This window comes from Sinohyriopsis cumingii, chromosome 2 (assembly GCF_028554795.1).
Source record: "Sinohyriopsis cumingii isolate HCF-2022 chromosome 2, ASM2855479v2, whole genome shotgun sequence".
Classification (NCBI taxonomy): domain Eukaryota; kingdom Metazoa; phylum Mollusca; class Bivalvia; order Unionida; family Unionidae; genus Sinohyriopsis; species Sinohyriopsis cumingii.
Window position 1 is genome coordinate 100,071,786 of NC_142962.1, and position 72,089 is coordinate 100,143,874.

Genomic DNA, 72,089 nt, shown 5'->3' on the forward strand with positions numbered 1-72,089 from the left:
AATGGAAAACTGTATGCATGTTCACTTTGATTGACGATATTTGTAATCAGTAAATAATTCCCATTATAAGAAAGCAAATGTTTTATTTATCCCAGTATGATCATACGTTACAACAGCATATTGAAATGTATACCACTGGCAAAAACATATATCAAAACTGTGTAATTGTATTTGTAAAAGAGATTGATCTGCCAAAGGTGGGGAGATAGGTAACCTTTTCACAGGCCAAATATTTAGCATAGATATATTGTAGCCAGAACAATATTCATATTCGTCGATCCATGAGATTACTAGATATAAATGGTATATCCATACATTCAGAAACATATCAGCACTAGTTGAGGATGAATATCACATAGTGTTATGACTCCAAAACTATGAGCAAATCAAAGGAAAAAACACGAAACGAATTAATACAAAATCATATTTGTTTTATGTCAGGTAAATCTTGATATAGGTCTTATTTTTGTAGCGTTCAAAGTTCATCGTTAGATTACTTTGCACCCGAATACAAGCAAATCTGCTAAATTCTTGAATATCGCTCCATTCTGCTTCCACTAAGTAGTTCTGCCATGCCGAGATGTACTTTTGGAATTTAAGCAATGTTGTCTTTTTCTTCCTTTATGTATTTATTGGAGAAATTTCACAGCAGCATTACCTTTTGCATATTGCCTCAAGGTGTAGCTTGCTTTTGGTTGGAGAGGTTTCATTTCCTGAGGATTAACTTTTGATTGGATACTAAATAGTCATGACTGTGCTGATGTATCGCTAATCCTTATCCATCCATCCAGACCCCAACCTGTCTTGTGCATTATCGGCCGAGAATATGTACGTATAGCACCGTATAAAACCACTAAAGATTGTTATTTAAAACTCCAATAACATCTAGTATGAGTGAATTCGAACCTCGAATGTCTACATTCAGTATAAACGGCGCTTGCTCTTTATAATTCAAATATTTTATAGAGATTTATAGCTGTCGGGGATGCTCAGGTTTGTGCATTTGGTAATACTGCAAATATTACTTATGGGCAAACCCCAAATTTAAATAAAATAAATTCTTCCTTGTATCACCCCCAATAAGTATGCAACTTTTCAATGTATTGTGGTCGTTGGGTTCCTCACATACATATGAGTGATTATAAAACCTTTCCAACTACACGTGTATCGGTTGGAATAAATGCAGCCCGAATGGGATATGTTGACCAATGTTCTTCTTTCATCCTATCTGACTCCAAACACGCAAGTATTTAAATAAAATATCTTAAAATACTAATGAAATTGTAATGATTGGTTGCTTAACATGTTTCACTTCTCCGTTTATTACCTCATAGTGCCAGCACTATTTTACTAGATAACGACTGTTAGGTTTCATGTACGATATATTAAATAATAACAAATCATAATTTTTCAGTGTGAAATGCTTGGGGTGAATATAAGTGTGTGTGTGTGTGTGTGTGTGTGTGTGTGTGTGTGTGTTAGAGAGATTAACCGAGACTTTCTAAAATCCTGTAAATAATGTTCCAATGGCCTGTGGATTTCAGGCAAAAAGTAAGGATACACTAGTTAGGCTGTTACTGTACTAAAACAACCATAGGACTATATCATTTACCTAATTCTATTCAGGGCTGGGGTGGTAAAGTAGGACGCCATTGTAAAAGCCGATACTGCATTACTGTTCATGACCATTTAGGAAGAGTACACATATTCAGGTTAAAATTTGTTCTTTGCCACTCATTGGGTGTATTGATAACGTTATGTAGGATAACCTCATAATTAAATTCGGTGTTAAGCATATTTAAGTTTTTATGAAAAATAGTTTATATAAGTTAGATAAAGTAATTGTTGAGTTCTTAAAACAAATCTGAATAATTGCCCTATTGTCAGAACAAGTGTTTAATGTCTGAAAACGAACTTTGTGAGAGATCTTGTCAAAAGCTTTAAAGATACACAATAGACACATTCCTGTGATTTTATCGCTATTTTCCTTCCATGGAAAATCGTATCGACGTCAGGTTTTCACCAAAAATCTGCTTATGATGTCTAGACCTTTGTAAAAATGTAGCCAATCTGATATCCAATATGTCACCAGGGCAGCCATACATCAACGCTCTTGAAAATCTTGTTATTGCTAATCGTCCTAAAGTAATATCGATATGGGGTTCAATGCGGAAGATTAATTATGCTATCGTGATGTTTCTCAATATAAAATGTTGGCGATCTGACCCCACATATGGACACCTTCTTGGAAAATCTTCTTGTCGCTGCTCCTAAATATAAATTCATATAGACATTGGGTTTTTATCAGAATACATTTTATGGGGTAAAGTTTGTGCTGAATGAAAATAATGCTGATCTGGCACTTGATATAGTCTTGTTATAGCTACACCTTCAGAACTGATGGTCATGTTGACATGATTTTCACCAATAGTCTCTTCGTGAAATTTAGTTGGCCCTAAATGGCACTGGTGTACAGAAGAACATAACGAATGCCAATATCATCAAATATCTTTGCTACAATGAACATATTTAAAAAGGTTTTGTCAATAATTGTCCTGAATCTATGATTACATTGACATGGGGATTTCATTAAAAGTATTCTAATGGTACGGTCACTTTGAAAATCTCTTCACTCAAGAATATCAGGATGGGTTCAATACCTGCAATCTAATAGAAGAAATGGTCTTATCTTGAAATTCCTTGAAACTCATCTCAGAGATTACAGCGTCAGTTCCTATGAGCAAATCTTGTTCGATGTTCATTTCATATAATTCATGCCTTTACTAAATGAAAAGAAAGAAAACACTGTTATGCTGTCTTTGATGGCGACGAGTAACACTTAATTGGTGCAACTATACCCAAATTTGACTTATTTCATGATGTACATGACTATTAAATTAAACTTAGAGTCATGTAAATGTCTTTCTAATTCAACTGTTACGCATTAAATGTATTTAAAGTTAAAGTGAGGTAATTCGATTTGTTAACATTGTTAAATTCTATTTTGCATTGCTCGATTTGATTTCGCGTTCGCTAGGCTCAAACAGAATGACACATTGGTTGCGACCCATGGTTTAAGAACCACTGATTTAGGTAAACCTTCACTAATATCCCGTGATTGAATTAACCAGCCACTTTTTCAATGTTTTCTATGTGGTAGTTGATTGACAATTGAATGCGTTGTACGGATTCATGTTTTTTCGCTTTTATATGTGATACATTTTCCACATTGAGTTTTTGTATATGAATAGTCAATTAGCCAGTGACGTTAATGATTAGCTATACAGATCAATGTATCTCATATTTTACATTCCAATGAACAAATCGCCAGGTCAAAGAAAACCAATTTGCAATGCAATTTCTTTAGAACCGGGGATTTTATTTGAAAATAAAGCAGATAAAAACTTTATTTCTTTACAAAGTGATTCATGGTTTATAGTCACAACGTCATGACGGTTGCTTAAACGATAGTTATAACATTGTGAATTTCTGCAGGTTATATGGTAGTGATCGTTAAGTAGACATACCATCACCTATCCAGGCCGCTCAAGACATTATCGCGTAATAAATTTTATAAAAGACGCCGATTTGAGATTGGGAAGCTGCCCATTGGAATGCCTCTAAACAATGCTCGACCGGGAACTATATAACGTTATTTGATTCCCTGTCTTGACTAAAAGTTGCTGGAAGATAGATGAAGCTTTGGGATTCGTCAATTTAGCCTCATTGTAACGAGACCTCTGCCATATTCATTAATCTGTGCAGGTGACATGCTACGCGACGTTACATAAGCCCCTGCTTTCAAAAGAATTAATTTACATTGAGTCAATTCTAGCTGAAGAACAGAAGAACAAAGCAGATAAAAACTGTATTTCTTTTTCCAATCATGTTCAGGTCGTACATAAATGGGATATAATAATATAACAAAGTTCTATTATGTAAGACGTCATCATGGTGTTGTTCGTATAAGTATCTGCATATTATAAATCAGGGAGAATCCAAAGAAGAGCCTTTGAAAAAACTCAGTATCATTTCATACAAAACTAATATCAGAAGATTCATATATGAAAATGTTGTATATATTTAACTTACTAATGTAAGAATGTTCCAGTTGACCGAAGCGTGTAATCACATACGTATATATTGTAACTTATATTCATTTTCTACGGGATCTGATTGTTCAAATCATGGATTCTCTACCAAGACTTTGAGCTGGATATTATGAGTGCATTTGGAGTATTATATGTTCTGCGATGACTATACCTCATGGCCTTAGCTGCATCCAATTATATATAGCCTAAATATAAATATAGTCAAAACTAAGCTATCTGTCCTGGTTAATACCGACATTGTAATGGATAAGGTGATTTTATTGTTCTATAAGTTTGTAGAGCGTACACCTACATGTACACTCATGTATGCGTTCATAGACGGATATTACAAGTATGAATACATCATAATACAGATATCTGATTTCGAAATTGATACATGAAATAATGATCTGCTTTATATAAAATCTTGTGAAAAGAATTTTTCTCACACTTTAACGTATTGGCAGACAATGTGCGTTTTGAAACTAGTACTGCTACAGTCCTTTGGTTATCAAAGAAAGAGTAAAGTTATTTGCCCAGTCATACTTAGACAAGTAGTTAACTGAAAAACAATCTGTCCATAGTACTAAAATACACTTCCATCGCTGTCAGATTTGCCGTGAGTGAAAACCAACTGTCACGCCATCCCGAAGCATGCTGACTGTCCTTAGTTTGGCACAACAGAAACAAGGTAGGGATGCGGTTGGCACGTGATACCAGTATGGACCCTTTCTATTGAAGGCGTCAAACATCCTGGAGGAATTTTGAATGTAAACCGCTGCAGCAAATTGCCCAGAAATAAGAATAATTCCATCATAGCTAGGTGCTTTCCAAGACAGGACCTAGGGCCTGAAATTGACATTGATGTCGGATACACTGACAATCTCAAGTGAACAATGTCCACGTTATCACATTCAACAAACATATCTTAAACTAGTCCTTAAAATAGTATGAGCATGGAATGACCGATTATAAGTGTTAACTGCAAAGCTCATCAAAAGTGGAACCTTGTGTAAAAATAGAGGTGAAGGAATGGTTCATTTGTGCTGATCAGCACACAAACAAATATACCTGTCAATCTTCCTGCATTTGACACATGGATTAATATCCTGAAGCCTCACCAACCTTTGTAACCACATACTGTAACAGGGATATACATACATATAGTACACCTAGAGGTCGCGTGCAATCTATGCTACCGTATTTCATGTTACTTGCTGTAACAGAGATCTACTTATACTTCGTACATCCTAGAGTTTAAGTACAATCTATACTACTATATCTCACACAGTTTGTTTTACCTTACCCAAACAGCTCACAACAGTCGTTCAGATCTAAATGTTCGCCAAGCAGACCGAATATACCAATGTCAGTAATTCCAAAATGCCTTCCAGCACAAACTTCAAGCAAATCGTTGTGGCAATATGAGAGTTATAGCAAGGACATACAAGTTTTACGATGATGAACAGACAAACCTTAATACCTGGTTTGAGATCCGGGGCTTGAAAACGCACTAGTATTTGAACAATTGTGGGGATATAACAAGTATATTCTCCTCGGATTCAAATTTGATCCCAACAAGAAAGAAATACCGTCGTTCATTTTGTTTAAAGTTGAGTACTTAAGAACTTAGAACATCAGGGTAAGTTATTATTCTTATGAATGTAAGGTTTAAATTAACTAACAGAAAAGAGTGAATACCAACAAGTTTACAAAATTCAACAAATAATTTATTTCCCTAGAACGTTTATCGAGAATTGTGTGTTTGTAGACGTACAATAAATCAATGACATGATGATTTCCTTTGAAGCGACACATTTCGGTTGGTGACCATTTGTTGCAAAATTTGTAGTTCCTTAAATAGGTATCCATTGCTTAAAATACTGCTTAAGTGAATATTCTAAAAGACCTTGCAGTATTTTGAATTTAATTCCAAAAGTCCTAAACGTTCTATCACAAGTCCAAAGGTATAGAGGAATCCCATAATGAATTTCAGTGAAACCGCGAAAGTTTTAAAAATTCCTGATAAGTAAGTCACAAATAATCAATTTGTGTCTTTGACGCAACTTTATCCAAAGATATACTACGGTGCAAGATTTGATGAAATTGTATAAAAATAAGAGCATTGCATGATTTCTAAGGAATCCTCAATAAATCTGGCTAACACTGAACGTGTAATGGAATAAGAACCCGGACACATATTTTAAACAATTGTGTTTTCGTGTTTTCGTTAACATGCATCCTAAAATTGCAATGCTAGATTTAATTATTTAAAACGGTACTGTAGTTATCTATGTCTTAGATAAAACGAAATAGTTGCATACAATTATCTTTATAAGTATCGTATGGTTATGATAGAGGGCCACATCCGCATTTGCTGTTACAATTAGTACCAGCTATTCCTGTGAAATATTGTGTTAACTAGCCGGTGGGCATTAGTGTATTACATTCAAACAATTAAACCTATCACTGGCGGGAATTGTGTGTTTGTAGACTTACAATAAATAAATGACAGCAGGATTTCCTTTCTATCCACAAATATCGATTGATTACCATATGTTGCAAAATTTGTATCTCCATAAGAAGGTGCCAAGTGCTTAAAATAGTATCGATTAGTCACAGTGTAATTTGCAATTAATTAGCTCACAAGTTAAATTTTCACACCAGTTTCCCCACTAAAAATATCATTTTTGTAAAATCTAGTACACATTTAATCTTACCGAGAAGTGTGAATGGAGTGGGGAGATATTGCTATAATTTAGTTGCAGAATCAAGGTTTTGTGTATTTTGGTTTGCACACAAAGGTTAGATGAATGCCTGAAGATAACACAATTAGACCATAGTTGTCCCAGCATGAGTCTACAAAGGTCTTCAAGGAATGGTTTCGCTGAGGTCCTCAACGATCATTGATAAGCTAGGGTAAACCTCTTATCTCAACTTTAAAGGAACTACCTTTATAAACATGACCCCTTTATAAAGGGCAGACAGTTTGCCTTGCCAAAGAGACGACCACTTTTGAGTAAATTGAACTTTATTTCAAAACAAGAACACACCAAAAAAATGAATGGAAAGTAGGGGAGGCTATATACAACTTCAATGCAGATTAGTTACATCAACAAATCATAAATCATCCCTACAAGGTTTGCAAAGTACATCCAGTTTTCAATACTAAGTTACCGTAATTCTAAATCTTATCTTCCTCTTTCTCTTCATATTAAATGTAATGAATTACTCTATTTAATATTTACCTCTCTGGCTCGTTTGAATTCGCAGATAACATGAATAAGTGGATCTCTTGGTTCTCCTACTACATAAATAATACTCTCCAAAACCACAAGAAACATTTTATTCTAATGCTTATCTCTCTCTCAGATCAGTGATGAAATTTGGTGCAGAGTTCAATGCTCATCAGACAAGCTCTATCAAACCCTAAAACGTATACCATATAATGTGTTCCCAAGTCGAGGCGATCGGGTCAGCCGAACAATGTGGTACTGTTTAGAATCCACCGCAACACGATCCATTCAACTGGCTAACACAAATCTAAGGTTATAAGGTGGTCCTAAGTTCGGAACATCAGCACTACACAACACAATGCTGTATCTCATGCAAAATCCCGCAAATGGAAACAACATATTACGTATCCACGCAATGGTATGAAAGAAACCCCTCCCAAACAATATTCGACAATGTAAGGTGGTTAATATTCACCGACCATCAGGCCCAGCTGTACAAGGTGGCAATGATTGGATAAAACTGGAAATAAACTAATAATAAATAAAGGTGCCTATGCTTGCAAACTCTTGATACCCTAATAACAATCGTTGGATTGAACCAAATCTATTAAATCCTTCTATATTTCCTAACCTTGACTAACCATTCCAATACAGCAGCCATATATACATAATTTTGTATGTAAAATTGATAAACCATTAGATAAGGTACAATACCACACAAATGATATTTGTCTCATAATCAAATTTTCAACCCTGGACCATGTACTACAGCACTCCAGCGACATCGAAGGGAATTCCACACCCCTTACCGGCTCCGCCTTGTCTCTCCCGTACAAGCGTTAAGTAACAAGTGTGTCTTGCACGCATTTAAGTGTCAAATGGGAGAATGCGCTCATTTAACGAGTAAATAAATAAGTAAGCTGTGCGCACATTAACCCAGCATACATGGCCTAATCACTTAGTGTAAGGAAACGTTTAGCTTGTAAGCATGAAAGACTAGCAGGCTTTTAATGGAACTAAACGTTGAAGAAGAAAAAAATCTCTCATTTGCCTAATTTCCCAGGCAAAGCGGAATTGCATCTGGATCTGCGCTATAATGCTAAGATGCGATTATGAAAATGAGATGATATTAAGTGCAATACGGGCCTTGACAATAAATGTAGTGGCGCCAAGACAAATAATATGATCGATCCCTGGTCGAAACATTAGTCCCGCTGCAATCAAGACAGAATTAAGAAGACTACATTACCGATTGAGAATGGAATAAAAAATTCCTTCTCCTTCTGCTTGCCCTCCTCCGTTAGGAATCTCTCGGGGTGGAACTCTTCTGGCTTTTCCCAAATGTTAGGATCGTTAAGGACTGAGTTGAGGTGGAAAATAATGGTTGACTCCTTGGGGATAGTGTAGCCTTCAAACTGTGTATCCTCGTGTACTGTATGCGGGACACCAAGGGGGACTGCAGTGAAATAAAGTTGTTTTCTTAAAAGGATACGTTAGTTAGTGTAGAGCTTCAAGATAAATCACTTTGAATAGACGGAGATATTGGAAATGATATATCGAATAAATTATATAGACTTGTCCCAAGTCCATTCGGCTTCTTATCTGTCTTACCTGTTACGACCACGTTAGTAGGTAAGAGGTGAAAGGTGGAGGATTACAAAACATGGGTCTAGGGAAAGCTTGTCTATTGGAAACTATTTTAAAAGATTGATTGCTTTAAGGACGACAACACGGCTATATTGATTTGTGAGAGGCGAATGCACGTGCTGTCTTTATCGTTATCTCACGTAATTACATTATTTTAAACCTGATTCACTTAATAATACGAGGACAATGCAGTGTTGGATATACCCCACGTGCTAGTGGGAGTGGCACTCTATCTGTGTACCGTAATTTTCTTTCATAGATGCTATATTTGCACTTTGAATCGGGTCATTATATTCATTATTGGGAATTACACCTTCTCATCAGTGTCTTGCCTCTGTTAGACGTTATTCGTGCGACTTCTAATGCTTTTTCTAGAGATTCAATTGAGCATTTATTTTCACTGACAGTGTTAGAAAAGTAAACAAGGTATTTTGATTTCGCTTGTGCATATTTTTAAAATGTTCGAATCTTGCAAGATAAAAGGAGAGTTTATAGTCCATTTTCTGTGTCGTGAATTGTTTTTGTTTTAATTTACTTTTATTTATTCACCTCGTGTCTGCGTGTTTTTCCTTTGCTGTCGGTGAACCATTTGCTCACGATGTTACGCGTATTGTTAGAAAATCAATGTAGGCCTTGCATTCAGCCAGCAAGGAAACAGTGGTATTGATCACTTCCACCTTCTTGTCCGATTCTGATATTGTTCGGTTTTTATTGCTGTACTTTTCTGAGTAATATAAATATTTATTATCTGTCACAGGTACATTGCACAACAAGACTTAGCAAACTGCACTGAACTGTGCCCTATGATGTTGTTGTTCTCTTCATGAGATGCCCGTTTGGATAAGATGGAAGTTCTCCGACCACGTAAATCAATATCAATCGATGCCATGTGATCGAGTCCTGCTTTCCATCTGTTTGTGCCAAGAACATCCGACTTGACGTACTCGCTTTTCAAAGGCAACTGATTTGACTAGTGAGACGTTTTGGGAAACGTATAAAGTGATCCACTTCACCGCCCTGATTTCGACAATACGGTTAACATGAAAATTTACAGGAGTTTTACCTGAATGGGATTTACATTGGAGCTATGGTCATTTACCGGTGTGGATATCATAGGCTGACCAGTTTTTTTCCTGACGGTCATGTTCTACTGTTAACATTTCTTTTGTTTTTGTTTTTAATTTGTTTTATTTTTGTGTTTTTTTTATATATAATTGTTTTGTTTGAAGTTTCTCTGAATGACTGGTATTACATCTTCAACTCTAATCACGAAAGAAACTCGTATGCACCATATGTGTGAGGCATATTAAACAACACACATCCACATTGGATATATAATGAATTCTTCAAACGAAAAACTGCAGATGGAATAGATATTGTATTGGATGAACTAGTTGTGTTCTGGGAGATGAGTAGACTGTCTGACAGTCCTTTGGGTTTCTTATAACTCTTACATTTTCAGGGTACGCTGTAGTTAAATGACTCGCGGCCGAACCGAATAGACCGGTGATGTACAGCTTGCCCAGTTTAACAAATCGGTTTATAAAGTATGACGTGCCTAAACATTTAATCGCTATGTCTGCGAGAGCCATGATAGTCTTACTCGAAAGGGTAAGCGTCATCAACATGCCATTTATAAAACGCGAAACAATAACATTGAGAAGAAACATAGTTTGAATTAGTATAAATGAAAGATTTAAATGATGATCCCCCTGTCGAAACTTCTGAAGTTTCTAAAACAAAATGTTCCATAATTTAAAATAATAAAATAAACACTTCTTCGCTAAATAACAGCAAAATTCCACATAGTGTTTGCATTCATAAGAACACAGCTGCTATTTGAACTTAATTAAAAGTCAGAGAATTGGTCAGTAAAATTGTTGGAGTTACGGCTAATTAGGCCGACAGCATTTTGAACAAATGCTTTTGTCATTGTTTATTTATTTACTTATTTATTTATTACTGATTTAGTTTTATACATTGCTATTGTTTTATGATATTGCTTTTTGGATCGTACCAACGCATATATAGAGAATATAACATAATTTAGTTTTCAAGACATAAAGAAGTTAGAAACAGTTTTAAATATATTAGAGAAGAATGGCTATGTTCTATATATACGGCAGGTATAGAATTATGGCTATAAGTTTGAGGGAAAGTTTGCTAAGTAAAGGCAAAGTATATTAATCAAATAAATGTTTTGCAGTACGGACAGCTCTGTGGTCTAATCTTGACTGCATTCGGATTACCTGGGATATACATTTTTGTTAACATTAAAAGTCCTGAGGTGGATTTCGGCCTCTGCAAAAAAGTTTCATGTGTTCCGGATATTCTTTGTTGCTTCCTGTGTGTTTACCTATAGAGGCAAGACGTAGAGTTTCTTTTAAGGTTGCATCCAAGTACTGAAGTCGCTCTTTGTCTCTCAAGCTCACTGCTCGCCCAGAACCAATGTTCTGAAAAGTAAAGAGAAGCTAGGGGTTTAAAGTTTTACACATCAGATCAGGCTATGAAAAAAATGTGATAGAAATAGTATGCTTTTCAAAGTTAAGCCATAGGAGGAAAGAAAAGAAACTTGTTGCATCTGCCAAGAAAATATCGCTCAATGCACGAGTTTCGACAGCACTGCTAAAGATCTCCATACACTTGTGATTATCTAACATTTTGGATCATAAAATATAAATTATTTAGCGTTTTCTCTTCATTAGCATTAATGTACTTGATTAGTTGATACATGTTTTTTTCCGAATACATCCGTTGTATTTGATCATCTGTAGTTCTTTCCGATACCATTTACAACTTGTATTACTCTCTATGAGGGGGTGTTTAAAAAGTTTTGAATATTAATGCGGTGTACAACACAAATCATTTTTAGTGAACAGTATGTCTGTGCATCCTCTCATAACACTCACCATGCACGTTAACAAACTTTCTCGGTGTGATCATCCAGTTTTTAAATGCCATTCGGTATAATGTTGGTACGTTTTTCATACACTGGAAAACTGCATGGCGGCATCCGATCGCCTGCCCTGAGCAAATTCTTTGATACCGGGATTCACCTAAAAATTTAATGGATCTAATCCAGGGCTGAATGGAGGATGTTGCAAAGTTTGGATATGGTGCTCCTTCCTGAGATCTTTCAGGACGGTAGGTTGTATTCTCCGTTACGTTTTCATTGAATAGATGGATACCTTGTATGTGCGGATGGGTGGCTTGGTGTAGTTCATTTGGAGGCATACAAATAAATAGTGACACTAGCAGAGTGAGCCACAGATACATCGGCGACAGGTTTTTGGACCCAAAAAATAATAACATATATAAACCTATGTTAGTCCGATCCGGCTGTGTAGTTTGTAGTCTCTGCTTATTTACTCCTAACTAATCATTTTTATGATTTGGGTTCAAAAAGTAAATCAATGTTTAACCACCAGTGACAATTTCATTCAAAATATTAATGGTCGCTCTTTCCATATTGAGCAAATAGCTGTTTAGCGGTTTTCAACCTGAGTCCTTTTTTAACAGCCGTCAGTAAACGCGGAACCCATCGTGCACAAACCATTGTGATGTTTAAAGGACTCTTCAGTGTATTAAAAACACAGATAATTAAATAAGGCTCGTGATAGTAGAAATATATTCTACTGTGTATCGAGCATGTTCATCAGTTGCCTTCTTCACAGTAACCACTTCCAGCTCAGCAATCGCAGACGACGGTCTTCCCTGGATTCGCGACCATTTTTAAACGATAAAACTATTACAGAATAGTAGGACATGACAGAGAATTGTATCACCACACTTTATCCAAGTCGGTCTTGATAACCGTCGAAGAGTACCATAAGAATAATGGGATTTTACAGTATGCTATTTTTGCGTAAGATTGTTGTCTTTCTCCGACACTTGCTTATATGTGAAGGTGTCCGGTGTGCTGTGCGTGAATTTGCTGATTATTTTTTTATAAAAAGCTATTTGGTCAACTAATAGGCATTAAATTTATTGATATGACCAAAGAAAAAAAGAATCATAAAATATTTAGAACTTATTTAGAAATTTTCAAATACTACTCGTATATATCACTAAAATACGAATACTGTTAAAAAGTTTATGATAATGAGGCAGATCCTTGAAATATTCTGGTCTTTTTGAAGCAGCTGTCTCTATTTAATCTAACTGCAGACAGTATCGTATCCATCTCCACTGTGAATTTCGTGACACCTGAATAAAGACAGTGATGTCATTACGCGTTTCGGTTTTGGGGTCAATGAAACAGTTTGTACATGACGGAGAGACTTGTTGGCCAAGCTTGTAATACATCCCCAAAGGACACTTAACAAACTGAGTTGTTTGTATGGATTTAACTGCATCTAAAAAATCAACTCATTCAGCATACCACCATAAAGTTAGTTATTATCCCCAAGAGATATTTTAGGGTCGTAATTCACTGAGTGGGGATTAACAAGAGCAAAGTCGTTCATTTACAGCATGAATGGTACGATTATGTTTGCTATGAGATAAGGAACGCTGGTTTAAAATTAAAATTACTTGAAAGCATTATATCATTTCCATGCAAATTGTATCAATATTATCCTTGCATTCGTCAGATGTATATAGGGGTCTACGTCACATAGTCCAGGGGAAAACGATAGTCACTTGTAAGCCAGTCGAGCTTGGTATAGCTATTTAAGAATTTGTACTTTGTTTATTAATAGTATGACTGTAACACCAGATGCACTTACTTATAATAACATTTTCTTACTTACCTCTATAATTTCTTTCTGACATTTGACCTGAACATCGGGATTAGTCATTAAATACAAAATGGACCAGGCTAATGTGGTAGCTGTGGTGTCAGTCCCGGCATTAAACAGGTCGACAATAACACGGAACATGTTCTCCTCTAGAGAATAGAGTAGGAATGAAATAATGACACTGAACGTTTTTTCCATATGACATAACGTGCACACGATATTGTGAACAGTTACTTTCAAGAATTTTGACTTAGCTCCCATCAAATAAGAATGAGTAGAATCAATCAGTTGATAGTCCAGATATTTGCCCTGTAACAGTATTGTCACATAAGCCAATGAGGAATGAACCAGGTACTAATACTTCACAGGCAATCACATTTATTACTATACTAAAGGACAATGACCTACAAGTATTGTTAATGAAGGAAACATACAACTCCACCAATACAGCTCTAAGACCAGTACCATCATTTGCATAATTAAATCTTTCAAAATGAAGCGAAATATTGTATCTACTGGATTAATATAACGACTGATAACTCCAAGTCTGACCAAAATAGAACCAATAGTTTCTGAGTTACTTTAGCTTAAATCTAGTCGTTAAAACGTTTGCCCTATAGTTTAATCTAGTTTGTGGGAGTTAGTCTTTCTAACCAAAATGGATTACGTAATATTATGTAACCGCTTCCGTTCCATCTGAGCTGATAGCCATCCTATTGTTCAGAAATTGTGTGTCAAGGAAATGCTGATTGGCATGTTGAAACTTACGATTAATAAAATGAAAATTACATTTTGTATAGTAATTCCTTTAATTGTAAGTAAGGTGCTAGTAAATATATTTTACTGCAATGGATGTTGTTGTTGCGGGTTAAACACCATGATAGCACATGACAGTCTATATATAGCAGCCAGTACAACTGAAGGAAGAAGAACCCAGGGAAACCCCAGTAAAACCAACCGATCCACCGGAATCTACTGGCAACCATTCACACATACAAACGCGGGACAGACGTGATGCTCCTGCATTGGTATAATATATATGACTTTACCCTTTAAAGATAGATTATCCGTTGGATTTTTAATGGAAATCATAGCATTTATAGTTAACATGTCGCCACATATCAGTGTATTGTTAATACAAACAGACATCTATGGATTACTGACAATTTAAAAAAAAGCAGACCCATATCTTTGCACGACAATTTTATTGCTGGCAAATATGTGAGGCTTTTGCGTACAATCGTCCAACCCCAAACTCATTGGACAGTCGGGTCTTATGTACGTCACCCTCCTCATATATATATATATATATATATATATATATATATATATATATATATATATATATATATATATATATATATATATACATTTTTTATGATTTTTGTTTAAATATTAATTTATATCGGGAAAGTTAATACAATAAAATTTAGTCTGAATTTATATAATGTGCCATTGTGATAAGATATAGCGACATGTTAATTACGAATCAGCAGCATACAGATCACTTCCTGTCACTCACCCCCTCCTTCTGGTTTATATGTACTGGTGTTGCATAGCTAGAGTTACCAATTGTTAAAGCAAATCGAAGAAATTTGTTTCTATATTTGATCAAACGATTTTCATCTTCGAATAAATTAATTCGTTGTATAATCGACACGATAACAGATTACCATTGACAACTTCTTCATCCTCGTGTTCTTCTGCTTTCAAATAAAGATCAACAAAGTCCCGGATGTTGCTGGGATCGAATGTCTCTCTGTGCTCCTTTATTCTTCTTCTAGCATACCTAGACATATCGTCATAAGCGTTGAGAATCTTTCTACCCTAAAACATAGCAATGAAAATACGATGTGACAACCTGATGACACATACAAGAATCCCTTAAAAAAAAGAAAACAAAAAACAAGCAAAAGTTCACTTTAGATACGATATGATAAATTCGTACGCCAAGTAAATGTTAAATTACGTTGTCAACCAAAAGGTGTGAGCCAGTACAAACCGGATTGAATGTCGCGCGATGTGATGTCACATTGGAAGCAGCGCGAGTAGACACCACATTCGTTCTGTTATTTGCTATGCTATATCCAACGTCTTCTTCTCTTGATCCATTTAGTGCATGAGTACCACTGTATACGTCCATAGCGATTTATAATGTCTCTCCTAAAACTACCTGATACATATCAAGTACCACTATTCAACAATTAGCATTGAATAGACGTTGGTGAAACAATTTTAGAATTAAATTACAATATCACACTAGCGTAGGGGTGGTGGTGGACGGGACCGTTTTCCCGGACACCAGAGGTCTTGGGGCGGCAAAATCCCCTTGGGTCTTCGTCGCCGCCCCAGGCGCCAATTACCCTTAGTATGTTACTGAATTTTAAAACAACAATTAATATTTAATTTACTTTGAATAAGTGAGCCTACATGGCCTAATTGACATACACTTTTAAGTTAAAACGATGGAACAGAAATTTTATCATTTTATTTATCATTTGTAGAAAACTGACAAAAATATCAGTACAGAAATATTGTGCAATTTTAAAAGTGTAAAATCCTCTCCATGCTGCTTCTTTTTCAATTATTTATTTATGAAAATAATAAAACATGATCCGAATTTTTAAAATCTGATACAACATTGTACAATCATACAATTTTTGTACAACAATTGTATCAAAGGGCATAATTTAATATTCTGAAATGAAACTGTATCAAAGGAAACATTTGCATTCAACGATTCGATACTGTCAGATATGTTTAGAAAGTAATAATTATACGAGTGTTTATAAATATCATTGATAAATTCATAATCTTTAATAAATTTTCATACTTGAAGAGTAATAAATCTGTCTCAATTTTTATGTTTATTCTACCATTACATAAAAATTACTTGTGTCTACCTACTCCGCTTCTGTTGACGGGCATAGCTTTATTTTAGTTTCAAATTAAATTAAATACCCCAGCTGACTAGATTCAGTCCTAGGCATGCTCAGCAATTTGCATTGATCGCACTATGCGCCATAGTCGCTAAATAAGCGACTATGTTATCCTGAGATTGACTATCTTATTTGGGATATTATCCTTACGCCGACCAACCCTGATGTCAAGTTTGTATGTTAAGAGCAACAAATTAGTTTTAAACTCGTGGCCTCGTTAGATTGTTATTTTTCTTGCAGTCAGTCTAACCCATCTCTTGGGAGTAATTTTAAACTAAGCAGAATTCTTGCAAAAACTTGTGTTGCTATGTGTTTTTTGCAAGAGGTAAAAATCGCTGATGCTTATTGGAGTACTTCCTTTGTCAACTCTTTATTTTCAGAGGGCCATAGTTTTGCACGTTCCAAAGCGCTTCGATTTCGGAGGAACGTACATCTTGCTTGAAGTTCGCAATCTCATCATGCATAGATAGAAGTGATCGGGTTAGAAGAATAAAACACCGGAAGTTGTGAAGTTTGCAGCGAAGAAAGCTGACGGGAAACCGGTTGTTCTACACACTGGGAAATGAGTTAGTCAATATATGTTGGATACTCTACTGAATTTGCAAACGCTGAGGTAAAACAATTAGTTACATTACATAATCTGTGTAAGTTTGTGAAAGAAAGACCTACAAAAGGAAGTATTCTACTTCTTAGAGAAGAAAAACAACTTCAAATCACCTTCATGTATAAAACCAAATCTGATGAAGAGGGAGCTATAGCGTAATCAAAGAAAGGTTAATGTTCCGCTGAACTTTGGAATTCCCGGTCCACGTATTTGTAGCAGCATAAAATATAAAGAGTTGCATTTCGTGCTAGAGAGAGTTATCCTTAAAACGATATGTTCCAATAAAGTTTTTTTTTCTTTCATTTTCATGTGAATAATGTAATTAGATTGGTGAATCGAAAGGTCATATGAGCAGACCCTTATGTCGATGTTTGTCAGATTTCTGTTATGCTGGTGATATCAATTTTCATCAAATTCAGTAACTCTCAGCTGGAACTCACTACTAGAAATCAGGTGAGTTTTGATTGGCCAACACATGTTACACCAGTATAACTCGATACATTGCGTAAAGATATATGTTCCAATGCAAATAAGAAATAGGATCATCTGATTGCAATTTAGAAGAATTTGCCCCTTCACCTGTGCATTTAAGAAAGTATAAAAGAAACATATTTTTTTTATATATAAATAGTTTACTTCGTTGGATTAAAAAATAACTTGCCGTACTTATGCTACCTTTCACACATACTAGGGCAGGTTTCTTCGAACTTTCTATCTCATTCTTGTTTACAATGGAATCCAACTGCCAATCCACATATAACAATTATGTTTCTCAAAGAATACTTACCTGATCACATTAACGTTATGAAGTAGCTCCTAAACCTCTTGAATCCAGCAAATATGACAAATTTAATCGTTGCTATATATATTCCTCTGAGACGAAAGGACTAAAAAAGGTGGCTTCACCTGTTTACTAGTTTTACTTTGAGAAGTTATAGTGTTTGATGGTAATGTGATCGGTTAAGTATTCTCGGAGAAACATAATCAAATTTTAAAAAATTAATTCCTTTCTCCTTTCAATTCATTCCCCTATCACACTACTGAGCGAAAACTCGCTCGCAGCAAACTACTCCTTGTCGAAAAACGACTCTGAGAGCTTGATGCTCTCCACATGCAAATGGGGAAGACAAGTTTGAGGTTTGAAATAAATTCCATGCCCACGTGGACATAACGCAGGGAAGGAGCGAAGACCGACTTCTCCTAATTAATCATAAACCATAACTGACTCAAAAGATAATGCAGATTCTGCCCTTGACATTTCTATCGTTGTTATTTTAGCCGATGTTGTCGAGATAGCGCCTAATGAAACGACACATCTGATGATCTTGGAGAAAAGTCCTGTTCTGAGAATGAAGCCGAACGGAAGAGCATGAAACTTGTAAATGGTTCCCTGTAAACCAAACAGAAGTAACCTGTGCAAGGATATGTGCATAGCGACGTAAAGGAATGCGTCTTTTAATTCTAAACTTAATGCAAATTCTTCCCTTTTTACCGAAACTCCGACTGAGCTTGCAGTCTCCCTCAGGAACCTTGGCGGGGCTATGTACTTGCTGACCCGGCTGAGGTATGTGACTAGTATCTGATTCCGGTTGGTCTTGGGTGATAAACCAAGCCTGGTGTAAACCAAAGAGAGCTCCGCTAGAGAACTCTCTGTACCTCTCGCTTGTCAAGTAGCCATCAGAGCTATCTCTATAAACGTCTTGCCTTCTCCAAATCGTTCTGTGATTACTGGATTGAAAGAGGTATCTGAGCTTCTTCCAGACTTAAACGTTAGTCTTCTACCTTACTATGGGTGACCTTGATAGAGGCATTTAGCTCGCGTTTCTACATAATGATATAGCCAATAAGATGTTAAAGGTGTCCGTTAAAACAACCAACCAACAAACCGATTGGTTACATGTAGTATAGAAATGGGAGGAGGAACTCGCATAATTACATCCCTGTCCCCAAGCGTACGTGGATCAAGTATGTGACATCTTAATTCGAATGATTCCATGATATTGTTGTATAATTGCCATGTTTGCCATATATTCTGAACCCCACCCACACCCACACCCCACATCCCGAAAAACAGTTGGAGCAGCGACATAATGATGTCAGTAGATCAACAGTTCATTATTGTAAATTTTAATGCACTACAGTTATACGCCCGACGCAAAAAAAAATTAAACATGACTTCTGGAAATGGACTTTTTAAATAAATAAAATATTTACCCGATAGATTACATGAGGTTATTTATAATCTGCAATGTAACGATTGCGAGTCAGACATTTTCATGGCTGAAAGATTGTAGCTCCCATTCTCAAGTAAAAACAGAGACAAAAATACCTTAGAGTTTGGTAGGTACGCCAAAAAAGGCAACACGTTTTCCGGGAGGTTTCCAGATTGGATGGCAAATATTGTATCTACATTCTGTATTAGCCGGAGAAAATCTGGATCACCATAGTCGAGCCTAGATTTGAAAAAAGATGATAAATTTAAGTTGTCATTATACATAAAATATATAGTTGTGTGTTCAACTCTGTACATTTTTCTTAAATCGTTCACCAAAGAATAAATCTATGTTTACAGTGATGGTTAACCTAATTCATAATGTAATATAAAAATATGGACTGAAAATAAGACAGAAGAAATAAAAAATGATTAAGTGCATGATATATTCCTTTATCTACAAATACAATTCTATAAGAACAAGGTATAGTTATTTACCTGAATTAATATAATTTGAAATTTGGTAAATAAAAAGCACGTCACGAAGTAGAGTCCACCTACACATTACAGAAACGAGGAATTAACAGGCAGATCGAAGTCCCGACTATTTTTAGGAATAATCAGTCGTACAAAAAATATTCTTTGTAGCTTGCAGTTGGACAATACTTATAAAATAGTACATAAAATGAACAATTATCTGTATCTACGTATTAGAGAGTGTATATATATATCTATATATATATATATATGTATATATATATGTATATATATATATATATATATATATATATATATATATATATATATATATATATATATATATATATATATATATCCTGCCGGTGAACTATATGTGGACAGATTGTGTATTGTGCATTGTAATGTTTAAATTGCTTATAAACAAATTGGCAAACAATCAGTGAATTGGTTCATTACCTTGTTCCATAGATGATACCAGCAATTATATTTGCCACCGCTCTCTGCAGAGTTTTTCGGATATCCCTCGGCTGTCCACCATAAGACACGAGTTCGTCTGCCAGTATACATGCCTCGTCTTGGATCCGTTCTTCAAGACTCTTCTTCCCTACCCCGAAGTCCTTCAGAGTAACCAAAGTAAACTTCCGTAGTTTCTGATGTATTTCCCCATTTCCAAAAGCTATTCCTGCATGAAAATTTAAACGCATAGGTTGACTAAAGAGTGTTCCTACACCTGTACCGTAATGCTATTATATTGGTTATGTTAATATACCCGACCTATAAGTGATCACATTTCTACCCTGCCAAGTAATGAAAGTTATCGACTAGCTTAGTGTTTGAAGAAAGATCTTCTTTACTTAGTAAATTTTCAAAAACTGGTGTTAAAACCTCCTCCTTATATAAGTATAATACGCACTATACAAAAATCCAACTAATGTTGATGGTAAATAATCCAAATGTGTCTCCGTGATAATTATACTTAGAAGCCTTTTCAGAGCAATAAACATTACTTACATGAATAAATCAGCCACACGGTCTATTCGCAAAGTAAGAACTTACAAAACCTAAATTTGGCCAAATTACACCATGTTCCAAAAGCACGAGTAGATAGGGAAGATGATTGGCGGTTCGAAAACACATGCTCTTACGTGTCCTTGGTCTCTCAATCTACCTGTGCAAACCCTCTGTGATTGGTAATTACTCTCTGGCTACCAATTCTTGTGCTGTTATCTATGGAAACAGCGCCGTCGGCAAAACGTTCGACCACCCTGGGACCCATCTCACGTAACTTGCGGTATTTTTTTTTCTCGTGGAAGGGGGTTTGGGTGTAGTAGGAGACGCTCTCCCGCGACGTCATTTCATCTAGCACAAACTTGCGAAGGCCGTGCATGAAAAAATCCTCCTACCACTTCAATTATTTTGCTATATTATAATTATTTTAATTACAGACACGATCTCTCATATTGCCCATTATACTGGAAAAGACTTGTATTAAAGATCTGCATATTTCATTTGTGAATTGGCATTGTACATTGAGAGGAAATCAGAACAAAAAGCAGGTGTAGGCTCATTTGCAGCGTACAGAGTCCCGAAAGCTGTGAAACCCACTAGTTCATCAAATGCGAGCGAAGGAACTTGGTGAACAGTGACTTTATCAGTCTATACATTCTCCGTTGAGATATTCCCTTTGCAATAGATCAAAGGTCATTCGCGCTAAAACTGTTGTTATTTAAATGCATCAGGAAAAATGTAATATTATATAAATATAAAATGTGAAAGGATTTGGTCGCATTTTAGAGTAAACAGACTTCCACACTACAAAACATAACATTCTTGTATAATTCACCGTATAATTACTGAAATCGCCTTATACTATAGAAAGCTTTGCAATGATACAATGCAGTGTACCAGTTAAAAGAATGCAAAATATGTATGCTTATACGTCTCTGTCCTGTCTGACTGCCTATTTACAATATTGGTCCTATCACTAGAACTTTGATTGCGCATGAGCATAGACTAAATGATTATATCACTATTCTACCTTAATTTTACCCTGAGTTATTTTCGTACCCGGATGTGACTTACCTTTGCTATGAAAAACCTTTTCATTCACATACAGTTTAGTTGGCCTGAATTTGAAGTCGTTTCCTTGTTCAATCAGCGCTTTGTGGATTGCCTTGTGACCAAACATTAAAATGATATTCTGAAAAGGTCCCAAAACTAGGCGAACAACATCTCCATACTTCTCTCTGTACTTGAGAAAATCTTTGTACACTTGTCTGCTACCAGGGAAGTCCAAAAGATTTCCAACGACAGGAAGAGGCTTAGGTCCCGGAGGAAGATTTTTAGGTGATCTGCTCAGGACAAACGCGTATACGATGATAAAGAGCACCACAGCAATTAATAATACTTCTAAAGCTGCCATTTCGTCCAGGCTTGTGCGCTAGGTGTATAATTTATGCCGCTTTGACAGCACGACGCGTTTTTATACGGTCGTCTGAGTACTACTTTATGATCCAGTTCTGGTTTCTAGCCTAATTAGATCATCATCGTTTTCACTTAATCGCTTGCTTGTTTATATTTTCTTGAGTACTACAATATGAACTCGTTCTGACTTCAAGGCCGATATTATCAAATGCGTACTTCATCACACTCTTCCGAGTACATTATACTCTTATTCTGGCTTCAAGCCAGCTTCCACGCTGCATGCCATCTAAACATGACAGAGAAAGAATATATATATATATATATATATATATATATATATATATATATATATATATATATATATATATATATATATATATATATATATATAATGAAAACCTCGAGCACTTAGCGTGCCCCCATAACATTATATTAAGAAAGGGCAATTTCTTTTATGTAAACGATAACGGGAAAATATCTGTACTTCTTATTTTAAACTCATCATCTGAGAGGAAGAGAGTGTCTGCGTAACCTACCTTGTCAGATCTGATTGATACATATCTTACCATTCACATGTTTGGGACTAAAAATATCAGAGATCTGTTTTCAAGGGTTACTTATTTTTTAAGTTTTGTTTTGTTAGTTTTGACGGCATTGTTGACTATATTATGCCGAGGAAACGGGAGCTTTCGAAAAGACACTCTGAGGCAGCATGATTAAGGTTATTAGGGCCTAAGGCTAATATGATGGATGGTCGCTCTGCTGTTACTTGAATAGGAAAGGTCATCGTTTAGACCATTATATACTTTGTACTTCCATGTTGTAGTAAAAGCTGAGCTACCTTCTCTCCTAAAAACCTTAGGCCTCTTATATCCTTAATCAGAACCCTACCACCAACTCTTGAATTATGAGTCCGACGCTCTGTCACCTGATCTACTGCTGCTCTCCAGACTTATCAATCAATTAATCACAAGTATAACCGTCATTTTCAGGCTTTGACTCCAAACCACTGCAGGTTCATCCATTATATACTGCAGACGACATATATACATAGATAGATATGATGGTTGAAAGGACGTTTGGTCATATCTAGTTGATAATAGGTACAGGTACAATAGTATCGTGAACTGAAATAATCGTAGGGCGAGATGGAGTAATCGTAGGGTCAACTGTATACAAAAGAGGCAACTGATCCGTAGATATATGATCATGAGATGTGAAGGCAACAATGGAAGATTGATTGCTGGTTGCTGTGTTCACAACTGTATCGTGTAGAAACTATGTGGGAGAACTTAACAAAGTCGTCTACAGGTTTTAAAGTGATCTGTTTAAAGTCATAAACGAGCACACCGTGTTAGAATAAGATAACGAGAAATATATTTATGAGTTGTATCATGTCCTTTTACTCAGAATTCATACATCAGTTGACGAGTTTATAGGACAGTGGATCCACCTTGGATTAACTAATGGCAGTAAATTGTTCGCCACTTGAGTTATGGCACAGTATTTGAAAGACCCTTACGATATTTACAACCTTATCAATTGCGGCCTAGACTTCCAGCAAATACAAAAACTGTGCATGATGGTTCTGATGAAATATTTGCTCAAGAAAAAGGATTTTTTCCTGCTGGAACAGCATGTTGTGCTTCTTCAGACTCGGGTTGATCTTGTAACTGACGACAATAATTTTGATATCCATAGTTTTTGAAGGACACTGGACATTGTCATGTCAAATTCTTCTTCCCAAAATTACCTTGTCTAAAATATTGCGAAAGAGAAAGCATCTTAGTGTAGAATAAAAGTTAGCTTATTGCCAAGAAAATGCTGGTTTCTTTTATTGTTCCCCTCTATATATGACTGCATGTATATATGTCATGGATCATTTCCGAAGAAGGCTAAAGCGTTTAAAATTATTCTTTTTCAAACAAGCGATTTTTCTTTTGTGATTGTCTACCGTTCATGGAAGTAATCTTTGGGAGATCAAAGAATATCAACATCTCTTGTTCGTATCGCTTGATTTTAACACATGTTGCATCAAATTTGTCTAATAAACATGAAATATATTACGAAATTATATATAGACAGAACATATGTCAAATAAATATCACAGCCGTGGATTATACACTTTAATATTGCTTTCTACAACAATGATCGCTTTATGTTTTTGCGCTTATATGAAGTGATGCGGGATCACTTCACATTACTCTGGTTTACTGAAGGTAATTTTCTAGCACTCTTGTTTTAAAACTCCGTTTAATATGACCGAAATGATGAATCTTTTTAGTGATATTGAACTGATATCTTCTATTTTATACATGACAAATTTCGCAAAGGACTGTTTATCTTCGAGTTTACTCATCTCAAATCCAGAATGCATGACCTACAGGCGGAGGATGTACTTATGTCCAATTCTTACATTGGCTTCAGAGTTAAACGTATCTAGATACCTTCATGCAAATAATATCTGTTTTTTTCTTGGGTTTCTTTTTTTTTGGGGGGGGGGTCAACGATACCTTGAACACTTTGTTGGCTATATCATACCGAGGAAACGGGAGATGCGTGCCTATCGCAACACACCTAATGTAATCAACCTGGGCTGCAATATGCGGGTATCGAGCGTCCAATACTCAATTAAGTGGGGAACCAATGATCCCCATCTTGCAAATATTCCAAATCTCAGGCACGAGTGGGCAGATCCAGGAGAGGTGGAGGAAAAAGTCTGTCCTACCCTCAAAAAGAAAAAGATGAGTGCGTACAAACCGTAATGTTTCCCAGATTACATTTCTTATCAGATAAATGGGTAAAAATATGCCCTTGATATACGTAAACTGCAGCTACTTCCGGGCTTTGCCAACTGGTCCCCCAAGTTGTTTACCGCAACCATAAACTATACTAAACGATACATCTGGATCCGCCCCTAGGTATCCTTTGTCCCCATGTTTTATTACTCAGTATATATTAACATACGTAAATTATTTATTTATTGCAACATGACTAGTTCCTTATTTATATACAGTTCTGAACTAATATCGACCGCTGGCAATATTAATGACTAGTCCATAATTGTAGATGCAATGGAACAGAAGATTCATGTATCGGCCTGCACTATTCGATCACGAATCGACGACTTCTTCCACTGTTATATGGCAGGTTTAGCTTGAAAGATCCATGCATGCACATCTTTCAGAATTTAATAAGATTTTATACGTTTGTTCATTACACATCATTTGACGTTCAATGAAGACCATAAACGCCAAGTATCATGAAGTTTTGTATGTGATCTAGTGGAACTCTTCAGCACGTTACATAGAACAGATATCCAACCCAAAATGAATATTAGTTCTGATATCCGTGTGAAAAGAGATCACAGACGGGAATTGAAAACAAAATTAGTAATGGTTCTAGCTCCAATAGAAACAGCGTCACACAGGCATACGTTCAAAAAGCACAATATATTGTATTACTAATGAGCTTTAATAGTAAAACGTAAACGCCGATTGGGGATCGAAACGTGTGTTAACAAAACTGTAGCTCTATAGATAACCTAAAGAAGTTCCTTAATGGGCGGTTCCTTATATATACTTTAAAAAACAGTCAGTGTTAAAATAGGAAAATACGACAGTCATTATGTATTATTTGAGCAAAACAAGAACATACTGATACCGGGAGAGACAAGCGAATAATGCTAGTCAATATTAAATTTCAACACTCTTACGTAAGGTCATAATTTTTAACAAAGCCTAACAATCAAACAATGAAATAAAACTAGAACCCTAGTTCCAATATTAGAACCAATGTTGTTATTTAAACAATTACTACATGTTTTCTTGTTGTATAAACCTTCATGTTTATGTGTGGTGGAGGCATAGGTTTTAGCTACAGCCTCATGACAATGTGACGAAAATATGATAAACGTAAGTTCAAAGGTTGTCAAGCAATATCTACTAAGTTTCAAAACTGTCCATGAATAGATGTGCTACTAGTTGCACACACGTTTTGATGCATACATAAACAAGGGACAGATGGCTAAAGCTAATGTTAAATTCATACCTGGCCATATTATGGTGGGAGCTAGTAAAATGGAAAGACCTCCTTTGGGCCATTTAATATGAAAAAGAATCTTCAAATCCAGTAAGTCATAATTAAATCTCCGCTGATTCATAATAAGTGATGATATTCCAAACTTATATTGTCTATCAAAGTGTTCATAAGCAAAGGATCTTTCAAATCAAGGACATCATCAGGTTTTCAAATGGCTCTCCTTCTTGTTATAGCCTCTGGTTAAGTTTATTTCGCGTGCTCATGTTGGCATCCAGGGATAACTAGCATGACTTGTTTCATTGTCATAGAATTTTACACTAATTTTATTTGGGTACCCAATGGGGGGGGGGAGGTATTTATCTGCACCTGTCATAAAAGATAGTAAACTCGGTTTAGACTTGAAACAGTTGAATATAATGTATCATCTTCTCGTTCAAAGGCATTTGATTCCTTAACAGATCTTTGAACAGTGCATATTTCTTTGAGGGATCGGTACATGATAGGCTCCTGCATATCACGGAACGCCTCTCTGAACGCATCCGGGAAGGACTGATTTAGTCCGTCTAAAGTTTTCCAGTATAATTAACGCCTTCTTTAAACTGGTCAATTGTTTGTTTCACTTTGACTTTGATGCAACAACTCTGAATGATGTATTCCATCCTCATTAAAACTAGAAATGTTCTATGCCCAAACAAAATGAATCTCTACATACTGAGCTAATGACTACCACTAACAGAATTTCTCTCAAGGAAATAATTTTCCTGGGTAATATTCAAGATAACATCAAGGGAGAATAAGTCTTTCTGTCAAAGAATGCCATAGAAACTAACACCACTAACACCTTCATCAAAACTAAACTTCCAATAATATATATTTAATTTGATTTACAATATAATCCTCGAAGAAAATTCACCATCCGTTGTATGACATATTAGCAACTGATTGCAATATCTGACGAGCCAATCATAAACTATATGTGTAAAGTAGTTTCTTATCCCATGCAAACTGACAATATATTGGCACGGGCGTTTGGAGCATGCGGTTTCAAAATTATGTAACTAGCAAGCCAAACATTCTAAGTTGTGATACCCTATGTTTAGAAAATAACATTTATCTCATTCTTTACATGCTAGCACAAGTCTTGGTTGTTTTCATCTTGCTGTGAACATAGAGTTCTATTTCTGAGGTCTTTAAGAAAACATTTCCCGTCTTTCAAACCCATCACCACTGAGTTCACTGGCATTTCTTGAAGACCAGTTCTTTTACTATTTGAGCATCTGGCATATACAAATCATGGGACGAAATATCACGTTGGCATTTGTGCTATACATTTTATACTTTTTAAAATATTGTCCTCTGTCCTTTAAAGGTTTCGTTCATCATACAGGCAAATCACACCACTCAGTCTTTATATTCTCTGGACATTATTTATAAGCATGCAATAACTATACCTTAGGAAACACGAAAAGCGAATTTACGATAAATAGTTTCACAATTATTTATCCTCATTTATCCGTAAATTACTGATAAATAATGGTCATTTATTGCTCACCTGATCGCTGAGAATGTTCATCAAGGCACTGTAACATGGACAGTCAGATACAGGTTCAGAGAGGGTTTATAATTGTCATTGTGCTGTGTTGAGTTGTGTCGTTATTATCAAATAAAAACGTCAGACACATCTTTGTTGATTTCATCTGTGGCATGACCTACGTTTAAATTAGTATTTTGTCTTCAAGTTCCTTAACAGTAAAAGGTACAAGATGAAATTTGCTACACTTGCTACACTTAATCTTGTGGGAGGGGGAATTTATACCTTTTTGTCAAAAAGAACCCACCCTATACCGAGGAGTGGTGGTGGTACTCTACGTTTACTCATCCTATTTATCACATTTTGATATAATGCAATTAGCACCGATGCACGTGTTTATACTTGAAACTAGCTTTTTAATGTTGCACATGAATATAAAACTCGATTTTGAAAAACACAACCTGACCCTCCGCCATGTATTTTGAAAACCATTGAGAACTTCCCCACATACTCAGAAACACATCTGGAGAAAGTAGGCATAATTTTTGAAGAATAAAAGTACGCGAAACTTTGGATATTTTATAATGAAAAATAGTATAAACCTTAAGTAGAATACTGAAAATTAAAACATGTCCTTAACTTACCTATGCATACTTGAAAAAGCATGTCCTTAAATACTGTATGTATCATTAATCCAGGTATGCCTCTATCTTCTTAAGCATTAAACTCCACATCATAGCAACCATATCTGAATTCTTAGTTCACAACAGCTGATTATGCAGTGGGTAATTGAGTTTCAACATAAAATTTTAAAAAGCAGGGAAAGAATGGCCAGTTGGTAAACAGTGTGAAAAATATGTAGGAATATAAATGACCTCCGGAAAGATTGATCTATTCTTTTCCTATATTAATACTAAAAATATTTCATTATGTGGTGCCAAAAAATCCACAAAATCAAAAAGACCAGCATGAATTATCCTGAATTTGCAAATTGATACAGCATCCTAAATTCTCCGAATTGATCTGTCAGAAATTTGATTACAGATTAGCCGACCACAAGTAATAATATAATTAATGTTCAAGGTTAATAATGAATTTTGCCTTCAATATTTACATGGTATGCATTTATCTTAGAAGCTTTAATTAGCCCCACTCAATCAGCTCTACAACTGAAGATTGCTTCCGTTAAGTGGACCGCTTCCTGACCAAACTCGTTGTGTGATAATATAGAATTTATTCTGTAAGAACCCTGATGATGGTAATATCCATGACCAGAGACCTTAAGGTAATTGGTTTTCTGATTTTGCTTGCGTAGTCTTGGCTGAACGGAACTTAGTATTTTGAAATGGCTAAATCTATAAATAAACCACCCTCTGGTAACGCTGTACGCGGTAACGGAACACAAGTTTATTTCCGTTTATAGATAAAGCATTGGCATTAATTACACACATTTCCATGACAGTTGTTCAAACTTCCTCAGGTATACCCGTAACATTAGTTTGGACTGGTGCGTTACGGCACAGTAACATAAGTAGGTCATTTATTGCCATGGTAACCGGAAGACACACCACAGTATCTACCTTGGCTGATCGGGTGGCAGGAATCAAACCCGCACCCGTTTGGTCGTGAGTCTGTCAAGCTAACCCTTGAGTCGCAGCAACTCCCAATTAACGCACTCCAAAACAATTACTAGCAATTACTTTGAAAACGATATTTCTTTTACTTAAAATGAGTCAAATCTAAGTAGAAAAGTTTATTAAATGGATGACTAATTACAGCTAATTGCAAGTATTGCTAAGCAAAAGAAATTAATGTAATTGCAAGCAAAAGGCAAGTAATATTCTACTTATTAAATATTTTGCTTAGTAAATTATTACTTAGCAATTATTCTACTAAATAACGTATTGTTACTTAGTAATACATTTATTTATTAAAATATAACTTGGTAATAACTTATGAAGTAAAATGTCGTTAATTAGTAATAATTTTAGGGAGTAATTTTAATTAAACGCAGAAATAAATTAAATAGTATTACTCAGTAAAAGTATTTTAATTATAATCTTATTATTTAGTAATAATTTTACGAAGTAATTTAAATCAGACACAGACTGAATTAAAATATTATCATTCATTAGCAATTTTGTTTGTTAATAAATTGTTATTTTGTAATAATTTTACTAAGCAATTTTAATTAAAGAGAGTTCTACAATTTTGACAAATTGGGAAAAGTATGCATGTTCATATCAATTGACAAATTTGGCAGTCTCTAAACAATTCCCACTTTAAGAAAGTAAATGTTTTGCTTAACTAGATATGACCATATGTGTAGGTACAATAGAGAATGCCTTTACATGAAACTGAAATGCATATCATGGACACAAATATATATAACAACTATGTAAAATTCTATTTGGATCATAGAAAGTTATAACAAAAGTGGGAACGTTGATAACATATTCAAAGGCCTATAATTTAGCAAAGGTTTCTTTGTAGACAGAAGAATTGGACTCGAGAATGTACTATTCCTGTTGGATCTTCACTAGTCCTTCCCACAAAACATTGACAGGCACGTATTGATCTTCACTTGCCACCAAACTTTTGAAAATTTGAAAACTACTTATCCGACAGGAAATTTGCTTGGTGTGGACTAGCGAACTGCCGATAATTTCGTGACGTACTCATATGAGTTTGAAAACAATCAATGATTAACAGAACAAACACGTGTTTGTCTTTATGTTTGTAACAGAGCATGTACAAAAAAGTTGGAGGATAATGACAGAGACTACATGCACTTCTGGTGTCCAAGCTGCTGGCCATGCTCATTTAACCTACTTTCTTTTATTTACGCCATTTTCTAGAGAACTCACTATGCATTCTACATCATGCTATTTAATTAAGGACTTTTAAAATCTATAAATAAGTCAAAGGAAACAAATTGGAAGGAATAATCTTCATATTATAATTGCTTGCAAGTCTTTCTCAAAGCTTAATATTTTTACACACAGTTGAAGAAAACATCAGTAGCTACTGTGACAGCATTTAAAAGTCTCATAAAATGAAACATCTCAAAAGAGTATCATGATGTACTGATATGATGTTTAATTTCTCTTGTAACAGCACTTCTTACAAAAAATATATTTCATTTTCTGGGTTGGATTGAATTTTATAGGCAGTGAACCAGACAATCAGTATGTTGTACTGTTCTGCAAAAGTGGATAGTAATGGAGATGCTTATAATTTAGAAATTTGATAATGAGCATTCTGGCTGTGGGGACTACGCTGATTGTATCTTGCTTATAAATTTTTATTCTGGTAATACTCGAGATGCTATTGATGGACAAACCCCTCACTTAAATTCTTCTTTGTATTACCTTCAATAATTATAACAATTTTTAGTTAATTATAGTCGCTGAGCTCTTTACTTCCATAAGAGTGATTCTAAAAACCCTACCAAATATATAGGTAATAATAATAATAATAATACCTGAAACGTTGACCAACTTGGATATATTGATCCATTTTGTTTTTCTTTTCTTACATGTCTCCAAGGACGCAAGACTTTAAAATATCTTAAAATTACTGCTAAATTTCATTTAACATGTATAGAATAATAACAACTCACATCTGTTCTGAGTACATATTTGGACATTATTATGCGTGCATGTGTGTGTGTGTGTGAGAGAGAGAGAGAGAGAGAGAGAGAAAGAGAGAGAGAGAGAGAGGCTAAATGTTTCTAAATCTTGTAAATAATGTGCAATAGCCTATGGATTTCAGGTAAAGAATAAGGACACACCATTTAGACTGTGACTGTACTTCAACAACCATTTGGACTATATCATTTATTAAATTGTATACAGGCTGCGATGATAAAGTGCCACGCTATAGTAAAGTCCGAAACGACATTGATATTCATGACCATTGAGAAAGAGTACACAAACGAGGTCCAATTTTGTTCTTTGCACCCCATTGACAGTATTGCTAGCATTATTTGTTATGACCTCATCAGTAAGGTGGCAGGGTACAGTTTCGTAAATTGGCAAATTTCTTAAATTAAGGCTATGGTGTGACTTTTTCAGGTATTATTATTTACTATTTAAAGATATAGATATATTTGTGAACTAGGTGATTCGGGCTTGTGTGTTTCTTGAAATTGATGTCAGGCATGTACACCTTCCATAGCTACTCTGCAGTATGTTGATAGTGAAATACCAATAGTCGGCTAGGAAGAAGAGCTAGCTTCCCATAGCAGTAAACACATGGGTTTGGGGGAAGTAGAACATCTCAAAAATGGCTTGGATGACAACTGTTTTCAATTGCATCAGCCTGTTTAGTACACTGTTTTGCAGAATTGTCAGCTAGGAAAAGGGCTTGTGTTTGTACTGTGAGCATCACATGGAGTCAAATATGACCTTCGGACATGAAAATTGTAGATATAAATTTGGGATTAGGGTGCATAAACTTCTTTTGCCATCAACTGCCATTGACTTCTCTGGTCATGTGGATAATATTCTTATGCTTTGTTTTATCTAAAAAGATGGACCTTTTTACCTCACTTGGTTATTTGACTTTTTATGATTTTTTTTAATACTAGGTCTCTGATTGCGGCATTAAGTTCTGTACATAAAAACTGACCTCTGCCCCTTATATTCGGAGTTAAACATGTTTAAGTGTCTAAGAAATAGTCTGCGTGAAATAGATAAAGTAGTTGATGCAGAAAAGAGTCGTCCGATAACTATGCATACATCGCACTATTATCAGAAAATGTGCCGATCACAGAGTTCAGTAGAACAACATACATTGTATGAACTCTCGCACACTGCCAAGGTTTAATGTCTGAAAATGAACTTTAAGCGAAATCTTGTCAAAACATTTAGGGATAACACAATATACGCATTCTTGTCATTTTGACTCAGGGACCAACCAGTTTTCACGGACAGTCTCAGTTTCATCTGAGAGTTCTTAACGTAAACAAGGGTGAGAAGTGTACGATAGCCGAATGTGTACATATACATTTATTTAGTTTATATACATTGTGATATGTCGGTCCTTACGTGCTATCGTAGAAATGCCTGTCCACTGCCAATTCCTCTGATAAGTCTTGGAGTTCCGTATTTTAGCTCTTCTTCAAGTAATATACCAGAAGAGCTTATGGAATGTCCTGTTTTCCTTCGTCATCCAGAATACTTGGAGGATTGTCTAGTTGGTTTTAAGTAACATTAGGTCTGATTGGACATCCAATATGACAACCACAGCGGCCATCTTGAAAATATGGTGATCACAATTTATCTTGGACGGATGGTCGTATCAACACGAAGATGTCACTAAACTAAACTTATGATGTATGCAGGATAATGGTGCCGATCTGACGTTAATTTGGCCGCTACGATTGCCATCATTAGGATTTTGCTATCGCTACTTCAGCTGAATGGAAAAGGCATGCAGTTTTCACCAGAAGATATTTTATGTTTCCTAGCGAGTCATAAATGAAAATTGGGACGCCTGCAAATCCAATAATGCTACCACAGCCACATATCTTGTACACATTATTATTGCTACTCCTTCTGAATGGTCATAGCTACATTTAGCTTTCGAGAAAGACTTTATATATGTCTAGTTTGTCCTAAATCACAATGGTGCTGATCTAATGCCCAATATGACCACCACAGGAGCCATCGTATAAATCTTGCTATGGCTACTCCTCCTCAACGGTAAATCATATCAGCATGGGGTTTTCACCGACGACATTTTGCGTCTGCTTGCTCCTAGATTAAATTGTCGCGTTCTACTAACTAGTCAGGCCGCTGCGGTCATCTTCAAACTTTATCGCTATTCCTCCTCCATGGAAAATTATATTGAAATCGGGTCACCAAAGACTTCCTATGATGTCTACCTGGAACTGAATCAAAATGGTGCCGATCTGACATCCAGTATGTCACTATGACAACCATCTAAGATCTTGACAAGCTTGTAATTGCAACTCCTCCTATAGTTATATCCATATGCGGTTTTATGCAGAAGAAAAAGTAGGCTCAAAAGATGTTTCTGAATCAAAATGTTGGCTATCTAACTTCATACATGGCAGCTATCATGAAAATCTTCTGGTGGTTTCTCCTAAATGGAAAGTCTTATCGACATTGAGTTCTCATCGGAAGACTTTTTATGGTGCCAGGTTGGTCCTGAATGAAACTAATCCGATCTGACACCAATTATGATCTCCATAGTGACCATCTTGAAAATCGTGTTATAGATACACCTAAAAAACTGATATTCATATCGACATAGGATTTTCACGAAATGTCTGTTTGTGATATTTAGTTGATCCTAAATGAAAATGTTGCCCAGCAGACATCCAGTATGACTGCCACAATGATCATTCTGAAATCCTTATAATTCTTTTAAATGGATGATTGCATTCACACGGGGTTTTCATTAAAGTCTTCTAATGTTGCGATCAGTTTGCAAATCTTATCACTCAAGAATATCAGAGATGGTTTCAGCAATGTTCAGTCCAAAAGAAACAAAGATGGTCTTATCTTGAATTCCTGGAAACACGTTTCATAGAGCAGAGCGTCAGTCCCTATGAGTAACACTTGTTTCATGTTCATTTTAAAGAATTCGGACCTTTAAAAAATAAAACGAAACAAACAAACACTGTTATGATATATTTGATGCTTAAGCTAAACGTTTCTTTCGTGCAACTGTACTCAATTTTGGCAATTTGCACTATGCACATAATTATTAAAACAAGATTAGAGTCATGTAAATTTGCTCGTAATTAAACTGTAAGCTGCATACCATGTTGTTCGTTCAATGTATTTAAACTTTAAGTGAGTTAATTTGATTTGTTAACATCGTATGAACTTATATTTGGCATTAATCGATTCGAACTCGCGCTCGTTAAACTCGAACAGAATGACAGATGAATCTTTACGCTCCGTGTCTTGTTTTTTTTTTCCATTTTTAGTTGGGATCATTTTGTTGTGCATTGAGGCTTTCCATACGAATAGTCAGTCCTTATTCAGTGATGTTAATGCTTAGCTACACAGATCAATGCATCTCGGCCTTTACGGTTTAATTAACGAATCGCGAGGTCAGAGATAACCAAACCTATTAATTAGCAACGTAATGTCTTCAAAACCAACGATTTTCGTTTGAAAATTTACCAGCCTTAGTACAAAATGATTAATACAGTTTAGTGTCAAAATGTTAAGACAGTTTTTTTCAAAGACATTTATAACAGTGTGAATTTCTTCAGGTTATAAAGTAGGCGATAGACCATCAGTTAACAAGACCTCTCAATGTATTATCACGTAATAAATGTTTTTAAAAAAAGACCACGACTCGCGTTTGGGAAGCTGTCAATAGAAATACTAATATGCAATGCTTGACCGGGAACTAAATAATATTATTTGCTTCCCTGCCTTGACTAACAGCTGGTGAAATATAGGTGGAGCTTTGTGATTCGTCAATCTAGCCTCAATGTAGCGAGACCTCCGTCATACTTGTCAGTCTATGCAGATGTCAAGCTACGTGAAGTTACATGTAAATGCCGATGCTTCCACAAGATTTCACACTGAGAGGATAATAACCGAAGAACAGAATAACAAAGCAAAGAAAAGCGTTATTTTTAATCATACTCAGGTCATACATATATGCGATATAAAAATATAACAACGTTCTATTAAGTAAGACGTCATTATGGTGTTATTCTTATAATAAAAAGAGAGACGGAAAATACATTAGGTGCCTAAACATTATAATTTTTCAAGGAGAGTCTAAAGAACAGCGAACTTCAATGCGATTTCCATGCAAAGCTAACATCAGGTGAGTCATATGAAAAATCTGAGTCAGTAATGTAAGATTGTTCCAGCTGGCTAAAGCGTGTAATCAGCATATGAATAGGTCGAAACACATATTCATTTTCTAAGACAGCTGATTGTTCAAGTCAGTGATTCTCTACTAATATTGTGAACTGGATATTATCAGTGAGTTTGGAGTAATGTAAGCATGCAGACTTTGATATGCTAACAGTTTCTCCAATGACTATCACTCAAATTCTTAATTTTAAAATATATGCAGCTAAAATATGAATATATTCAAACCTAAATCATGTTTGATGGTTAATAGCGGCAATCTGTCGATAGTACTAAAATACACTTCCATTTCAGTCAGACTCGTCAAGAGTGAGCATTAACTGTCACAAACTGAAGCATCCTGCCCCTTAGTTGGCACAACACAAACTTGGTAGGGATGTGGTTGGCACGTGATACCAGTATGGACCCTTTCTACCGAAGGCGTCTGGCACCTTGGTGGAATCTTGAATGTAAACCGCTGCAGTAAATTGCCCAGGAATAAGAATAATTCCATCATAGCTAGGTGCTTTCCAAGACAGGACCTAGGGCCTGAAATTTAAATCATATACACTGACACTCGCAAATAAGCAATGTCCACGTTGTCACACTCATCTAGCATACCTGTAAGTATTCCATAAAACATCATGAGCATGGGATAACCGATTATATCAGTTAACAGTATAGTTCATGAATACTGAAGTCAGTACAACCATAAGTAAAACAGAGGTGAAGAAATAGTTTACTTGTGCTGATTTTTGCACTAACATATATCCTGACAATCATCCTGCATTTGAAGCGTGAGTTGAATATCCTGGAAGCCTCACTAACCGTTACATCTACGTTCTAAAAAATGGATCTACATGTGTAACATAAAGCCGAATGTTTACGTGCAATATATGCCATAGGATCTCACGTTGCATACTGTAACATGATTCTACATACACATCGTACGGCATGGAGTATATTGCTATATCTCACGCAGTGCGTGTTCTAACTAAAACAGCTCAAAACAATAGCCTTAACACTAAATGTCCCAATGGAAGTTTCAAGCCAACATTCGTGGCAATATAAGAGTTACAGCAAGGACAGATAGGTTTCACGGGGACTCACGGAAACGCCTAACTAACGGTTTAGAGAACCTGGGTGTAAAATCTGTGGGTCTTTGAAAACAAATTGTGGGATATAACATGTATGTTCTCCTAAAATTGTAATTTTGGTGGCATTAAGGATACTGTCGTTCTTTTGGTTTCAAGGTCAGTCCTTCAAAACTTTGAACTTCAGGTTAAGTTATTATTGCTACGAATTTATGGTCTTAAACTAAGTAACAGAAAGAGAGAAAACCAGCAAGTTTTGTAAAATTTAACAAATAATTGATTTTCCTAGAATACAAAGTGAAAATATTAAAAGAACTTACAGCAGTGTGAATTAAAACCCAAATAGTCCTAAACGATCTATCACAAGTCCAAAACTAGAGAGTATTCCTAATGAATTCCAGTCGTGTTCCGAATGAATTTCAGTCTTGAAAGTATTGATATACCAACAGCATAAAATAGTGTTGATGTGCTAACATTCGTCATGTGTCATAATGCTATAATCCAGAAGTCTCTAAAGAAATTCTCAATAATCGCAAAATACTGGTTTATGCTGAAAGTATTAGTGAGCATTGTTTAATTGCAGTGAATAATTTAGAAAAATTAAATCATCTCAAATATTAACCAAAGTAAAACTAAAACTGAATTCTCTACAGACTGGTGTTAAGATGGGAATAACGAATTTCTGTTTACTTCTCCTTTATATAAAAACCAAAGTCACAATATGAGGACCAGAATGAGAGGCGTTTTACCATCAATTCATTCCCAGTACATTCCAAGTTGTAAATAAGGTCATGTCTCTTACTAAACATTTATTAAAGAACATTTAAATCAGGTATTTCCCAAGTAGAATACCCACCCACCTCCTGAACTCAGATTCAAATGAACGTGATTACTTGAAATTAATAATGATCGTCAAACATATTCTAAGACCCTACACAAGAATTAGCTATAAAATATATTGTTTACAAAGGTCCGGAAAGCCAAAACACCTACCGTCAATTATTGAAATAGATCAATAACACAATACAAGTTAAATATACCTAACATTAGCAATTGTATAGTTTTAGAATAGAAGTATATTCTTCTCCCTCTTCTTCCACCATGCACCCCTTAATCAAGTTTGATGACTGGAAGTGAAAGTGTTCTGCAGTACTAGCGCTGAATCGAATCTTACGAATTTTTTATAAATCCTGAAAAATAGGTCACAACTATACAATTTGTGTCTTTAACGCAACTTCATCCAAAATACACTACAGTGCAAGATTTGATGATATGGCATCTAAATAAAAGCCTTGCGTAACTTTTACGCAGTCCTCGGTAGATCCTGGAAAGTAGAGCATATTGGTCTACTTTTGATATCCCTAACATCTTAAGAGACATCCTTAATATAAGTATTGTGGTAAAAACTGAAAATATATCTAATAAGGGTCCGACCATAAATATTTAAATAATCGTCTTTTCTTGTTGTCGATCGCTATTATCCAAATATTGTAGTGCTAGATTTAATAATTTCAGATGGTATTGTAGTTATCGTTGTCTGTGATGAAATGACACAGCTGCATGTAATTCTCTTGATAAATGTAATCATTATTGGGTTATGATAGAGCGGCATATCTGTGTTTACTCTTAATTTAGTAGCAGCAATCCTTGTTAAACATGGTGTCAACTACCAGGAGGGTGGGGGTGTTACATTCAGGTTCTCTTGTCGTTTAAACAAAGAAACCTATTTTGGCGAATTATTGTGTTTGTAAACTCAAACTAAATCAGAGACAGCAATGTTTTTCTTTATGGAAACACATTTCGATTGGTGACCATTTCTTGCAAAATGTATAGCTCCTTAAGGAAGGCAAAGTGCTCAAAATAGAGTCAAGTATTTACAGTGTAAATTGTAATGAATTAGCTCATAAAGAAACATTTCACAAGTAATTTTCCAAGTATACATTCAATCCTACCGAGAAGTGTGAATGGAGTGGGGAGATATTGCTATAAATTAGTTAAAGAATTTAGGTTTGTGCATTTTATTTTGCATGTTATATTTAGATGAATATCTGCATTAGTCTTGAACGGTTTTCAAGGAATGCTTTTCTGATGTCCGCATAGATCATTGATAAAACTGAGTCAACGATAGTTCAGGAAGTAGTTGCGGTGAATACAGCGAGCTGTGCATATCAGCATTAGGATGAAAGCAATGTCAAAAGTAGCGACGCAGCTTTAGAGTTACCAGGTACTGATTTTATACCTACGCCTGCGATAAGGGTCTTTCGTGACATAGGTACAGCCTGGCTACCAGCTGGATCCTGAGGACAGGCTCAAATAGGACTACACTATTACTGGTATGGGGCTACGAAATATAAATCAATGCTGGGAGAGATGTCACTGAGATGTGTGAGGCGGATAGATCGAGGAAAATAGGTCAGGGGAAAAGAGGAGTAAGGAAGCTCGTTTTCGGGCTTCTAACCATGCTCTGAACCTTCTAGGGTATAAAATCGAAGTACCGATTCCTTCGTCCAGTCTTGAAACTGCCAATCTAATTAGGACTTCCACCACCAATACCAAAATAACACAACGGCGGACTACAAATATTAATCAAGAAACACAAACAGAAAGATCACCACCGGATATTGCCGAGGAACCAGACGATGCATCATTGCATATGAGTAATCCAACCCAACAGCACAATGAGTATGATGCAATTCAGTCATTGGAAGAAGGACAAGAGGGAGTGGAAGAAGAAGATTGCCAGCCCGATAGGCAAAGTCTTTTGGATATGGGACTCCACTCTGGATTGGATGATTTCAAGAAAGCCAGCCATTTCATCAATGCCATTAAATATATGGCATGGAGATCTGCAAAAACCAGGAGACCAAGACCACAACAATGGCAGTTCTGGGTACGCATTGTAAGCCGCTTCTGCCGGGCTGCATATCTTAGCTACCCCCTGTCCGGTCTGGTGGAGGCAGCAGAACATCTCAATGCGATTCATGGGTTTGTGGCATTCCAGGAATGAGTGTCAAAAGGAAGTATGGGAAGAGCAGGAACACCGCCGAACATTTAGTCTGCCGATATAATAGCCCTTTTCATGTCTCTAATCAAATTGCCTCTTGTCCTAGGTTTCCATCATGGCTAGGAAAACCGTTTGGTAGCACTGTTATGGAAACGAATTTGACCCTTAAGTCACCGTTCAAAAGTTGATTCACCTTCCAATTTTGACGAATAAATTAAGGCGACTCTTTGACTCTTGATAAAAGTATTTTACACCAAATTCTAAATTCTTTGTAGGAAACTTTTTAACCATAGGTAAGCTTGATTCAAATTAAGATTATGGCTTACACAGAATAGGGAATATCCCGATCTAGTTACTGGGCATAATTTGGATTTAGTACGTCTAGGCCTTTTAACGTTCCAGTCGACGTTTGGATTTTCCCGCCGAGTCCCCTTTATTCCTGCCTTGGCTCGAACATACAAAGACGAGTGTGTTGGCCGATTCCCACATGTCTAGTAATCAAGTGCCCCGATGAACGTCAACGCACGGAACCGAGGTGGGGTCTGTGTGTGATGCTAAAACTCACCTGGCGTCTAAATGCAAGATACAGCGACCGTACGATTATGGGTCTGTGTGTGTGTGTGTGTGTGTGTGTGTGTGTGTGTGTGTGGTTTCGATTCCCACCCATGTGGTTTCTTGACATTGTCGGTAGGAACTTTATGTCTCCTAGAACTCGACCTAATTAAGTGTGTGTGTGTGTTTTGGATTTTTAACGTAGCTTTAACAATTTTTCAGTCATATCGCTACGATGTCTGCAGTGTGGCAGTTTATAGTGATGTCTAGCATCATGCCGCAGACATGTATCACGATGTCCCACCCAGTCACATTATCCTGACAACAGGCCGACCAGTCCTAACACTAACCTCCTAATGCTGAGCGTCAAGCGAGGCAGCTGTTAGTACCATCTTTGGTATGACTCGGCCTGGGATCGAATCCGCGACCTTCCGCATCCGAGGCGGACGCTCTAACCACTAGGTCACCGGAGCGTTCCGACCTAATTACGTAGCACAGATTGTGTGCATTGAAGCGTATGGGAGTGTGGCTCTTTTTCCCTCCCATACGATAAATTAAACAGTCCACGGTGTGGGCATTGACTAGTCGCACATGCCCTGATTGGCGCAGGCGACTTTAATCAAAGGAACGAAGAAAGAAAAAGTGCAGGTAGTTTATCGAACACAAATATATGCAGAAACAGCAAACGTAACCGCTTCCACGTAAACAAATACTCTAAGCCATTTCTCCATGTCGAAGAGACGATCTAGCGTCAGCGAAACGTGGCTGACAATCAAACATGGACAAATCAGATACAGATAAATAAATTATAAGAAGAACCACCAAACATAACCTCTTTCCCACCTAAAACAAGTACCTTTCTAAACATGAACCCCTCCATAAATGGCGTCCAGTTGGCCTTGTCAAAGAGACGTCCAAAACTGAGCAAACTGGACTGTCATTCAAAAGAAGGACCCACCAAGGAATGTAAATGAATGGAAAATAAGGGGATGTTATACACAACTTCAAGGCAGATTATTTACATCAGCAATCACAAGGCATATATAGTACAGAGTTTTCAATACTACTTTGCCCTTTATGCTTTTTTGTGCACCTCTTTTACCCTCTTTCTCTTCAAATTAAACGTTACCAATTACTCTATTCTATATATACCTCTGTCACTCCTGTTTTGAATTACACAACTAATATGACTAGGTGTATCTCTGCCCACTACTGCATGAATAATACCCTAAAGAGGACAAAATTCTTCTTACCCATATCTCTCTCTCAGATCGGTGATGGCAACAAAAAAGTCCAGCGAGTATCTGACAAGCTCAAGCAAACCTTAAAACTTATACAATATAAGGTGGTCACAAGCCCAAATCATCACGCTCCACCGCACAATGTGGCACTGTTTAGATTACTTTGCAACACGATTAAACTGGTTAACACAAATTTAAGATTAGAAGGTGGTCCTAAGTCCTGGCCATCAGGTCCACACCGCACAAAGAGTTACCTGATTCGAACTCCCCGAAATCGAAATAACAGAGTTAGCATACGCACCATGGAATTGAAGATACTCCTTCCAAACAATATTATTCAATATAAGTTGGTTATTAAATTCGAATCACCAGGCCCAGTCGCACAAGATGGCAATAAAAAGATAAAACTGAAAATAAACCAATAATAAAATGAAAGTGCATATGATTGCAGACTCTGGATGACCTAATAACACTCTTCGGATTGAACCAAATGTATTAAATCTTTCTTTATTTCCTAACCTTGACTAACCATTGTAAAACGCCAGCCATAAATACAGAACTTTGTATTCAAAAATTGATAAACTATTATACAATGTACAATCCAGCAAAATTTATCTTAGGCAACAAAATTAAAATTTCAGCCCATAAACAATTGGTGCCTTCCAGCGACGTCAAAGTCCAATTCTAACGCCTCCTGGACTCCGACTTGTCTCTCTAGGACACGCGTAATTAAGGTGTGTGGCAAGCGTCAAACTAGTGAGCGCACCTATTAGACGAGTATTTAAAAAGTACGTAATGTGTATATTAACTGAGCGTACATAGCCGAATGGCCACACACTTTGTAAAATTAAGATCAGTCAGTCAGTGTAGGAAGTCAGTCAGTAAACATGTAGAACTAGAAGGCTTCATATGGAATTAAATGTGTAAAAGAACAACTCTTCAGTTTGCCTAATTCCCCAAGAACAGCGCTGTTTCGTCAGAATGAGCGCAATAATAATAGCAATGCTGTGGTAATAATGCGATGCCATTAAGTGTAACACGACTCTGTTTGGAAAGAATGTGAATCTGTAATGCCCCTACTTCGAGAGTACGGGTATAAATATGTAGGGTCCGTTGAATATAACAAACAAATTTCTTGCCAATAAGTGCAGTGACAAGAAGAAAAATAATATTATGGTTCCCTGGTCGAAATGTTAGACCCTCAGTAATTAAGAGAGAGTTAAGAAGACAACTTTACCGATTGAGAATGGAATAAAGATTTCCTTCTCCTTCTTCTTGATCTCCTCCGTTAGAAATCTCTCGGGGTGAAACTCCTCAGGCTTTTCCCAAATGCTAGGATCGGTAAGGACAGAGTTGAGGTGCATCAAAATGGTTGAACCCTTGGGGATAGTGTAACCTTCAAACTGTGTATCCTCTAGAACTGTATGCGGGGTCGCAATTGGAACTGCAATGAATAAAACGAGTTTTCTTGAAAAGATGCGTTTGCTTTCTGGTACAGTATAGAACTGCAAAGAAAACCACAATAAATAGACAAGGGATGTTGGAAATTATCTATCGGATTGGTTAAATAGACTGGTCCCATGTTCCTTCGGCTTCTTATCTGTCTTACCTGTTCAGGCTAGGTAAAGTAGGTGAGCTGTGGCAGGTCTAGGATTAGGTAAAATGGGTTCCTATTGAAAACTGCTTTAAAAAATATGTATTGCTGTAAGGCCGACAACATGGCTATTTTTATTTGTGAGTTGAATAACTTGCCGACCATGCAGATTGCCTTTATCTAAATCGGACGTAATTACATTGTTTCAAAATCTGATCGACGTAAGTATGCATAATTTGTTTTCGTCCTCTCGTGTGTACGTGTTTTTCTTTGCTGTAGTTAAACCATTTCTGACGATGTCACTCGTATTATTAGAAAATTAATGTCAGTCTTACATTCAAATAGCTAGGAAATTGTGATTCTACACTCTTCCACCTCCCTATGAGCTTCTAGTGCTATTAGGATCTGTATTGTTGAGTTAATCTAATGTATTATATTTCTGGTGGATGCATTTTGAGAAACAGGTCCAGGACATAACAGAACTTTAAATATGTTTTTCTGTTTATGAGATACCTGCTAGTGATAGTGTCCTTCTTTCGATCGGTTTAGGCCAAGAATTTTTAAATGTTTGATGGGAAATCATTTAGTTTTGTATTCAATCAGACCTTTATGTCAGAATATAGGACATCTGACCTGACGAATTCGCTCTTCCAAGGCAACTGATTTGAATTGTGGGACGTTGTTGGGAAACGCTAAAGTGACCCACATCATCGCCCTGATTTTGACAATGCGGTCGACATGCAAGCTGATAGTAGATTTACAAATATATGATTAACATAGGAGCTATGGTAATTTACTGGGGTGGCGATTTTGAACTGATGGAATGTCTTTTTCCTGACGGACATGCACTAATACTATTAATTGTTTGTGGGTACTTTTTTAAAAAGGTTTCTCGGAATTACTATTATAACACCTATGGATTTAAATTATAGATGAATGAGTTGACAACTTCTGCAACATGACATTTGCATATGAATACAATATTTGATTAGCAAAATAACGAGTCAGTGCTAAAAAATCAGTCGTAACATTTTCCTCAAAAATTAAAAGAACAATTCTTGTGATCACCCTGTTCTATAATCATGCAAGAAGCACAGTGTGCACCATATATAAGAGACACACCAAACAACGCACATACACAGTAGATATCAAAATGAAAACGGAATTAATACCGTACTGGATTAATTAGTTGTGTTCTGTGAGTTCGTCAGACTGGCTGCCAGTCAATTTAGGTTCCTTATATCTCTTATATTTTCAGAGCAGAATGTAGACTCGCGGCTTCGACGAGTGGACTGGTGAAGTTTGCAGCCGATCCCGTTTACTAAATCAATGTATAAACCATCACGTGCATGAACAATTAATCGCTATGTCCGCGAGACCCATCGTAGTCTTACTCGAAAGGGTAATGAGTCATCAACAAATAATTTACTATATACACAATTACATTGAAAAGAAAATATAGTTTTATTCAGTATAAATGGCATCTTTATATGATGTTCTCCAAGTCGTAGCTTTCTGAAATTTCTTACAAAATTGTTCCGTGATTTAGAATAACACAATGATAGTTTGTGGATTGAGAGGCACAGATTTGGATTATAAATATAATTACAATTCAAAGTATTTTTCAGCATAACCTATATTTGGAGTCACGGCTGCTTTCGTATTCATTATGCCTACTTTTGTTATCAGATATTGTTTCTTGCACTGTACCAACAGGATTTCAGCAATTTGATATGAGCTCTTGATTCTGTAGTCGGTTTTAATCAAATGTCCGAGACAGACACGCCCTGCTGATTAGTATGACACATCGTACACAATCTGTCAACACTTATCTGTTAAGAATTCCTTGTAATTTTATTGCATGTTGGCAATTTAACAACAAATCGCTTAAAATGTTTAAATGATGAAAATTTGAATTTGTATATGATTTATGGTGGCATTCTAACAAGAAACGATAGGCTTGATTATCCAACACGTTGGCAGAGTGCCTGTAAATCATGTGATGCTCACACCTTTGTTAGCCATATTATTGGTTGGTGATCTATAGGCATCGCCACGTGTTAGAGTTTGAGTTACATATGACGGCAGGCTAATTGAAACATTTACGAGTTTACGAGAATATTTTCAGAAGCAAAATGCAAAATGAAATAGTTGTAATAAGGCATTGTTGCACAAGGTATCTTGAAGATATTTCCAGTGTGCAAAATTTCAAATAGATCTTTAAATAATGATAACATAGAATATTGTAATGATGGATGGATTCCTGAACATACAATTGGTTGTTCTTTCTTAAATTAAGCACTTATCTTTTTTTATTGCTCCAGATAACATTCCACCATAAATTTCATTTTATTTGTTTTACTTAGTTTGACACAATAGGCAAATTGTTTTCTTTATCTCCTGGTAACTCGTGCAATATGTATCAAGTGTAAACAATCACTTCATAAATAAGGAATTAAGGATATATATATATATATATATATATATATATATATATATATATATATATATATATATATATATATATATATATATATTGGTTTAGAGTAATAGGTTCTAGGGAAATTTTGCTAAGTCGAAACATATTTTGCAGCACGGATGAAAGTGAGGTCCCATCCTGGCTACATTCGGAATACCTCGAATATTTTTGTAAGTATATAAATGCATGAGGTGTATTTCGACCTCTGCAGAAAATTACAAAGTGACCCGAATATTCCTTGCTCCTTCCTATATGTTTACCTATAGAGGCAAGACGTAGGGTTTCTTTTATTGTGGCATTCAGATACGGAAGTTCCTCTTTGTCATTCAGGGTCACTGCTCGCACAAAACCAATGTTCTGAAAGTTAAAGAGTAGCTGGTAGATTCACAAAATTGTATGTTGGTTTTAACCTTTAAACATCAGGTCAGGTTATGATAAAATTTGGCATAAGTAGCGTCCTTTTTAATAATAGTCATAGAAGAAAAGAAAAGAAACTTGCTGCATCTGCCAAGAAAATTTCACCCAATAGACGAGTTTCTACTGCACTGCACGAGATTTGCACATGCCTTTGAACATCATAACATTTTCGATTAGAAAATATAGTTTTTAGGGTTTTCTTCATTAGTATTAATGTACTTAATTAGTTGATAAATGTTTTCTTCTGAATTCATCCGTCGTGTTTGACCATTTGTAGTTCTTTCAGAGACCTTCTACAACTAGTATTCCTGTCTATGAGGGGTATTGAAAATTTATGAATATTAATGCGGTGTACAACACAGTTCCTTTTAGTGAACAGTACGTCTGTGCATCTTCTCAAAACACTCACCACGCACCTTAACAAACTTTCTAAGTCGGATCATCCAGTCATTAATTGCCACTTGTACTCATTTTGGTATGTTATTCATACACTAAAAACATGTACATCCAACCGCATGGCGGCATTCGATGGTCTGTCCTCGGCAACTGTTTTTTTTACCGGAATTCAGCCAAAAGTGAATCTAACCAAGCAATGTATGGAGGATTCTTCGATTATTAAAACCACAGATAACAAAATAATGTCCGTGAGAGTAGAAATATCTTACATTGTGTATCGGGTATATTCAACAATTGCCTTCTTCACAGCAACCACTTCCCTATCACCAACTGCAGACAATGATCTTCATGGATTTGCGATCATTTTTTAAAGCAATGAAACTACCTCCGAATCGTACAAAATAACAGAAATTTATGTCCGCAGACTTTATTTTACTATTTTGTCTATCGATCAGTATTGAATTTACGGACACGATCAAAGACAGCAAAAGAGTTATGGCAAGATATTGAGAACTTTTTAAATACCCCTCGTACATCTGACTAAATAAATACTACACTGCTAAACGTTCTATAAAATGAGTCAGTTTCTTTAAATATTTTGATTTTCAAAGCAACTGTCTCTATCTCATTGCAAACAGTATCGTATCCATCTCCAGTTGATTACATGCATGCCTCCAGCGCCTCTGTTCTGGTGCGAATGAATCAGCTTGTACTTGAAAGACTGACCAGTTTCATACTCTTCGACCAACTTCGAATGATTAAGTTGTTTCTATGCTGTTCACTCCTTTTTGGAATTAGATTCATTCAGTATCCAAGCATAGATGAAGTTTGTCATGATCACATAGCGGTGTTTCGGGGTCATTGAGTGCGGATTAAACCTAGCTAAGCCAGACTCTTACGATATGAACGATACAAAAATTTTTGCAATGAAGTTTGGAAAGGTGGTTTAAAATTTAAACAAAAATTGAAAGAATGTAATCATATTCATGCAAATGTTATCAAAATTATCCTTGTATTTAGTCGGGTAAAAATAAGGTCATACGTCAAAGAGCCCAATAAAAAGTTCTAGTGACTTTTAAACCAATCGTGCTTGGTATATAAAATTAAGAATGTGTACTTTGTTAATATGTATGACTATAATGTCAGATGCGCTTATTTATCATAATAGATTTTCTTACATACCTCTGTTATTTCTTTCTGACATTTGTCCTGAACATCGGGATTAGTCATTAAATACAAAATGGCCCAGGTTAATGCGGTCGCTGTGGTTTCAGTCCCGGCATTAAACAGTTCGATAATAACACGGAACATGTTCTCCTCTAGAAAATAGAGTAGGAATGAAATCATGACACTGCATATGTTATTTCCGTATGATATAATGTGCACATGATATTATGAACAGTTGCTTTTAAGAACTTTGGTTTAGCTCCCATCAAAAGGATTCGGTAGAATCAATCAGTTGATAGTGCAGATATTCGCTGTAAAAGAGGGCGGTCACAAAGAAAAGCCATTACTGAGGATTGAACCAGGTACTTATACTTCACAGGCAGACATACATAATACGATACTAAAATACCATGACCTGCTAGTATTGTTAATATGTGGCAACATGCACGTCCACCACTACAGGTTTAAGACCAATAATAAAATCTTTGATAACGTCAAGAAAGAGTAACTATTGATTTTATATAGTAAATTATAATTCAGTCTGAGCTGATAGCCACGCTATTGTCCATAGTTTGTGGAACAAGAAAATGCTGACTGGCATGTTAAAATTATATATTAAATAAAATGAATATTTAGTTTTGAATAGTATTCCATTAATTATAAATACAGTGCTTCTACGTATATGTTCCTGCATTGGGTGTTGTTGTAGGTTTAACGCCATTTTTCAGCACATGGCAGCCACTATAACTGGTGGAGTAAGAACCCGGGAAAGATCAAGGATTAAAGACCGACGAGCGGACATTTACTGGAAATCTTTCTCACATACCTAGACTAGCCCGAGTCTGGAGCCCACGCGTACAGACGTGATGCTCCTACATGTGGATAATATGTCTGACATTGGCATTTAAAGATAGATTATAAATTGGATGTGTAATGGCAGTCATCGCATTACGCAGTATTATAATTAACATATCGCCGGATATTACTGCATTTCTAACACAGACACACATCCATGGACTGCTGACAATTTTAATTAACACATATCCATGCACTGTCGATAACTATATTGCTGGCAAAGGTGTGAGTCTTCACATAAAATCAATCCACTCCAAGATAGAGTTCTCATGACCTAAACTCCGATATATTTCAGCCATAAAAGTTTACACTTGATTTTTCCTTAAAACAAATAATTTATATGGGAAAAGTTGTGAAAATAAAATTTAGTCTGAATTTATATCACATGTGATGGTAATAGGTTATAGAGACATGTCAATTACAAATGAGCAAAATGCAAATCACTTCCAGTCCCCGCCCCCTTCTTTTCTCTGAATTACATATATTTGTCATAGTCTACGCAGAGATATTTATTATTATACCAAACATAAGAAACTTGTTTCTATAATGGAACATTACTATTTTCTTTTCGAATAAAATGATTTGTTGTATGATCGACGTATGCTCTAGATAACATATTACCATTCACAGCTTCTTTATCCTTTTCCTCTTCAGCTTTCAAATACAGGTCAACAAAGTCCCGGATATTGTCGGAATCAAAGGTTTCTCTATGTTCTTTTATCCTTCTTCTGGCATACCTAGACATTTCGTCAAAAGCGTTGATAATCTTTCTACCCTGAAACATAGCCATGATAATACGATATGACAAACCGATTACAAGTACTAGAAGCATTTAAAATGAAAACAGAAAATTTGAAAAAATTCACTTTATGTCAGGGGTCTCAAACTCAAACCAAACTGAGGGCAGCATGAGGGCATTTTCGATGACCCAAGGGCCGCACAACCTTTGTTATCTCTCATAACACCTTGTGACGCCAATCATTTTGCGGGCCACTGGATACGGCTTGGCGGGTCGCATACGGCCCGCGGGCCGCGTATTTGAGACCCATGATTTAGGTTCTATTTGATAACGAGGTAACGCTCAATCTAATTGAAACTGAGATTTTATCACAAGAATAATATTGGTACTTCAAAGGGTCCCAGGAGAGGACGTAATAATAATGGCATGAAACAAAGCTGTAATTGAAATTTAAAAAAAAAAACGAAATGAGTCAAAAGGAGGTAATTTATTTTATTTGTTGCATATAGTTTTTTGAATGTCTTTAAGGGTATTTTTATAGGAAATATTTTATATTTTAAGTGTTGGCACTGTATGGTACCGGACACAAAAATACTTATATTTGATAGAACATTCAATAAAGTTTTATCATCACATAACGAAGAGTTGGATATAAGCAAACGTAAAACTTAAATCTATTTACAGAAGGGATAGGCAACTGGCACCTATGTTGCCTTGCATATGTTTGCATATTCCATATGGAACACTCTGATGAAGAAGAAAAAAAAAAGCCGAAAGAAGAACTTCATATATGTACATACGCATACATAATAACAAGGCATACATAATAACAAGGCATACATAATAACAAGAGGCGAAGCTGAAATATAAACATGTATATTAAGTAGGAAAAATTGAAATGGAGAGTAGGACCGGCTGGCTGTGAAATCATATTTCACGATTTCATCGTTTTTCGATACAGGTTGTTAAATTTTTCAAAGTCATCGTTCATCGGCTAAACATAATAAACCCAGATGTTCGTACTGTTCTTTCATTAACGAAAATGCTTATTTCATTAGTATAAATACCAATGAAATGTTTGCGATGCGTTATCATACAAACTGTACAACATTTAGTGATATTTATTTAAGAACTTGCAAAACGAAATATATTTCACAAACATGTCAACCAATATCTAAAAACATTAACAAGCATAAATTTAATATAAATAACTTTACGGATCCATCTTGTTAATCTCGACGTCTACAGCAAATTTACAAGATTTTTCATCTAGGGCAATTGATATTGTTAATTCGGAAATCGAACTTCGTTAAAGAGATATAATTGAACTACTGTCTGGATATTTTCTTTTCAAGAGGTTTAATTCTAAAATTATATATGAACTTGATGATATATTTATTGTATTTGGTCATTCGTACTGTTACTTAGCGTAGGTCAGAAACACATTCGCAGTCACTTTTGGATTGAACTCACTTTAAGCTAGATTTTTCCTAAAGTTCCATATTCATAATTACATAATCAAAGATACAAATTTTTATCCACATATATACATGATATATGATTAAACACAGAACCACATCATTCCCTACAACTTGATATATAATGAAATCTGCCTATAGTAAAAGTCATGCAGGTCATGTAAGTGTTCAGAACAAACTGTAATGCGTGTAATGTTTGAAAATTTGATTACACATACCTTTAACGGAAATTATTCACTTTATTTAGATACTCATACCTCCATATTGCTTTGGAAGGTTATTGATTTCAAACCCTGATATATATTGGTGCCGTGTACCCGCGGATCTGGGTTCCAATCTCCGTAGTGTACGAATTAAAAATTCTCTAACCTGTATGATAGTATTATTTTTATTAATATATAGCGCGTGTTGAAAACAAATTCGTACTACTTAGCTATACTCTGTGATAGACCCGACGTCCTCTTTTCTTGACCCAGATTAGTGCCTGGCTACCACTGTAAAAGTCCACAGCGATAAAAAAATTCTCTGAAAGCTTTCTGGTGACATTTCAAATCATCATTGAACAGACTTTGTTCAATCAATAAATTTTAGAATTCAATATTGGAACAACAGTTAATATTTAATTTACTTTGAACAAATACGCCTACATGACCGCATTGACATACACTTTTAACGATGGAACATATATTTTATCATTTTATTTATCATTTGTAGAAAACTGACAAAACAATCAGTACAGAAATATTGTCAAATTTAAAAGTGTACAAACTTCTCTATGGTGCTTCTCTGAGCTTTTATTAAAGCAATATAACATAATTTGATTGTTCTTAATTTTAAAATATTATATAACAATGTACAACCTTAAAATTTGTATGCAATAATGTACAAAGCGGCACAATTTAATATTCTGATATGAAACTGTATTAAAGAAAACATTTGGATTCACCGTTTCGATACTGTCCGAAATATCTCGAAAGTTCTAATTAGAAGATGATTTATATTTGTCATTGATTAGTGCATAATACTTTATCAATTATACATATTTAAAGGGAAATAAAGCACTTTGTCCCTAACTCTGTATGCATATTTCCCATGAAATAAAAGAAACTTGTGTCAACCTACACTACTTCCGTTGGCGGGAGTATATTTTTTTAATTGATTTTCAAAATGAATGAAACATCCCAGTTCACTGGATGCAGTGCAGCGCATGCATAGCAGTTCAGATTCAGCGAAGAAAACGGAGGGGTCTCCGGTTGTTTTACAGACCTGGGAATGAGTTAATCAATATTTGCAGGCTACTATATTGAATTTATAAATGCAGCATTTAGTTATTACATTACATATTCTGTGCAAGTATGAGACAAGCAGAACAACAAAAGAAGTATTCTTCTAAGTAGAGAACAAAAACAGCCCCAAAACCCCCTTATGTAAAAAAACCCACAACAAATCTGATGAAGAGGGCGCTCAAGCCTCCTCTAGAAAAGGTTAGTGTTCTCCCGAAATTTGGAATTCCCAGTCCAGGTATTTTTTAAGCAGTAAAACAAATAAAGCGTTGCACTTCGTGTAAGAGAGAGTTATCGATAAAATCGATATGTTCCCAATATCTTTTCATTTTCTTACGTGTGAATGATGTAATTTGATTGGTGAATCGAAAATTCAAATGAGCAAGACTTCATATCGGTGTTTGGCTGATCTCCATTATGTTGGAGATATAGATTATATGCTGGGTAACGCTCAACCGGATTTCACTAGCAGAAATTAGGGCATTTTGAAAGACCAGCACATGCAACACCAGTATAACTCTATACATAGGGAAAAGATGTATTTTTCAATATAAAAAAGAAATAAGATAATCGGATTGCAGTTTAGTAAAACCTGCCCTTCCTTCCGTGCATGTAAGCAAATTATATAAAAGGAACGTATTAATATTTATTTAAATCGTTTACTTTGTTGGATTCAAAAACCAAAGTGCTCTACTTACATTTTTTGTTAACTTTCACAAATTTAAGGGCAGATTTCTTTGAAATTTATATCGCATATTTTATTACAATGAAATTGGGCTAATCCATAAATAGATGTTATGTTTCTCAAAAAATAATTAACGTTATGAAAAAAAACTCCGAAACTTATCGAATCCAGCAAACGTGGAAAGACGATAAATTGAATCTTTGCCACATATATTTCTTTCACGCGAAAGAAAGTAACTTTTCCAAAACCCTTCTACTAATCTACCCACACGGCTGCTAGGTGGCTACCAATGTTTAATAGTTTTAGTTTGAGATGTGGGAGGAACTGATAGTAATGTGATCGGTTAGGTATTATCAGAGAAACATAATTTAAATTTTGAAAACATTATATTCCTTGGAATACATTCCGCACGCATATTAGTGGTAGGGGAATAGGTAGGACACAATGCTGAGCATCCTATCCCTAGCATGATTACCCTCGAGGAAGCAAAGATTTCTCCCTGTTTTGGGGTAAACTGCACTCATAATATGAGACGAGAACAATTCACAGTCATATGACCGAAACGACAATCTCGGGTAGGGGAAAAGGAAATAAATTATGTTTTCTTTACAAGTAAAATCACTAGACGAATCCAGTGAAAGCGCTGTTTTATGCTGTTTTATGCTCACTTTAAACCTTTCCTGGCCCCACGACTCTTTTCCATGCGCGTTTCTAGTATTTGAGACCGCGAACCAGGTCCTGAATCATTGACTTATTATACTCACCGATGGACGAGACGGGACTGATGAGAACTCTAAGATTGCCCATTGACGGCAGCATGTTCCTGGCTATGAAGCCAATTTGTAACTTTTCACCTCAAAGACCCAGAGCAATACGTTAAGAAACTGTGCGATAGAGGCTTTCAAAGGGAAGACGATGTTGCCTTTGCACTATTCCCTTAGAGGAATTTCCATCGTGAGTAATTTCTTGTGGCGCCACTGACACAGAAAAGACACTTTTTCGTTCGAGAGCATGAATTGTTGATCGATTCGAGCAGAAAAGGGTCTTCATTGGGCTAACAGGGTCATTTACAAAGCATGAAAAGGCGGCAGGACGAGAACCATATCCGCTGCAACGTTGAGTAGACTGCGATCTGCTCCATGTCGGAAATCGACTCTGCGAGCTCGATACTCACCGTATGCAAGCGAGGGAGACAACCAAGTCTGAGGTTTATAATAAATTATATGCCCAGGTGGAACTAAATGCTGACACGGAGTAAAGACTCATTATTAATTAATTAATAATTAATTAGAAACCATAACTGACGCAAAAGCCCGTGGCCAAAGATAAACTTAGCATGTGTTATTGTAGAGAATGTTGTCGATATGGCCACTAACAAGGACGACCTAATGAGAGACGACACAGCAGAATGATCTTGGTGAAAACCTTGTACTGATAATGAAGCCAAACGTAAGAGCTCGAAATTGGTGAATGGTTCTTTCTAAACCAAACCGAAGGAACTTGAGCAAAGATGTGTGCATAGCGACGTGAAATTATACGTCGGTTAATTCTAAACTAACCGCATATTCTTCCCTTTTTACCGACAGTCTGGCTGAGCATGCCGTGTCCAACTGGAACCTCAGCGGGGCTATGTACTTGTTGACACGGCTGATGTATGTGTCTCGTATGAGATACCTGTTGTCCTTCGGTACTAAAACAAGCCTTATGTAAACCCATTAGGGTATACGAACAATAGATTAGAAAGGGGGCAGCTCGTACACTTACACTCCTGTCCCCAAGCGTACATGGATCAAATAGACGACATCTTGATACGAATGACCACATGATATTAATGTAGAATTGCCTCTTTCGACATATCTTCCGCCCGCCCCCACCCCCTCCCGAACTTCCCGCCAGCCCAAAAAGTATACTCTAGTTGGAACACTAACATAATGAAGGCATTAGACCAACAGTTCAGTATTGTAAATTTTAACGTACTACAGTAATGCAACCGATATAATAACCGATTAAACACATCACTTTTATAGGATCACTTGACTCTGACGCAGCAAGGAGACTTACCATAGGGCTTCTGGAAATGGACCGTTCCTTTTAAATTTTCCACAACATTATATATTCTACAGATTACATCAGATTATTTGTAATCTGCAATGTACTGATTGCGAGTCAGGCATGCTAATGGCTGAGTCATAGTAACTCCCGTACTCAAGTAAGAAGAAAGACAAAAATACCTTGGAGTTTGGTAGGTAAAGCAGAAAAGGCAAGAAGTTTTCCGGGAGGTTTGCAGATGCGGCGGTGAATATTGTATCTATGTTCTGTATCAACCGGAGAAATTCTGGATGACCATAGTCAAGCCTAGATCACAAAAAGATAATACATTTAAGTGGTCATCAAACATAAAATGTAGAGTTCCTATCTTCAATTATATATTTTTACTTATCCATCAAGGCACAAGTCTACTTTTACAGAGATGTGTTAAGCTGATTCATACTAAATGATCACTCTAAGGTTATATACACTCAAAATGCGACAAAATAGATTCATCCATAACCATTACTCACATGCTATCATCCTTTTTATACGAATACAGTTAAATAAAGACGCAGTTATTTATTGTTATATAATTTTCAAGTGGGTAAGTAATCAATACGTCAAGAAAGTTACGATATATACTCATTGATAACGCGAGTCCACGTGCAAATCAAAGAGACACAGGATCATCCATTACATAATGCACCAGCAGATCTGGGTGTCAATAGTTTGTTAGGAGTAACCAGAACAAGAAAATAACAGAAACCCGATCGGTCGGCGCATTATGCGATGGCAGATCAGGTTTTTTGTTGCTTGCAGTTTGACTGTATTTATAAGAGAGTATATATAGTACTTAGAACAACAATCTTATTCTAGCGATCGATGAATGAAATATATTGTAGTTTTAAAACAGTTTATCTATTCATTATCTTGATCCATAAACGATCCCAGCAATTATATTTGCCACCGCTCTCTTCACAGCTTTTCGGATATCCCTCGGCTGATCACCATAAGACTCAAGTTCGTCTCCCAGGATGCGTGCCTCGTCTTGGATACATTCCTCAAGACTCTTCTTCCCTACTCCCAAGTCCTTTAGAGTAACCAAAGTAAACTTTCGCAGTTTTTGATGTACATCCCCATTTCCAAAAATAACACCTACATGAAATTGAAACGCAAAACTTGACAAAATAGTATTCCAACAGTTAAAACATATTGTTATTATATTGGTTATATTTTATCTACGACCGACAACTGATCACATTTCTAGACTGCCAAGCAACGAATTATATAGAATATTTCAAGCCTTATTTTTACAGCAGTAAATCTTACTTATATGGTGCTTATTCTCTAGCTGCCAATTTTCTTTGCTGATATCCATGAAAACAGGGTGATCGTAAGGGGAGGGCAATACGTACGACTACCCTGTGAGCCTTTTCAGGTAACTTGGCTTATTTTTTCGGAGCATGGTTTCAAGTGGTAGGGACGAGGTTCTTTTGCGAGGCAGTTTCGTCTAGAGCAAAAAATCTGCCTACCACTTCAATCATTTTGCCATGCAAGTTTACTTTAACTGCAGTTACAACCTTTTATACTGACCTTTGGGAAATGGTTATATTAAAAGTTGCAGATTATATTTGTCAACCGATATTGTGCAGTTAAAAATAAAAATAGAACAAAAATCAGGTGTAAGCTCATCTGCAGTGCACAGAACTCGAAAAGCTGATAAACCAATTAATACATCAAATGTTAGCGACAGAACATGGTAAACAATGACCTGGTTGAAGTATTTATCAATCAACACTCTCTCCGTGAAGACGTAGAAGTTATGTCCCTTTGCAATATGTAACGGGTAATTAGTGGTCAAACTGTTGTTATTTAAATGCATCAAGATAAAGGATAATATTATGAAAAACTAAAATGTGAATGGCTTCGGTTATATTTCAGAGTAATTATATTTCAGAGTAAACAGATTTAACATTAAACTTAAACTCTTCCCTGTCGAGCGTATACTTGCTGCAATCATTTTTTTTAACCGTAGACAGTTTTACAACGAATGATCTCTGACCAATGATGGTCTTTAAAGCCGAAACAGACAAAGCTTGGTCATAATTTGAACATTAGGTGTACGCGTTAGTTTTCTCCCTTATTTCCATATCGCAGCGTATCTTCTGAGAATTTCGAAATCCAGAATATTTTCACTAATAAATTTCTGAATAATTACATGTAAAATGTTTTTGAATTATAACCTAGTTCGTAGGTCGAGAAGAATATGATTATCTGTTTAGGGATTGAAGAGTTTTAGGATGTTATCATCAGGATTTGCAAGGTCATATTTTATAATCATTTTGCATTTTTATCATTTTGATATCCCAATAATCTTTCAGATAGGAACAATCTATTTCTTTCTCGGAAGTGGAGGGGGCTGGGATTTATTTTTCGAGACGAGTTAATTTTGTTTTTCGTTTTACCTCAAAATAATTAATTTTTTTAAAAAAAACTAACATAATGAATATCATATGTTCTTTTCTTTTCTATAAATCTCTGTAAGAAACTTTGTAATAACTATTTGAGAGCCAGTCATTTTATCTTCAAAATCCCAGCCCCACCCCAAACAAAATGGACGGTTTCTTAACAGCTACCAAACAAATACAGGTGTAGAACAATGTTGACATGTTCTTTGTGCGGAAAACACAAAAAATTACCAGAAATACATAATTTTCATTTTTGAAGTCTGTATCGTTCTTTGTGTTGAAAAGCGTGTACCTGCTAATATTCTGTATCGTTTTAATGAATGTATTGTACCAATTTAAAAGAATGCTAAATATTTATGTTTGTACGTCTCTTTCTGCCTGCCTACTGGGGAAATTAGTTCAGGCAATGGTACTTAGATTGTGCATGGATGTAGCACTATTCTACCTTAATTTTACCCTGAGTCATCATTTTCGTGTTCAGATGTTGCTTACCTTTGCCACGAAAAACCTTGTTAATCACATACAGATTAGTTGGCCTGAATTTGAAATCCTTTCCTTGCTCAGATAGGGCTTTGTGTATTGCCTTGCGACCGAACACTAAAATGATATTCTGAAAAGGTCCGAGAACTAGGCGAACAACATCCCCGTACTTCTCCCTGAACATGAGAAAATCTTTGTACGCTTGTTTGCTACCAGGAAAGTCAAAAAGATTTCCAACGACCGGAAGAGACTTCGGTCCCGGAGGAAGATTTTTAGGTGATCTGCTCAGGACAAATTTGTATCCGATGAAAATCACCAGAGCAATTATTAATATTTCTAAAGCTGGCATTTCGTCCAAGTTTGTGTGCTAAGCAAAGACAATATGCAGGCCGCTTTGAAACCACGACGTGTTTTTATACAGTCCACTGAGTACTACTTTATGACTAAGTCTTAGTTTCAAGCCAGATTTGATCATTGTTTTACAGTTAAATGCTTCTTTATCTATAATGACCCCGACCTTGACAGCCGAGTTTGTGATATATTGCATAGCACACCTAATGTTGTCGAATCCAGTATCGAAGGGAGTCAATCGGGATTGTGGCATGCATACAGAGAGATGGCGCTTGCGAGAAACTATTCAAAGAATTGATCCAGTAGGACGAACCCTGAGCACTGTATATAATGTAAAAGGGCCATGGCATATTGATTCCAAGTACAAGCTGATACATTGGATCGTCATTTTTCACGAAAGAGTGGGTGACTGCAACCCACTTATTACAGGTATTAATGTAGCTACAGAAAGCAAAGCACCGAATGCATTTCAAAATGTTGAGAAGGCGGTGAATATGCATCTATTGCCATGAAAAAGATTAACAAAGTATATATGGACAGATCCTATATCAAATAAATATCACAATTGAGGAATAGGCACTTTAAAAGCCTTCTGTACCTGCGTTATGATTTTGCGCTGATACGAAATGATACAGGATCACTTCATATTACTCTGATTTAGTGAAAGCAATTTTATAAATGTTTGCCTCAAAATTCTGTCAATGTTTACATAAATGAATGAAAATATGTCGTCTCTTAGTACTATTGTGATTTTGTAACAAACCATGTTTTAAAAGAAAGAATGAAAATGGATTAGATACTTAACTGTTCTCTTCTGCTTTATGTGTGATAAATTTCCCAAAGGAGTGCTTATTTTCAAGGTTACTCATCTCAAACCCAGAATGCAGGACCTACGAGCAGAAGGATGCAGTTTGTTTTGTCCAAGTCTTTCATTGGCTTCAAAGCTAAAAGTATTTAGATGGCATCGTTCAAATAATTGTTGTTGTTTTTATTTTAACGATACCTTGAATACTTCCTTGGCTGTATCATAAAGAGAAAAAGGGAGCTCGATGTCTTTCCCAATACACCAAAGGTAGTCACCCTGTGCTGGCCTATGCAGTTATAGATCCCGCGACCCTTGGATTACGAGTCTAACGCTCAACCAGTTGCGGCTACCTTCACGCAAATAAGCAAAGTGTCAGGCATAAGGGAAGGGTGGAGGACAAAGTCTTACCTACCCCCAAAAAGACAAAGAAAATGGGGGTGAAACAACTGTAATGTTTCACATACTGCGTTTCTCATTAGCTAAACGGTTAAAAGTATGCCCTGGATACACGGAAAATACACATGCTTCCGCGGGCTTCGACAACTGGACTCCTCGTGTACCTGTTTACACTACCCTAAAAGATACTATTGGATCCGCCCCATGGCACCCTTTCTTCCTATGTTTTCTTATTCAATATATATATATATATATATATATATATATATATATATATATATATATATATATATATATATATATATATATATATATATATATATACACACACACACACACACACACATATATATATATATATATATATATATATATATATATATATATATATATATATATATATATATATATATATATATATGTATGTATGCATGCATGTATGCATGGATGTATGTATGTATATATATATGCAACATAATTGGGTCCTTGTTTACATAACATTTTGAATCAGTCTCTCCCACTGACAATAGAAAAGCCTTGTATACGCTTGAAAAGTAATGGATCATAAAATTTGATTATAGGCCTGCACTATTCGATCACGAATCGACGGCCAGTTCCACGGTTAGACGGTAGGTTTCGCTTTAAAGATCCACGTACATGTTTTTTCAAAGCTGTCGAGATTTCATATGAAAATTTATAATTTTGTCTCCCTTAAACACCAGATGAAACGCATGAACGCCAGTATTACGACGTTTTGTATGTGATCTAGTTACGCAGTTCATTGTACTATACCTGAGCTTTAATAGTTAAACATGACTGCCAGTCGAGGACCGAAACGTGTATTAACAAAGCTATGATCAAGTTGCATGCATTCTGATGGAAGAGAATAAGTTACATACATTCTGATGGAAGATGCTAAGTTACATATATTCTGATGGAAGAGACTAAGTTACATATATTCTAATGGAAGAGACTAAGTTATATCCATTCTGATGGAAGAGACTAAGTTACATATATTCTGATAAAAGAGACTAAGTTACATACATTCTGATGGAAGAGAACATACATTCTGATGGAAGAGACTAAGTTACATACATTCTGATGGAAGAGACTTAAGTTACATACATTCTGATGGAAGAGACTAAGTTACATACATTCTGATGGAAGAGACTAAGTTACATACATTCTGATGGAAGAGATACATTCTGAATGAAGAGATACATTTTGATGGAAGAGACAATTCTATTCTAAACAATATATTTGAAATTTCCTTCGAATTTTTTTTTCTGTATGTATCATTAAATGATTTATATTAATATTTTAAATTTTAAGTATAACATTAATGTAATTTATTTTTAAAAACAAGTTTTACTACTAATTACCGCAGGTGTAACAAGATCCAAGGGAGATAACTACTAGCAGTTTAAACATTTAGGGGACAGGGGCCAGTTTCTGTATACAATCAGCGACCTAGTATAAAAAAGCATAAAAAATCAAAAAGTCCATATTTTGGACACCTATGTTAAAACAAAGCATAAGAATATTATCCACTTGACCAGAGAAGTCAATGGCAGTTTATAGCATAAGACGTTTATGCACCCAACCCCAAATTTCTACCGGCAGTTTTCATGTCCGAAGGTCATTTTTGACACCATGTGAAGCTCACAGTGAAAACACAAGCCCTTTTCCTAGATGACAATTCTGCAAAACAGTGCGTACTAAACAGGCTGATGCAATTGAAAACAGTTGTCATCCAAGCCGTTTTTGAGATACTCTACTTGCAACAAACCAATGTATTTACTGCTATGGTAGGCTAGCTCTTCTTCCTAGCCGACTATTTGTATTTCACTATCAACATACTGCAGAGTAACTATGGAAGGCGTACATGTCAGACATCAATTTCAAGAACAACACAAGCCCGAAGTACATAGTTCTCAAATATATCCATATCTTTAAATAGTAAACAATAATAGCTGATAAAGTCACACCATAGCCTTAAGTTAAGAAATTTGCCAGGGGCCAATTTACGAAACTGGACCCTGACACCTTTACCGATCAGAGCAACCTCAACCTTGCATGAAAACCAGAATAAACACCTCGGATGTATGAAGTGGACTGCATTCAGCATTTTGGAGAAATCAAAACTTCAAACAGGTCAAAATGCTTGCACATCATATTAGTACAGTCTATGATCCACTTTCTGAATATATTCGGACTAAATAAAAGGTCATTTATATATAAAATGAGAGCAAGGTGTGACTTTTATTTAAGGATTCGTTTAAACAATATTGTTTTGAGAAAAGACGACAAAATCGATTTGAGTGTCGTTTAAGCCAAGAGTTTCACGTAAATACCTGTTTCTAACTAACACCTATGTTTCCCACTAATACCTATGCTTCCCACTAACACCTAAGTTTCCCACTAAACCCAATGCTTCCCACTAACACATATGCTTCCCACTAACACCCATATAAGATCTGCTCACTTCAGCCATGGTTGTACTGCACTCCTATGATTCATGTTAGTTTAAGTTTCCGTGCCAAGTGTCAAGGTCCAAGACATTATTGATAACGGAACTTTGAGTCATATACCTCGTCCATTTTGACGACGCAGACAGTACGATTTGATATCAAACGCTTTGAATACACAATACTTTAATAATTTTGAACCTTTAGATCAAAACTTTAAACTTTATGAAAACGTTACTGCACACCGGAGTCGTATGCAGGCCACAAAACCTTTGGCTAGGGGGAGGGGTAACGGCATAATGAAACATATTCATAATGGGAATTTTTAACCAAGTAAAGGCAAGTCTGGACAACTTGGATAAAACTAGTACCTGAGTAAAAAGTGCACAAAGTTACATTTTGCGGTGAATGCTTTCCGGTGTAAATTACTAATTGATTAGGCTTGTCAAGGTGAACTACAGAACACGCGGTACTAATTATGGAAAAGTGGGAACCAGCCTGGAAATGGGTGAACATAAAATAGAGTATATATTGGTTTGGCTGACAAGGTTGGTTAATAACGTAAATTATGTTTTAGGAAAAAGAATCGTTAGAGAGCTTATCCTAGTTGCAAATGAAAAAAATAGAGACACTGTTTTATTGACGGAATTGCAGTCCTTTAACAGTCTTGAGTTTGGAACACTCATTAATAATATTAGCACCTGACTCTTTGGTGCGGAATTGTAAGCACATGTTTCAAACACATGCAGATCCAGAAAATTCTGCGGCTCATATCCTTTCCTCTACACAAAAGCTGACATCCAGGTTTCATCTATACTGATAAATATAGATTTGATCATGAGCACTCAAAAATTTAAGTTATTGAATTTTTAATATCATGGCATTTGCATAGGTTTACTATGGGAACTGAACTAGTACCTTGAGTCCTACAGATATCTTCTCAAAAGGTATCATCATAACAGAACGTAAACCTTTTTTCCGATAACAACAACTTAGTACACTTTAAATATTTTGACATGTCTATACTGTTTAATAAATGAATACTAATTATCCGTATGTGGTATAAACACTCATCCGAGAGCCATAGTATTGGGTCAACATTTACCCATTTGGACTGTCTAGGAGGCTAGTTTTCAAGTTTGTGTTTAGCACGGTTTTTTGGTTTAGTGTATACTGACTGGCTACACTCATCCGATAGCTATATTACTTGATATTTATTTACCCATTTAGTTTTCAAGCTTGTTTTGAGCACATTAGCTTATTTTATTCTGCATTATATCACTTAGATAACTGATATAATATTAAAAGTATACACAATTCACAACTTGTAAACATTGCGATGGCAAGGAAAGTTTTTTTTTTCTTCGAAATATTTCTCAACTAAATTAGACGCAAGTAGTCCAAGTTGGCCTGGCATCGCTCACTTAATTACGTAACATTGTTTGCCAAACTCTATCATAAGCAGGATCACCTCATTAAGACGCAATGATTTTGGTGATAATAAAAACAAAACATCATTTTATATTAGATGATATCAGATGCACGATCGCTGCATTAATATGCATGGGTCTCACGCATTATTAAAAGTGTGAAAGAACTTGATTATGTATAGAGAATCCTTAATTGGTAATGATTTAATATTGAATTTATGAATAAGTCCAGCTTTTGCGAGACTTCAGATTCTTTTTATCAGATAGTTTTTATTTCAGTGGAAATTATTTAGATAGAAAGAAGAATTAATAACTTCGTTCATTCTAACAGAGGCTGATAGACGATGCACCTTTATTTTGTTGGCGTAATAAGTATTCCCAAACAAAGATTACCAGTAAAAGTAGATTATACTTTTTTCTACAAAATATAAATCAAAGAACAAGTGTCCATTCCAGTAAACAGAACATTTTATAAAGACAACATCATTTTTCAACACAAATGAGATACGTAAAGAAGATTGTTCCCATAAAATGATGATTTAAAAGGGTACATTCCCTGATTGATTTGTATATACGTTTGCCTTATTCTAATTGCACTTGTTCCAAGCTTAATTTACTATGAATATTCACTAAAATAAAATGGAAATTAGATTTACATTGTTTGTCTTTATTAACATATCCCACAACAGGATCAGTGCGATAAAGAGCTTGACCAACACTAATCATTATAGTAAATGCGGATGGCTAGAAATGTGTCCATAACACACAAACGCTCCTCACCTCCTTCTTGTTTGAGTCACTGATAAAAGCAAACGAAAGTAATATCATTTCAGAATATATAATTAAAAATGCGCAAAAAAGATTCAAAATATATTATAAGAAAGGACGAAAAATTTAATCAAATAAAGGCAGTGTGAATAGAAAACTAATTTGGGTGTGAGTGTGTGTGCGTGTGTGGAGCATATATCTTAACTACAGTCGCATCAGAATGTGAAGAAAACTGATACGCATAAGTTCTAAGTTCACAGGATGTTAACAATATCTACTAAATTGCAAAACTGCCCAGAATAGATGTGATTCTAGTTACACACACGTTTTGAAAGATACATAAACAAGGGACCTAATCTTACATACATACCCTAGCCATAGTATGGTGTAAGCTAGTAAAAACAAAAAAGATCTACCCTGACCCCATTTAATAAGAAAAAGCATATTAAAATTCAGAATATCTTAATTAATGATCCCCTGATTCATGATGAGCGATATATTTTATATTATCGTGTGCAGTGTGTGCTCAGTCATTGTAGTTAACAGCGATGTGCAGGAACTTTATCAGTGGACAGTTGTTCATAATGTGTGACATGGTCTGTAGAGCTTCACAGCAACAGGAAGATTCACTTGTCTGGCCCCATCGGACAAGGTTGACTGCACAACGACCCTGTCCTGTCCGAAATCGGTTCAGCGTGGTCCACAGATGACGTGGAAGGCGGAAGCCAGGAGGGCAAACAGATGGCTCAGCTACGAAGGTATGGTTTACAACATCTGTTGAAGACCCCTCGACACTCTATGCCGAAATAGCTGTCATATCCTCCGGCAACGAACCTAACCAGTTTGGGCGACTCGAAGTCAAGCGGACTGCTGGATGTGAGGTGAATTCCATGTACAGTCGAAGTTTATCACTGACATAGGCCTTAGCCAACACTTTTGTGGTTTCTTCTTGGCGACGCAGATGTCGACGAGGAATGTTGCTGAGTACTGGCAGCAATGGTAAAGAGGTAGAACGTAGCGTTCCAGAGATTATGCGCATTGTTGTGTTGAGCTGGACATGAATTAACTTGGTGTGGGATGATCGAGCCCAGACAGGAGCGCAATACTCGGCTGTCGAAGAACAGAGGGCCAGTGCTGATGTCCTGAGTGCCTGAGCGCTAGCACCCGAGGTTGCGCCAGCCAGTTTGCGGAGTAGGTTGTTTCGAGTGCTACGTTTTTGCTGGTTGTAGAATGTCAGTGATCTGTCCGGAGTCACACCAATATATGTTGGTGTCAGGTCGTGTTTTATTTGCTGCCCATTGAGGATGATGCAAAGTTCATGGCTCGCATTTGCATTCTTAAGGTGGAAGACGCTGGAGACTGTCTTTGTTGCGCTCATCTGTAGACGCCATTTCTTGAAAATGTCCGTCATATCCCCCAGGTCCTTGTTCAGTACCTCCTCAAGCTCAGTAAATGAGGGACTCTGGGTCCCGAGAGCAATATCATCTGCATACTTGCACGACTGTTTTACAGACAAGTAATTGACAGAGACATTGAACAAAATTGGCGAAAGCACATACCCTTGTGGGAGTCCGTTAGTCTGACGCCTCCACAAGCTGCAGCTCTCTCTCTCTCTCTCTCTGATGTGCACTCTGAAGCGCTTGTCGCGGAGGAACATTTCGATAGTCTCAACTATCCAGCGCGACTAAAGTCTGAAAATTTTCAATATGAGGCCTGCATGCCAGACAGTTTCAAATGCCGCTGTTATATCAAGGAAAACAACTTTTAAGGTTCCTCTGACAACTGTTTTCAACAAACGTAGTCAGAGCAAGGACTTGATCGCAAGTGCTACGGCCATGCCTGAAACCTGCCTGCTCAACAGTTATGATATGTAAAAAACAAAGTTATTGGAATATGGGTGGAGAAACCCCTAACATTTGGGCTTTGATGTATATTATTTTTTCTTTTTTTTAGGAAGCACTGAACCCCAGATTTCGCATTATTTTAAAGTTTGAAAATTTACACTTGAATGATGGCTTGTCCCAAAAATAATGATTTATCGTCTCGATCTTTCAGACACATAGGTGACTCTTTACTATCTCACTGGGCTGAACGGGGTGGAGGATATGTAAATTTAATTAATAATAAAGAAATACAACAACAGTGGTTTCAGATAATTATCTTCCGATATATTAAGCAGTCATTTATATGTTTACATTAACATACATCACTGATCAAAATTCCATCTGACGAACATAGTAGAACTTAATAGTTATTATGTACAACAGTATACTTCTAAACAGTAATTATTTACGATTTTGTCATAAATGTTTAATTTATCTACCTCCAAGGCACAATAAACAAAAGACAGATAAAATTAATCAGGATAAAATTATATACTCAATGCAATAAGATCTTTTGGAGCGAATTTCCATTTACAAGAATACGTTCTCGAGCAGCTTTGAAATTAATTTGCATTATTTACTGAAATAAAACACTTAGGTTATTACTATGCGAACTTGAACTACAAATATTAATATTGTCTACTGCAGTGTAATTTATGCAATTTCGTAATTTTACATTTTTAAGAAAAATACAAACAATTTTTAATAAACATCAACTAAACTGAAACATATTTCTTTGCCAAATGCTGCATGTTTGTTGGAGGTTAACAGGTCATTATATCACATGATTTGGTGGGCGGAGCGATCTATCATCTCGGGTAAGGTCAATTTTTGTATCGCCCTCCTATGAGTTTGAAAATAATCTATGATTAACAAAAGAGAAACCTGTTTGTCATTATGTTTGTAATCGAGCATGTACAAAACATTTGAGGATAATTATAGTGACTACATGCACTTCGGGTGCCACGTTTTCCAACTGCTGGACATGTACCTATGTTCACACTTTGAAGAGCACTGATTATGCATTCTAAATCATGCACTTTTTTGAGGACTTCTCAAATATATAAATAAATCGAAGGAAAGAAATTGGAAGGAAGGAATACATATTTATAATTGTTTCAAAAACTTATTATTATAATTGCTTGCAACAGTATTTCTCAAAGTTAAACTATTTTACATCAGTTATGCAATAAATATATCAGGAGTTTCTATCAAATCATTTGAAAGCCTCCTAAAATGAAACATCTCAAAAGAGTATCATGCTGTACTGATATGCAAATCAATTTCTGTTGTAACATCACTTCTTACACAAAATATATTTCATTTTCTTGTAACAGCACTTCTTACACAAAATATATTTCATTTTCTGAGCTGGCTTGAATGTTATTAGCAGTGAACCAGTCAATCAGAATGGTGTACTATATGTGTTAGAGTGTCAAAATCCGTTGAGAAAAGAAAACGTGTCGTTTTCAGAAGAGCCATATGTAATAAAATAGAAGACATCCTTGATAAAAACATTAAAAGGTAAATAAGACGATTGATTCCAGATGAACCCTTATCTGGATTTCAGTAAATGGGTTGTATCATGTCCTTTTACTCAGAATTCACACATCAGTTGACGAGTTTAGTGGACAGTGGATTCACCATGGATTAACTAATGACAGTAAATTGTTCGCCACTCGAGTTGTGGCACAGTATTTGAAAGACCCAAACGATATTTACGACCTTGTTCATTGCGGTCTAGACTTCCAGCAAATACAAAAACTGTGCATGATGGTTGTGATGAAATATTTGCTCTAGAAAACAGATTTTTTTCCTGCCTGAACATCATCTTCTGCTTCTTCAGACTCGGATTGATCCTGAAACTGACGACACTAATTTTGGTATCAACAGTTTTGGAAGGACACTGGACAATGTCTTGTCAAATTCTTCTTCCCAAAATTATCTTGTCTAAAATATTGCGAAAGAGAAAGCATTTTAGTGTAGAATAAAAGTTAGCATATTGCCAAGAAAATGCTGGTTTCTTTTATTGTTCACCTCTATATATGACTGCATGTATATATGTCATGGATCATTTCCGAAGAAGGTTAAAGCGTTCAAAATTATTCTTTTTCAAACAAGCGCATCCACGGAGTTCACTCTTATGCTTTTATGGAGATTTACTTTTGGTCTGCTGAAATCATATTACAAGGTACACGATGTGTGGTTTACAGCAAAACACCAAGATCCTAATATAACACCCTGTAACAAATTAATTGTAAGAAAATACAAAATTTACTTCATACATTTTTCTTCACAAAGCTGAAAACAAAGAGGCATAACATAGGTATTTGCCATCACAGTAAATTTATTTTTTGTAAAAGGATATACCTGTGAATAGACTGTCTAGAAAAAGACAATCAAGTTAATGTTATATATGATATATTTAACTCTTCGTTTAGTACTTGCCTTCCAATAATAGTAAGTTTTGCGTTATTTCCTACCTTCGAACTACACCGTCAGTTATAAAAATAGTAAGAATAGATTATTTGTTGGGCAAAAAAATGAAAGTAAGCAAATGTCTCAGCCATTTCATTTGCATTAACACAATACATATTAGGTAAATTTTTACATTTCAAAATAATTGATTCAACAGATAAATGTTTTTGAAACGGGTTTTCTTCTGTGTTTGTCTACCGTTCATGGAAGTAATCCTTGGAAAATCAAAGAATATCAACATCTCTAGATTGTATCGCTTCATTTTTAACACATCTTGCATCGAATGTGCCGATTAAACATGAAATATATTAAGAAATTATATACAGACAAAACCTATGCCAAATAAATATCACAGCCGTGGGTTATACACTTTAATATTGCTGTCTTCAACCGTCATCGCCGTATGATTTTGTGCTTGTATGAAGTTACACCCTATGTCCAGGCACTAATTTTGCGATCGTAAAAACTTGATACAGTAACAATGTAACAATACTACAACTGACGTGGTAACAATACTACAAATGACGTAGTAACAATTATATATAGCTCTAATGCTATCCCCCAACCCCATGTAGTAACTGCTGTAGTAACAATAATACAACTGATGTAGTAACAATAATATAAATGATGTAGTAACAATACTACAACTGATTTAGGAACAATAATACAACTGATGTAATAAAAATACTACAACTGATGTAGTAACAATACTACAACTGAGTTAGTAACAATAATACAACTGATGTAGTAACAATACTACAACTGATTTAGTAACAATACTACAACTGATGTAGTAACAATAATATAACTGATGTAGTAACAATACTACAACTGATGTAGTAGCAATAATATAACTGATGTAGTAACAATACTACAACTGTTGTAGTAACAATAATATAACTGATGTAGTAACAATACTACAACTGATTTAGTAACAATACTACAACTGATGTAGTAACAATAATATAACTGATGTAGTAACAATACTATAACTGATTTAGTAACAATAATACAACTGATGTAGTAACAATACTACAACTGCTGTAGTAACAATAATACAGCTGATGTAGTAACAATACTACAACTGATGTAGTAACAATATTATAACTGATGTAGTAACAATAATACAACTGACGTCGTAACAATACTACAACTGATTTAGTAACAATAATACAACTGATGTAGTAACAATACTACAACTGATTTAGTAACAATACTACAAAGTTCTAATGATATCCCCCAAACCCATATAGTAACATTACCTTATTTCCCGGCACTGATTTTGTGATCTCCAAAACTGGATGCAGTAACAATACTACAACTGATGTAGTAACAATACTACAAAGCTCTAATGATATCCCCCAAACCCATGTAGTAACATTACCCTATTTCCCGGCACTGATTTTGTGATCCCCAAAACATGATGCAGAAACAATACTAAAACTAATGTATTAACAATGCGACATAGCTATCCCCCCAACCCAAATAGTAACATTATCCTAAGCCCAGGCACTCATTTTGTGATCTGGAGTAACAATACATCAACTGATGATGTAACAATACTACACAGCTCTAATGATATCCCCAAAACCCATATAGTAACATTACCCTATTTCCAAGCACTGATTTTGTAATTTCTAGAACATGATGTAGTAACAATACTACATAGCTATCCCCCAAACAAAGTACTAATATTTTCCTATTTCCAGGCTTGATATTTTGAACTCCAAAACCTGATGTAGTAAGAATGCTACACAGCGAACCCACCAACCCCTGTACATGTAGTAACATTACCCTATTTCCAGGCACTGACTTTGCGATCTCGTGGACCTGATGTAGTAACATTACTACAACTGATCTAGTAACAGTACTATATAGCTCTCCTGCTTTCCCCCAAACCCATGTAGTAACAATATTATATTTCCATGGCAACATTCTAACATTCATTTTGTCATTTAAAAAATGTGATGTAGTAAGATTATTACAGCTATGCCTCACACTGCCTCCAGAATATAAAAGAAATTTCAGTGTTGTCTTTCTTATAGGATATTACCATTGTATTTAATATCAAATGTCATTACTACTTGCAAATCCCTTCTTCACAGTAGTATAACCATTCCGGTGGACAAAGTGGATAGAAATTAAGCCTCAGATGCGGGAGGGCACAAGTTCGAACCGTGGCTGATTCATGCTAAAATGGTACTGACAGTTACATTGCTATGCGCTCAGCATTAAGAGGTTAGTGTTAAGACTGGTCGGCCTGGTGTCAGGATAATGTGACTTGGTGGGACATCATGCTACATGTCTGCGGCATGATGCCCCAGTGCTAGACATCACTATAAACTGCCACACAGACATCATAGCGATATGACCGAAAAAGTGCTAAATCTACATTTAATAAAATCTGAATCACACACACATAGTAATATTACTCTACTGATTATCAACTGTGACTTCCATCCCAAATCAACATTGTTGATCTCCATGCTCAAGGTAGTAATGATAGAACCCATCAGATGACTTTGTGTAGAATAGGAAAATTATATTCAAAGCCTAGAATTTTAAGTCATACACAAGGATGTGCGGAGTGTTTAATGCAAATTTGTAATCCCAAGGATAGAATTTTCAATCCTACACTAAAGCACAATGATGGATTCTTTTTCTCACATTTCTGTGCTAAAGAGGGTAGTCCAGGTCAAAAAGGCATACCGTGAATAATGCTGTAACGTCCAAGCTGCACAAACATATTAAAAAAAAACACACTGAAAATTTCCTTACTATAATACAGAGCATAAAAGTTAGATTACACTGAAATATTCAGTGTAACTTTAGTACCAGTAGTCAAAATGGCTATAATAATTGTAATACATAGTGTCTGAATTGTGTACTGAATATAGCTTGGCAATGATACAGATATCAACAGATCACAAGATAAAGTCCACTTTTATTGATAAGATTAATCAAGACAGATCATTAATAACAACATCGTTATCGATTCAACTTTGAGTAAGAATTGATTTAAACTTCAGAAGAAATACTGAGAATATGCATTTTTCCTAATTCGGTATGAGTGATATTTATTTGTCTGTCCATATTTTAGTAGAGTCGGTTGTTGACTCTAATCATTCACTGGCTTACTTAGGATAAATTATGTTTGTTTACGCCATTCGCGGATGATCAATCGTTTTACGATATAATTCGCGAAACTAGATAATTGCGTATCAGTCGAGTCTAACAAGGACATCTACGATGGCCGATAGCGGCCGCCAGAATACAACATCAAAGTAACATGAATTTGTACATGTACACATTTTATACGTGACGGATCTACATATTAAAGTAAGATAGATTTGTACATGTACACATTTTGCTCAAAAGTGTACGTGACGGATCAACATATTAAAGGAATAGAAATTTGTACATGTACACATTTTGCTCATAACTCTCTATTACTTCACAAGTAAAACCAATTAACATTTAGATTTTTAACGTAGCTTTAAAAAGATTTCAATCATAAAGTCCTATGTTACGTGTTTAGGCTCGAATAAACAGTACAAAAGAAAGAGTGAAAACAACAAGCTTTGAAAAATTTAACAAATAATTTATTTCCCTGGAAAACCAATATAAAAAAAGAAAAATAAGAACTTACGGTTTTAAGAACCAAATCCAAAAATAATTCAAACGAATGCGCAATTTCGGAAAGCCCAGAATTACGAAATGGAGGCTGCTTTCATATAAAAATTCACGTAT

At 35.7% G+C, this 72,089-nt stretch overlaps 2 protein-coding genes across 2 annotated transcripts; both read right to left on the bottom strand.

Annotated features, from left to right (window-relative positions):
- Positions 1-3,855: 3,855 nt before the first annotated feature.
- LOC149805471 (cytochrome P450 2B11-like) lies at positions 3,856-22,514 on the bottom strand. Its single transcript, XM_089950062.1, has 8 exons — positions 22,031-22,514; positions 20,405-20,630; positions 19,586-19,709; positions 15,387-15,540; positions 13,726-13,862; positions 11,331-11,427; positions 8,577-8,783; positions 3,856-4,940 (listed from the first exon to the last, which is right to left on the bottom strand). Exons 1-8 carry the CDS (start codon positions 22,368-22,370, stop codon positions 4,759-4,761), a joined length of 1,467 nt encoding a protein of 488 aa, XP_089806188.1. The 5' UTR covers positions 22,371-22,514; the 3' UTR covers positions 3,856-4,758.
- A 13,043-nt stretch (positions 22,515-35,557) lies between these two features.
- LOC149805472 (cytochrome P450 2B4-like) lies at positions 35,558-58,248 on the bottom strand. Its single transcript, XM_089950063.1, has 8 exons — positions 57,773-58,248; positions 55,742-55,967; positions 55,013-55,136; positions 49,218-49,371; positions 47,757-47,893; positions 46,022-46,118; positions 42,926-43,132; positions 35,558-36,346 (listed from the first exon to the last, which is right to left on the bottom strand). The coding sequence occupies exons 1-8, from the start codon at positions 58,107-58,109 to the stop codon at positions 36,135-36,137; spliced, it is 1,494 nt and encodes a 497-aa protein (XP_089806189.1). The 5' UTR covers positions 58,110-58,248; the 3' UTR covers positions 35,558-36,134.
- Positions 58,249-72,089: the final 13,841 nt, after the last annotated feature.

Bases quoted from the DNA above. Each gene is read 5' to 3' on its own strand.
- LOC149805471 (XM_089950062.1), bottom strand. From the start codon at position 22,370: ATGGCAGCTTTAGAAGTATTATTAATTGCTGTGGTGCTCTTTATCATC. The intron at 19,710-20,404 runs GTAATGAACCAA...TTTCAAATCTAG, and splicing joins GGTATCATCTATGGAACAAG to GCTCGACTATGGTGATCCAG. The intron at 13,863-15,386 runs GTAATCTGTTAT...TCTATTCTCTAG, and splicing joins GGATGAAGAAGTTGTCAATG to AGGAGAACATGTTCCGTGTT.
- LOC149805472 (XM_089950063.1), bottom strand. From the start codon at position 58,109: ATGCCAGCTTTAGAAATATTAATAATTGCTCTGGTGATTTTCATCGGA. The intron at 55,968-57,772 runs GTAAGCAACATC...AATTTCATGTAG, and splicing joins CAAGGTTTTTCGTGGCAAAG to GTGTTATTTTTGGAAATGGG. The intron at 47,894-49,217 runs GTAATATGTTAT...TCTATTTTCTAG, and splicing joins GGATAAAGAAGCTGTGAATG to AGGAGAACATGTTCCGTGTT.